This window comes from Xenopus laevis, chromosome 4S (assembly GCF_017654675.1).
Source record: "Xenopus laevis strain J_2021 chromosome 4S, Xenopus_laevis_v10.1, whole genome shotgun sequence".
Taxonomy (NCBI): Eukaryota; Metazoa; Chordata; class Amphibia; order Anura; family Pipidae; genus Xenopus; species Xenopus laevis.
Genome location: NC_054378.1, coordinates 41,838,496 through 41,900,693, shown reverse-complemented (window position 1 = coordinate 41,900,693; position 62,198 = coordinate 41,838,496). Strand labels below are relative to the sequence as shown.

Genomic DNA, 62,198 nt, shown 5'->3' with positions numbered 1-62,198 from the left:
ACTAAGTTCATCACTTCTAAGAACTATAATTGGGACAATACCTTTGCAGATGCCTTTATTCAAACCATCTTTTCTAAATGGCACTGGAACATGGATAAAGAGACTTATGTTTACTAAACGCAATATTTCGAAATACATGGCATGGAATCTTTTGGGTGTTGATTGAATTAGATATGTAATACTTCATGTTAATTCTTTTAAACTGAAGTAGTTTGTATAGTTAGGCAAATAACAAGATTGGGATGGATTAGGAATTCTCCAGCATGTAGTTGTGTTAATTCTGCTGGTCAAGAATGAGTTCTTGGTTTTGAAGACAGGCCTAGCCCCTCTTCAGAGCATAGTAGTCTCAATACGGTTATTTGCATTTAGGTGAGTTTATAGTTTAGGTTAATTTTACTTATTGCTAATTATCAACTCCGTTTCTCTGTGTCATTCACTTATTCATCATCATACTGACACTGTTGCTGCATATCACAAACACACTGATACATTCTATGATACTGTTGTTAAAACTGTTGCTACCAGATTAATTTCTTTAGGTTCTGGGTTACAAGATGATTTACAACACCATTGATATAATGTGTTTACTGGTTGGCCTACTGGTTCTGCTATCGTGCATTCTATTTTTTATCCCCTTGTTATTGTTACAGTCATTCTTGTTCTTCTTGTCATTTTCAATTTATATCTTTCCTGCTCTTTTAGGAAGCGTATCCGCTCTATGATACGTACTTCAGAAAATTCTCAGTTAAAGAAAATACATTCTCATATGTCTTTTTCACATTAGATGATCATGTTATGATCAAAGAGGGGGTTGAAGGGTTAACATGCCTACGTGCCGACCCTTGTAGGCCTCTGTACTTGTTTTCCCGTACGACCCTGTACTGTCTCTTCTTAGACAACCTTGCATAAGTATCATCATGTACTATAAACAATATTATCAGCTTGCCTTAGACAAAATATCTTAGCTAACGCGCATGCACATATTTGTCTCTTTTCTATCTTGTCCATCCTGAAGGATATACCTATTACAGACATATACTATGCTAATAACTATGCTGATACGTCACTATATTGGGACGTCTTTACTTATAACCTATATAAGCCTATGTTTGACCTTCAATAAACGGAACTTGTTATTCTGATCCACTCGTTGGTGTTTCTTTGTGCAAGTTCCCCGGATCCGGAATACTAGGCATTGTTGGTCAGACGAAATCCAAAGATTCCAGTAGCAGTCGGTTCATTGTCCCCTTCACAAGGGTACCCACATTTTTGCACAGCCAGGTTTTACATTCGATTTAATCTCATACAACTGAATACTGATTCACTAAAAATCTTTGTTCAGAAAACACACCAGTACTCGGATGTTCCTGGGAAATGAAAGACATACCACTATGTTATCTTTTTTGTTGAAAGTGGAGTCAATTATTATGCAGGCTGAGAGGGGTTCAGAAACTTTTTCATATGGCAGTGGAATGTTTGGCTCATATATATAGTAAATATTTGCATTAGTTAAACAATAACAGCCACCAAATATTCCAGGACATTGTTTACTAAAATAATTGTCAGACATTAGAACTAGCTCTTGAAACAGATATCTCAAATAATGTTTTAGTTTTCCAATGGTTTATTTTATTAATATGGCTCAGCATATGCTGAACACTTGTGTTTGTTAGGCAAGATAAGAGTCCACAGCCATCGTAATCAAGTTAACCACTAGCAACCCGTGTTAGGCTATCTGACTATTTACAATATTGTAGGAAATAATTTGGGATTTGGGAGTGCTCAACCTGTACACCCCAACAGTGCCTTGAAAAATATTTAGGGGTCATTTACCAACAAGAAGGCAGGGTGCAAATTACAAAACACAGGAAGTGCACCATTTGTTATGCACTTTGAAACCTCCATTCATGAATTGCTGAAGGTCTCTGCTGTTTTTCAGTACCTAGACCTGCAAAATAAAAGCAGTGCTGTCTGCGTTCGGTAGGACACAAGCTCTGCTTATTTTGTTCATGTTGGTATAATTTTTTTATAAAGAGTTTAAAATGCCTAAATGAGATGGGAGTTGGGAGTGCTCAACCTGTACACCCCAACAGTGCCTTGAAAAATATTAACACAGTCAAATAGCTATAGCCCAAGCCTTGGTGGTTGGTTTATGCTTCACACTAAGGGTCAGATTTACTAAGCTCGAGTGAATAGTTCGAATCCAAAAATATTCTAATTTGGAAGTCATTTTTTGGGTACTACGACCATCGCATTGGTCAAATTCGATCCAAATTGATCGAATCGAACATTGATTCGAAGTAAAAATCGTTCGACCATTCGATAATCTAAGTACTGTCTCTTTAAAAAATCCTTCGACTCAATACTTTGCCAAATAAAAGCTACCGAATTGAATGTTAGCCTATGGGCACATTGTAGATTGTAGGTTTTGGGCACTTTTTATGATCAAATTAAAATCATTTGATCGATCGCTTAAAATCGTTCGAATGTAACGTTTTTATCGTACGATCAAACGATTTTTTGTTTGAAACGTTCGATCGAACATTTTGCGCTAAAATCCTTCGAATTCGATATTCGAACTCTAAGGATTTTACTTCGAGGATCGAATTAGAGGGTTTTTTAACCCTCGAAATCCAACCCTTGATAAAGCTGCCCCTAACAGTAGCAATCTGTTCTATGCACAGCCATTTGCAGGAAGTGATTGAACAGCTTCAGGCAGCAGCTAGATGAGTGGAGGATAGAAAATGAATACTATAAGGCTATAAGTAGTTAAAAAACTATATATGTTTAGGCACTGTCTTTGTATTTGAAATGTGGTTGTAATAGCTGACTCTGCTGTATTCTAGCTGACTTGGGGGTAAGAATCCAGTGTAACTTGTCAGTCAGTACCTATGAATGTTATAGTATTTATTACTAATATTTTTTCTGCGCTTGTATGTGGAAGATTTTGTGTTCAGATTTTTTCAGGCATGTGTTCAAAGGAGCTCTCCATGCAGCCATCCTTAAGCTGCAAAAACAGAAAAAACCCATCCGAGAAATTGCTACAATATTAGGAGTGGCAAAATCTACAGTTTGGTACATCCTGAAAAAGAAAGCACTGGTGAACTGGGCAACGCAAAAAGACCTGGACGTCCACAGAAGACAACAGTGGTGGATGATGGCAGAATCATTTCCATGTTGGAGAGAAACCGCTTCACAACAGCCAAACAAGTGAACAACACTCTCCAGGAGGTTGGTGTATCTATATCCAAGTCTACCATAAAGAGAAGACTGCATGAAAGTAAATACAGAGGGTGGGTGCACTGCAAGGTGAAAGCCACTCATAAGCAACAAGAATAGAAAGGCTAGATAGGATTTTGCTAAAAAAAAAAAACATGTAAAAAAGCCAGCACAGTTCCGGAAAAACGTTTTTTGGACAGATGAAACCAAGATCGACCTCTACCAGAATAATGGCAAGAAAAAAGTATGTAGAAGGCGTGGAACAGCTCATGATCCAAAGCATACCACATCTCTATAAAACATGGGGGAGGCAGTGTGATGGCTTGGGGGTGCATGGCTGCCAGGGGCACTGGGACACTAGTGTTTATCCATGATGTGACACAGGACAGAAGCACAAGAATGAGTTCTGAGGTGTTCAGAGACATACTGTCTGCTCAAATCCAGCTAAATGCAGTCAAATTGATTGGGAGGTGTTTCATAATGACCCAAAACATACAGCCAAAGCAACCCAGGAGTTTATTAAAGCAAAGAAGTGGAATATTCTTGAATGGCCAAGTCAGTCATCTGATCTGAACCCAATTGAGCTGCATTTCACTTGTTGAAGGCTAAACTTCGGACAGAAAGGCCCACAAACAAACAGCAACTGAAAGTTGTTGCAGTAAAGGCCTGGCAGAGCATTAAAAAGGAGGAAACCCAGAATCTGGTGATGTCCATGAGTTCAAGACTTCAGGCTGTCATTGCCAGCAAAGGGGTTTCAACCAAGTATTAGAAATGAACATTTTATGTTCAGTTTTTTAATTTGTTTAATTACTTTTGAGCCCCTGAAATGAAGTGATTGTGTTAAAAAAAAGGCTTTAGTTCCTCACATTTTTATGCAATCTTTTTGTTTAATCAAAGCTGAATGTCTGCTGTTCAACTGCATCTGAGTTGTTTTATTTCAAATTCATTGTGGTAATGTACAGAACCAAAATTAGAAAAAAGTTGTTTCTGTCCAAAGATTGATGGGCCTAACTGTACTACTAAAAAAGTATTATTAATATTATGAAAATGGTTTATTTGCACTAAGCAGGGTTTTATTTATGAACTGTTTCATGCAATATGTTTTTAGAGAGACCTGCATTGTTCGTGGGTATAGTTTTCCTTTAAAGGAATTACAGATATGGGATCCATTATCCGGAAACCCATTATTCAGAAAGCTCCAAATTATGGGAAGGTCTCCATTTTATCCAAAAAATGCAAATTTTTTAAAAAAAGATTTCCTTTTCTTTGTAATTATATAACTGTACCTTGTAGTTGATCCAAACTGAGGCATGTTTACTAACATTGGAGATCAATATCTGGAGAGATTTCTGGAGATGTTGTCCATTGCAAACAATCAGCAATTAGATTTAAACCAGCCACAGCCAAATTAGAAAACAAAAGCAAAGATCTCATTGGTTGCTATGGGCAACATCTGCAGAAATCTCTCCAGATACTGTATTTATCTCCAATGTTAAAAAAAAAACATGCCCCTTAATTAATCCTTATTGGAAGCAAAACCAGTCTATTGGGTTAATTTAATGTTTATATGATTTTCTAGTAAACAAAGGAGAACTAAAAAAGTAGATAGAAATGTTGTACATGATGTTTTGTGTTGCCCAAGGCAACCACCGCCCTTTAGCAGTAAAGATCTGTGTCTCCAACGATGCCCCAGTAGCTCCCCATCTTATTTTCTGCTGATTCACTGCACATGCTCTATGCTGCTGTCACTTACTGAGCTTAGGGACCCACTAACAATATACAGCACACATAGAATGTCACAATATAAGGCTGATTAGTAAATAATACAGATAATTACTACACGGCAGCCCAGAAACCAATGCAACTATCATCAGAATTTAATAATCAGCCCTGTAGCATCAGCTTTTAATACAGGTCAACCTCATTTACTGCTTGATAATTTGTGACAACCCCTAAGCTTAGCTTCTCAACAGTTGTTTAAACTTTACTGAGCATGGGAGTGTAGCAGACACTTTCCTAGATGGTGACCCCCTGTGACTAGTTTGAAGTCCTGGATTATTGTTACTATTGACATGCTGGTGCAATAAGTTGCCTGTTAAATATGGCATATTAATCATATTTATTTTTAGAGTTTGGTTCTTCTTTAAGGTATGAAGATCCAAATTAGGAAAAGATCCATTATCCGGACAACCGCAGGTCCCAAAGATTCTGGATAACAGGTACCATACCTGTACTAGTGAGAGAAATGCAGTGCAGAGGAGCTGTAATAGTGAAGCCAGAACAAACCATCACTAAGCTGTCGGACTACATAGTGAGAATGACAAAACTCCCCTCTGCACGCAGTCAAGCCAGAGCCAGAATCCCTGAGCTGCACTTCATCCCGTCAGCATTGTAGGAAAATCAATAATCAGCATTTAACAGTTGCCTTTTAGTCAATATACAGCACTTAAATTGGCTTCAAGCAGAGGGAGCTGCCGATAATCCAACTGATCCACTTGTTGTGGGACTGCCTCTGACATTACGACACTAGTTAGGAGTTAATTATCATGTTAACACCAGTCTGTTCTTATCAACTGTCTATAAGATCAAGGTTTGTACTAAACATTATGTGCCAAAAGGAGGGCAGAGAAGCACGGTTGGCTAATTCTACTTTCTCTACCTACTTGGAGCCTGTGTATCTGTAAAATTTTAAAAGATAAAAATGCAAAAAGCCAAAAAGACATTATTGTTTAAAAATAACATTATTCCACTTTACAATAAAGAAAATACTTAAACCCCTCTCCCATCCACAATGTCCAATACACTCTATTTCAACCCGGAGAACAAATGATATCTCTTCCCATGCAGTTCCATCAGATCCATGGCAGGTGGATAAATGACATGATAAAGCTTCAAAGCCCAAACCGTGCAGGTGTTCGGCGGGGTGTCCCAGGTTCTACTTGATCCTTCCTTCCTGGTGTGTATATTTTCAAAGACCTGGTGAAATATGGCAACATAAAATCAAAATCGAATCTCTGTTGCCTTACCCATAGCAACCACATAAGCTGCCTACACTGGATATTCTCATTTTAGTGCAATAGTGTTCAGAATAATAGCACCGTATTTAAAAAATAAAAAAAAAAACTGCACATTTTATTCCAAATAAACATGAAGAAAAATTTGTGTTAGGAATGTTAGACTGGTCTAAAAAAATAGTGTCTGCATTCTTCTTTAAAAACTCAAACATTCACTGTATAAACTGAAAAATGTTTCAAGATTTTGCTTTCCCTTGAAGCACTGAACTAATATTTAGTTTTAAAACCAGTATTTCTGAGAACTGCTGCACATCTGGGTTGCATGGAGTCGACCAACTTCTGGCACCTGTTACATTCTTTTGCATTTCTTGGTTTTGCCTCAGATCCAGCATTTTTAACGTCACCCACAGGTTTTCTATTGGGCTGGCCCAATATCTTGTTGGTCTGGAACCAAGATGTTACTCGTTTACTTGGATTTTTGGGGTCTTTGTCTTGATAAAACATCCACTTCAAGGGCACTTTCTCTATGGCATACCGCAACATGACCTCTTCAAGTATTTTGATGTATTGAAACTGATCCATGATCCCTGGTATGTGATAAATAGGCCTAACTGTATGAAAAACATTCCAATATTGTGATGCTTGTGCCACCATGCTTCACTGTCTTCACATTGTACTGTGACTTGAATTCAGTGTTTGGGGGGAGTCTGACAAACTGTCTGTGGCCCCTAGACCCAAAAAGAAAAATTTTGCTTCCATCAGTCAACAAAATGTTGCATCATTTCTCTTTAGGCCAGTCAATGTGTTCTTTGATCATAACCTCTGCAGCATGTCTTTTATTTAACAAAGGAGCTTTGCAGGGGCTTCTTGCCAATAACTTGGCTTCACATAGGTGTCTTCTAATTGTAACAGAAATCACAGGTAACTTTAGACCTTCTTTAATCTTCCTGGAGCTGATCATTGGCTGATTTTAGCTATTCTTCTATCCATTCCAATGGGAGTTTTTTCTGTTTTCTTCCACGTCTTTCAGGTTTTGGTTGCCAATTTAAAGCATTTGAGATCATTTTAGCTGAGCAGTCTATCATTTTCTGTACTTCTTTATACGTTTTCTCCTCTCCAATTAACTTTTTAATCAAAGTACGTTGTTCTTCTGAACAATGTCTGAACGACCCATTTTACTCAGATTTTCAGAGAGAAATGCACTATATAACCAGCATGCACAACATTTGCTGCCTTAGATATTGAGCCATTTTACCCACACATAAACTACCAAAGACTGAATATTATTCAGAAGGGAGTAAGAATAATTTTATTTTAAACTACAAATAGTGTTAATCTCATGTCAGAGTTCGATGCTATAAAGTGCCCTTTTGGGGCTGCCGAATCCATAACAAAAAGCATCTGGAACTGACCATACTGTATAAAATGAATGGTGAGTGTGTATCACACTTTAGTATCCATCGTATTTTTTGTCAGGAGAAAAGAAGTAGTGGAAATCCACCCTCACAGCTCACCTTGCACTACCAAGAACATTCTTTTTTTGCTGCTCCTCTCTCCTGGAACGAAGCTGCTCCTCTGCCAACATCATTTCCTCCTCCATAGCAGATACTTCCTCCTTTGCACGCCGCTTGTTTTCCTAAAAGTTCATCATGGACTGTCAATCAAATTTCAGTTCATACTACATTTAAAAAAACAAAAATACTAAACACAAAAAAAAAAACCTTACCTGTCTCGATTTCCCTGCATGTTTAATACTATAAAACATTGGACCCAACTCTGCCAGCCATTCTCCATCCACAGCTGTGACACACTGCATGTATTCCTAGAAGGAACCCAGAAAAGAAAACATTAGAAAATGTATGCAGTGCCAATCATGCTCAAAGTTAATGTAAAGCTATCCAAACTGAAGTAGGGAAAAAGTCTCCTGACCTGCAACACCCAGGACCTGGACAGGGCACAGCTTCTTGCATTTACATCCAAATATTACATGTTCAGGTGTAGAAACAAAATGTGGGCTTTTGGCTAAAATCATCATTTATCTTTTCTGAATAGCCTTGGATAAGGATTACATTAAAAACTTTCCAACATTACATTAATTTGGAAGATTTAAATAGTCCGCTCACTAACATTTCAGCACAACAGTGGACAAATTAGAATGGGGCCCCTAAAAGCTCTTTCATGGAAACATTGTCACTGAGTCCCCGATATGCCCGTTATGTAATCTTTTATGTATGCCAGCGATTAACAAAAACGCATTGTTACTTTTATTTATTTTTAAATAAAACTGAGCAGTCATATTGACCTTTGATTCTGGATGCTGCTCTCTATCGGCTATTAAAGAGCAGAACACATGTTCTTCTGAAACAGAAGCAAAATGGATTTCGTGTAATTTCCTACCTTTGTGGTCATCACCAGCTCATGGTAAACAATGTAATCTGGGGTATATCCCATGCCAAACAGTGAACTAGTTGGGTGAAGATGACATGGCATCCCAGTTCGTACATTCACATACTCTCCAATCCCCTGTGGATAAATACACAGATTAGAGGATATTTTGTCATAAGAGACTGGACACATTCTCTTTTTCTGTCACACATCTGCAAATAATAATGTGTTTAGATTCAAATACTAACCTTAAGCCTTGCAGCCTGGTGAAAATAAGCTGCACAAATGCACTTTCTGACAATGTCCCAGTCTGAACCACAGGAGGAGAGAGACATTCTTTGAGAAACCATGATGTCTTTCAATTGTGCCCGGACTTCACGAACCTAAGAACATAAGAAAAATGCCTGTCTCACACACACACAGTGGCCTTTTAATCTAGCATGGCTCACAAAGTTTACCAAAAACAAACCCATACCTTCCGCATGGCCTTGGCATGGATGAAGTGCTGGTTGCACCAGCCACTGGAGTAATTATTGTTCTTCCACTGCAGGAAGACATTCAGATACGTCAAATGGTCACTCTCTGGAACAGCAAACTTCTCTCTGATCTGGTCACTCTCCTCCTCACGACCCTAACAGAAAACATAGACAAAGAAATACCTAATAGATGCATCCATTTGAAAAAGATTTTTCAAAATAAACGGTTTCCCAAATTGTAGGCTTCCAACAGCAGTGGGGGGAATGCATTACTAAGAAGTGAGTGTGAAGACAAATGTGGTTATTCTCTTTTCCCAGGGGCTGAAGTGCTAGAGCACTAAGGGTTACAAGAGCATGCTCATTTAAAGGAATTGTTCAGTATAAAAATAGCTGGCTAAATAGACAGGCTGTGCAAAAAAAAAAAAAAAGTTTTCAATGTAGTTAGTTAGCCAAAAATGTAATGTATAAAGGCTGGAGTGACTGGATGTCAACAGAACACTACTTCATGCTTTGCAGCTCTCTTGGTTTCCACTGATTGGTTAGCAGGCAGTAACCAATCGGTCACTTGAAGGGGGGCCACATGCGTCATAACTGTTGCTTTCGAATCTGAGCTGCATGCAAAGGATCAAATGCAAAATCACTGAACAGTTATGTCCCATTTGGCCCCCCTTCAAGTCACTGACTAACTCAGAGTTAGAGAGCTGAAAAACAGGAAGTAGTGTTCTGTTATGTTATGTTACATATCCAGTCACTCCAGCCTTTATACATTACATTTTTGGCTAACTAACTATATTAGAAACATTTCTTATTTTGCACATACAATCTATTTACCCAGTTTTTATTTTTACACTGAACTGTTCCTTGAATAAGCACTTGTACCCCAGGGAATTCTACTCTCTTTTGCCAGACCAAAAATCTGGTGCAGAGAGCTGCACACTCTAACCTAACGTATACAACTGAATGATTTCTAAATTAGAGAACAGAAATGGTGGGTGTCTTTGTGCCTCTTGAAAACTGCTTTAATGCTTTTTTGAACTTTACCACTGCATTCTGCATCGTAAATGACCCCTCGATTGTTTGCTATACACTTGCACTTTATTTCAATATACAGTGCAACCACATCATTTACTTTTGCTAGGAAGCAGCAGTACACATATTACTGGTGTTACTACTGTCAGCATGCTTTAAGGGGAACCAATATGAAAATTTAATAGCCTCTAAACATGAAAATTAGAAACTTTCTAAATATCAATTAATAATCCTGTACCATTTCTGCAGTAAACAAGCTACTATTCACGAACCCCAATCTCATCAGTCTAGGCAAGGGAGCACGCGCGCACACACACGCACGTTATATGACTGACCTAATAGTCTATCAAAATCTAAACAATTCCTGCATACAGAGGCAGATACTGTATTTTAGAGATTAAGATTAGCTTGATTATTTTAATCGACTAGCCTGATCAATTAGTTTTGTTTAGAAATGTTCTTGTTTCAATGAAATGATGATAAAAAGAACCGTATGTAGTTTGTGTTATTAGGATTGTTCCTTAAACGTGGACACCTCATAAATTACCTTTGGTCTATAAAATATTGCTGGCACAGACAGCATAGACACCACAATAAGGATTTCAGAACTGCAGCCCATATCACAGGACACAATAAGCATTTTGGAGAGAGCTGGGTCCAAAGGAAATTCTACCATGAGCCGACCAGTAGATGTGAGGGCACCTTTTAAAAGAAGAGATATGCTTATTTAGAGAAGATTGAGACAGCATCCAGGGTTGAAGGATACAAGAGTAGAGTCAGAGTTGAAAAAAATCCCTTAACTGTTCTCAATCACATACTAACCGGTATTATCAAGAGCACCAAGGATCCAGAGCTGGTACATGGAATTCAACATGTTGTCCTCAGGGGGAGGATCCATGAAATGAAAGAGAAGCAAATCCTGAACCCCCAGTGACTTGAGCAACAGAACCACATTAGAGAGATTTGTGCGCTGGATTTCAGGAACTGCAGTGTGGAGCAGCTCATTCTTAAAGGCACTCTGTGTGTACAGCCTGTCAGGCCAAAAAGACGAGTTTGTTACAAAAGCATTTAATGTACTGCTGAAATGTTAGTACAACAAGGCCATGTCAGGGAAAGAGGTAGTAGCGCTGAACAGTATGAACTTACCTATAGCATTGTCCAGGGCCTGTTCTGCCTGCTCTTCCTGAGCGCTGGTTGGCATTTGCCTGGCTAATAGGGTATATCTGCAGAGCATCCATTCCAATTCGGGGATTAAACACCTATTACATAGGTAGCAGATGGGTTATAATATTAAAATTCAGTCTGCAATACATGTAAGATGATAATTTTGCTCTACTAAGCATGCAACAGAATACACTCACCTTTAACTTGCAGTAGCCTGAATCTATCACAAACATTATGCCATCTACAGTCAGAGATGTTTCCGCAATATTTGTGGCCACAATGCATTTTCTCACACCATCTGGAGCCTGTAAGTAAAAGCAGAGAGATTAGCAGCCTATAGAAATGCTATTTAATCCCAGTTATATTTAGCTCCGCTATTTTTTTTAAACCCCAATCAGTATTTCTAAGCTCACCTTCTGGAAGATCTTGGCTTGCAAGTCAGATGGTAACTGAGAGTAGATCGGTAACACAGCCAGGGGTGGTGCACTGTCCAGTTCCTCCAAACGTTCAACAATCTGATCTGATGTCACCTGTTGGTTGGAAAAGGGATATGCACCTTTACATTACAGGAAACAGACAGCACATGAGCAAACACTGCAAGGAAAAGCCAATGTGGACCAGAGCTCACCTCAATGTCCTCCTGACCAGGCATGAAGATCAGTATGTCACCTGCAGCTCCCGATAAGTGGATTTGTAGAGCTTGTTTTACAGCAGCTTCCACATAATCCTCCTGGGGAGTCTGGATATGAGAGAAAAAATTAAGTAACTTGAGTAGATAAATGGGTGGAAACAGAGAAATGAAAACAGATGGGAAACCTAATTTAAGTTGAAAAATAAAGACATGGGAATAACGGCAGTGATAAAGGAATTAAGATTGCAGATGTAATTACATGTGCAGCGGAGAAGAACAAGAGGGGGTAGGTAGTAGGCATAGTGTAGTGAGTAATGACTGTACCCTGACAAGAATGCCAAGTTGTACAGGCACAGGCCAAAGCCTGTATTGTAGTATAGCATACTAGTACATTGAAGTCATATACATTTTTACTTATAAAAATCTGTATACAATGCCTCTACTTGAACCACAATGGAAAACAAGCAGAATAACATGGTAAACTGTTCTTATTGAGCCTAACATAATCCAAAAAGGGAAACAATTAAATGGACAGAACGGTTACAATTAACCGTACTGGAGGAATGTAACAGCGTTCTTCCATCAGTGCACTGTCTAGGTCAGCTCTACTTTAGCATTGAAGTGATATCACCCCCTTCATTTCTCCCCCAGCAGCCTAACAACAGAACAATGGGAAGGTAACCAGATAAAAGCTCCCTAACACAAGATAACAGCTGCCTGGTAGATCTGAGAACAGCACTCAATAGTAAAATCCAGGTCCCACTGTGACACATTCAGTTACATTGAGTAGGAGGAACATCATAAAAATCATGACAGAATCCCTTTAATAATAAATTTTGTTTGGCCGAATTTTGAATTTATGGTAGTTATGGGGAGTAAAAAAGCTCACTTGAATTTGAAATTCGACCCTTGATAAATGTGCCTCTAAACGCATTTACCTTGCTAAACAGGATGTCCACAGGGAATGTACGTCCTGGTATATGAAAAATTGGAACATTGCCAAAGAAAGCTGCAAATTTCTCGGCATCCATAGTGGCTGAAGTCACGATCAACTTTAAATCAGAGCGTCGGGTAACAACCTGTAAAGCACACAGTGTTAGATTGCAACAGGCCATTTATGCGATAGGGGTAGATAAAAAAAAATAACTTACCTCCCGCAGGAGCCCAAACAGCACATCTGTGTTTAATGACCGTTCATGGGCTTCATCCATAATAACAGCACTGTAGTTGTCAAGGTCAGATTCACGCAAACATTCACGTAACAGTATGCCGTCTGTCATGTACTTAATAAGAGTTTTCTCTGAAGTGCAGTCCTCAAATCGGATAGCATAGCCCACTTCTTCTCCAAGGCTCACTTGCATTTCTTCACTAACTCGCTTTGCCACAGACATGGCTGCCACTCGGCGGGGCTGGGTGCAGGCAATCATGCCATAATCCGTATACCCGTCCTCATGCAGGTACTGAGTGAGTTGGGTAGTCTTCCCACTACCGGTTTCCCCCACCACAATGACGATGCTATTATCTCTGTAAATACAACAATGTGGATTGCAGATCATGCATTGCTTTGTGCACTACTGATAATGCTGTGCAAAAGGCAACATAAATTAAATCCCTCCAATATTTCCTATTCATGGTTTAAAAATGCTTGGCATTGCCCATAAACAAAGTCTATGGAAAAAACATAGCTGGGGGCCTACAGAATGTGCTATTAAATGGTGAATATTGCAAGTTTGGAATGTTCTTGAGCATGAAACAATATTTGGACAATAGCATTATGCTTGTTAGATTTACCAATGTTTCATTTTCCTGCAGCAATATTTTAAAACAGCACATTACCTTATGATGGTAAGTAGTTCCTGCTGTACCGCAAATATGGGCAAGTACTGCCTCTGCTCCATCAGACTCTTCTTGCGGGAGAAGTCACTGCTTGCCTCACTGCGCTCCCGCATGTGGTCGGCGAACTTCTGCTCTGTCCTGAAAATGCAGAAAATAAAGTTGGGACTCGATTACACAGTAAAATGTGGTTTTGTGTAATCTACGCAATAATAATTTTTAGTGTGTATCACAGAATAGTAACACATTGGTTACACAATTTATTTAAAAAACAAACAAACTGTATATCAAGCCTAAAAGATGTATTTTTAGACTGTAAGCTCTTTTGGGCAGGGTCCCCCATGGCTGTGTATATTTACACAGAGAGGTACATCTAGCAAGTGTGTATTCATTATTTGGGATACATATTTACTTAATGTGTCAAACATGGCACAAACCACACAAGGCACTGTGGTCCCTGTATGTAAGTGCAAGCCATTTCCCACACATGTGCCAATCCATACTTAAGAGGTGCAAGTTGGATGCATTTGTGAATTTACTTACTGGTATAAGTGTGTACATCCCATATCTGCAGCAAATAGAGACAGGATTTTAAATGTTGCATTATGGGATAAAGTATGGCAAAATTTATTTGCCAATTATTTGCATTTTGCACTGGCTTTTACACTTAGAATAGCTTTACCTGAAAGGTAGGGGCAATGTTTACGGTTCCCATGCCGGACATATATAAATAATAGGACAAAACAATAGGCATTCTTTCACAGAATAAGTTTTTTTTCCAGTCAGCACATTTAGGCGTTACCAAGAAATAGACCAATTGCATACTGGCTACACACTAGCTACAGTAAAGCACCCTGCTGTGTGGGACTACAGATATTAAGAAACAGTCTCAGTTTAGGTTTAAGCTATGGTATACAGGTGAAGTGAAATGAGAAAAATATATATAAAGAAATTAAGAATTTAAAAAAAAATAAATAAAAAAAACTGAAAATTGTCATGTACATATGTAATCACCCCCTTTGCCATGAACCCCCCTAAAAAATCCTGGTGCAACCCATTACCTTAAAGGAATTGTTCAGTATAAAAATAAAAACTGGGTAAATAGATAAGCTGTGCAAAATACATTACATTTGGCAAAATACAATTACATTTTTGGCTAACTAACTATATTAGAAACATTTTTTATTTTGCACAGCCCATCTATTTACACAGTTTTTATTTTCACACTGAACTAATCCTTTAAAAAGTCACATAATTAGTGAAATGAAGTCCACCTGTGTGCAATCTAAGTGTCACATGATCTGTCAGTAGAAACACACCTTTTCCGACATGGTACCATAACAAACCTGCCAAGAGAGGGCCGCCCACCAAAACTCTGACCGGGCAAGAAGGGCATTAATCAGAGAGGCAGCACAGAGACCAATGGTAACCCTGAAGGAGTTGCAGAGTTCCACAGCAGAGACTGGAGTATCTGTCCATAGGACCACAATAAGCTCTACACTCCATAGAGCTGGGCTTTATGGAAGTGGCCAGAAAAAAACCCATTACTTGGGGTTGTTCAACTTCAAACAACTAGTTGTTTTTAGGTAGATCACCAGAAATAACGACTTTTTCCTATTACTTTCTATTTTCTACGTGTCACCATTTTTCTAAAATTGAAGTATAAAGTGTCATTTTTCACCTTCTGAAGCAGCTCTGGGAGGGGGGTCATCGACCCTGTAGACTGTTCTAAATGGATACATTTAGTTGATACATTTCTTATCTTTGTCCCTGCTGAGCAGAATTTCATTAAAGGCAGCTGTTAGAATTGATACAATAGTTGCTAATACTCCAGAGATGCTGCTGAGAAATGTATCAACTAAATGTTGCAAAATTGTAATGAATTACTGAACTAAACTGAATTACTGAGCTGCCAGACTGAAACATCAGAGACAGGAACATTGTAATTGCTGCAAAAGATGGCTCTACAAAGTACTGACTTTAGGGGGGTGAATAGTTATGCACGCTGAAGATTTCTGTTATTTGTTGTTTGCTTCAGAATAATAAAAAAAAAACTTCAAAGTTGTAGGCATCTTCTGTAAATAAAATGGTGCAAACTCTCAAACAATCCATTTTAATTCCAGGTTGTGAAGAACATGAAAAATGCCAAGGGGGTGAAGACTTTTGCAAGGCACTGTATATATTAAATTATAGCCTAGGGAAGGATTCATAAAAGTTTTAAAAACATAAACTTTGAAGTGTGGTAGCACATAATAAATGACTTGTTTCCTGTAAAACATGAATGTCGGAGAGTTCTAGTAAGTCTTTGACCTTTCTAAGTATAGATGTACAACAAACAGAATATCAGCAAAGGTAAGGATCCTGCTTTTATCACATATGTATACATATTTTGGGCATAAGGATTGTAAAACAACACCTGGCAAGTTCTCCAAACCAGATTGAGTACAGGATAACAAGAATTACTGTCCTGTTCGGTTTCATTTTGTGACTAGTAATGAAGCAGGTATGAAAACGTTACAATTGTCTTGACACATATACAGGAGCAAGAGTATTGTTAAACATATCGTACTTGTAATCAACTCCTCCATCCTCTGCAACAGGCTTGTCAGATTCATCAGCTTGCTTCTTAACACCCATGATGTCTCCAAGCTTTGTTCCAGCCAATTCCCAGTGCTTGTGCTGAGCCTGAATCAGACAAACTCATTTAAAGATTGCTTCACATATCTTAATTCTACTCCTTACAAATTTAGACCAATGGTTGTTGGAATAGTTTGGTTCAAACTCCCCTTTATAGGCAGAAACATTGGTGCAAGCACCATTCAGGCATAGTTCCAACATTACACAGTATAGAACAACAAACAGGTGTCTAGCCCCAAATTTGACCTTCATGCGGAGCATCTACAAGGGAAAACATGCATTCCCTAATTCACACACTAATGGACTTCAGACTGAGACACCCCAACCACTGGCTAGCCCCACAGTTTGGGAACAATTGCTTTACATTATATTTCTGATCATGCAAATAAGTGGCCTAGTTGTCTTCCAGTGCCTCACCTTTTTACGCTCCTTTTGCTCACGGTGCTTGCGAACCAGCTGACTGCCTTTGCGGGCAATAATCGCCAAATCAGAAGTTGCATCACGCACTGGAATCACTGGTTCTGGCTAAAGAGGGAAGAGTGAATAATTCTAATTATTAACTAGCGCCCTTTTACACAGAGGACAATTACTTTTTGAAGAAATTACCACTTTTTGATATTAATTGTTTTCAAATAGTCCAGCACAAAGATATACAATGTTCACTGTAGAATTAAACTTAACATTCGAAGACCTTAATATTCAATCTACAACTGACCTACCTGTTTGGTAAATACAATGCGACCATCCAGGAAGGGAGGCACCAGATTATGCACAAGGAGATGCACTTTTGCTGCATTGTCTTCCTCAAAATCTTCATCAACCTCTAGCCTCTGTACTACTCCACTGGTTAGCATGCGGTTCGTTTCCCAACGCTCGTTATCCTGGAAATAACGTGAACTTAATGCATCTTTTACAACATACCGTTTATCAACTACAAAAAGGACCATTCAAATTTTAAAATGAGGGTAGAAAATGACAATATATAAGAAAGATTTAAATGAAGTGATCTTTTAGATATGGTACAAGGATCTGAAGGCCCATGAACATTAAGAAAAGCATATATAATGTTGCATTCATTTTATGTATGCCGTACAGGCAACATATATTCAAGAGATAAAGAAGGCTATATAGTAACTAAGACAAGATGTGCACAAAACATATTTTTTCAAGGTGGCAATAAGACAAGTGTACCTCATTGATTTGCCTCCTCTGAGCAGACACCCTTTTAGTGCTTTGTTTCTGGAGCTGCTGTTCCCGTTTCTTTACATAGTCTTCAGAGGAAGAAGTCAGCGCATTGTGAGACTCATCAAATCCTTCATCCATCATATACCAGTCTCTATCTGCTTGCTTTGAAGAAAAGACAAAGCAAGTGTAAGCATTGCTCAAAAAATAAAATAAATAAATAACTGAATTCATAAGTTAAAGTTTTCAACTAATCACCCGCTGATCATCCTCCCATTGCTGTTGCTCCTCCTCGGATATAAAGTTAATCTTGTCATCCTCGTTGTCTTGCTTCCCTGAAGATGGCACAGGTATCAATTCAAATGTATGTACAGAAATTTGAAAAAAGTTGAAATGCATAACGTAGTAACACAGTAGATGCACAAATATGTCACTTGAATAGTTTTGTTTTTACTTATAAAGTTCAATCTGGAACCATTTTATACAAATAAGCCACAATTTCCTAAACAGTTGCCTACGCTATTTGACTTCTCCTTTAATGACTTAACTGTATGCATAGAACCTTTTCAACATAATCATTATAGCAATTTGTACATTGAGTTACAGTAATTTCTACAATGCTGCAGTATCTTTAAATGTGCCTACAATTGCTGCATATTATCCTTTACACCATCACTGTTCTCTGTAGAATGACTGACCTTGAATCGTATAAGACTACAAGACTCAAGAAGTACAATTTATAATACAAGCTATGGTACCCTGTACCTGAAATATTATACATTACTTATTCATACTGTATGTAAATAGTAGCCCTAGATAGTATGTATATAGATATTATACAACATTTTAGAGCTACGTTTCTGTATAGTTTTTTTTTCTACTTAAAGCTAGCACTGAATCCACTATTTTGGATTCGGCCGAAACCCCCAAATCCTTCTCGAAAGATTTGTCCGAATACCGAACCTAATTCGAATCCTAATTTGTATATGCATATTAGTGGTGGGAAGGGGAAAATGTTTTTTCTTCCTTGTTTTGTGACAAGAAGTCACAGATTTCCCTCCCCGTCCCTAATTTGCATATGCAAATTAGGATTCGGATTTGGTTCAGCCGGGCAGAAGGATTCAGCCGAATCCTGCTGAAGAAGGCTGAATCCTGGATTTGGTGCATCCCTTCTTAAAGCATTCAGTCCGATTATAAGGTGTTACAAGTATTTATATTAAAGGGGTTGTTCACCTTCAAACAACTAGTTGTTATCAGATAGATCACCAGAAATAACGACTTTTTCCAATGACTTTCTATTTTCTATGTGTCACGGTTTTTCTAATATTGAAGTATAAAGTGTCATTTCTCTCCTTCTGAAGCAGCTCTGGGAGGGGGGGTCGCCGATCCTGTAAACTGATCTAAATTGATACATTTAGTTGCTACATTTCTTATCTTTGTCCCTGCTGAGCAGAATCTCTGGTGTTTCATTACAGGCAGCTGTTAGAATTGATACAATTGTTACTAATACTCCAGAGATGCTGCTGAGAAATGTATCAACTAAATGTTGCAAAATTGTAACAGTTCAGAATCTGCACCTGGATTACTGAGCTGTCAGACTCAAACACCAGAGACAGGAACATTCAACTTTAAACTTAGATTTTGGAAAAAACGTAAAAAATAAATAATGGAAAGTAATTGGAAAAAGTCATTATTTCTAGGGAACAATCTAAAAACAACTAAATTGAAAAAAAAGTGTTTGGAAGGTGAACAACCCCTTTAAGAAGAACTGGATCAAAAAAAAGAGAAAAAATGGTGTTCCACACTGTTCTAGGAGTTAAAGAACTAAATGTGCTTGGTAGCCATCATAACCACTCAAATATACCGGTCTTAAAAACACTGGCAGCAGCACCTTACATCTGAATAAAAATGAAATGATACAGAGTTGCAGATTTCTATACTATAATACTAAATATTGCTGCCAAATAACTACAAATGTGCACACATGTAGATGCTACTCTATGAAGCAACCTTCCAACATACTTAGCCACAGCATTTCTTCCTTAGCTCTTACCTCTGCCTTGAGACAGACGAGGGGTGGATCCAAGATGTCGTCGATCAGAGGCCCATTCATTGTATTTGTAAGATGGAGTTGGAAGGGGAGATTCTTCACTATACCGACCCCTCTCTGACCTAAAGCCAGCACAGTAAGGGAAAAGAGACATGGAAGTAGGTAGATGCGTCTTCTCTGTTTAGAACTGGCCCAAACTGAAAGTATGCTTTGAAAATTGTAAGTTTATTTTACATTTAGGGCAAGCAAACATATTTACTTATACAAGTATCCAGTGAGTTAAGTTGCAGAATACTTTTTTTAGACTGTTTTAGGGGGTGATAAAAGAACTTAAGTAATAATGCACTTCTCAACATACTACTTCCCATGGCGTTGAAGGGTGTTTTGACCACTCACAGCCTGCTTGAATAAAGGAAGTCTTAAATATTCATGGCCAAAATTATCTCACCTTTCCCTTCTTGAACTTTCACGTTCACTCCGATGACTTCTTTCAGAATCTTTGTTTGATGGTGCAGGAGAAGGGGACTCCCACTGTGACCGCTGAGACCCTCCATATCCACTATCATCTTCCTCCCAATTTGAGCGAGAGGGTGTTGATGCATCTAGAGATCAATAATATAGCAGGGTTTATTCTAATAGCTCAAATAGAGATGCAAAGTGTTGCATGAACATAAAAGGTAACAATAATTCCATTTATTTTTCAGAGGATATCTGGTTTTAGTGAGGTGTGTTAAACCTTCTGCACAGTAACCAGCTGAGTTATACATTGTGTTATACTGCCTGTATGAATTATATTCAAGGCGAGTCACACATTATTGCATTACACCATCCTTTATTTCCAGTTTATCTTTAGGAAGACTAAAGTCAGTTATTAAAAATTAAAGTAAACTTGAGTGTCTTCTGAAATGTTTTTTACTATTTAACAATTTCTGTTTTTGAGTTGTTTTTTCTTATTATCTTTCAGGGCTGCTAAGCTGGCAACCACAGGCTTAACTGAACGTGCAGGCATATGTGTATCCCCTTTTGATTTCAAAACAATGCTGCCATTTTAAGAGAAGGAGCTGCTTTACTTGTTACATAACATAGCTATATCTAGCTATATCAGCACCTTTTAGAACTATGCCAAACAATACTACATTAAAACAGAATCCTTTTTAGTCTTGTTCATTTAATTACACACTGCATGAACCTCATGGTTGATTACAAAAAGCAACTATATAGAAAAAAAAGTTTCTATAATCTGGCTCTTTAAACATTTCTTTTTAGATAATCCACCACTGTTGTATTTTTTTAAAAAGTTATATTTACAGATTTTATTGTGCTGTAAAGATAATGTACTTCTATTTCAGCTGTCTAAGGTCCTTCTACCATCTTGCCATTTTGTCTGTTTGCAGATTATAGTCCTCAGAGCAGAGACTAGATGAGCGGTTTCCAAAGCCTAATAAAAATTCCAGTTCTGTAAAGCACTGCCTACATGTGCCTAATATAATGATACAACATGCTGATTATGAAAGAGAAGCTTTACTATGGAGCCCCTGTCACTTTATGATTCCTCACACTTACCTCTAGCTCTGTGCCTTGGGCTCTCAGGCTCACTGCGCCTTGCACTTCTCTCTGATCCACTGTCTCTCTCTGACCTGTTACGGTGGCTGCGATCCTCTAAAATACAGTGGGGGGCACAATTATTCACATGGCATAAGTGCATAGACTAACTGATCAGATTGCTGAATCAACTAGAGTACCTCTTTCTCTACCACGATCCTTTCTTCTCTGCCGATCATCCTTGGATGACGCATATACCCCATGCTCTCGTCTTTCACGTTCTCTCTGACGGTTACGAGCCAAGAATTCCTCATTTACACCACCAGTGTATGATGGAGTCTCCACACGTGCTGTCCTGTAATGTCTTTTAAAATGGAGACAAAAAAAAAAAAACAGCCTTGAAGACTAGACAAGACAAACAAAACATCTGACTCCATATGTAGGCCTTCCTTTATGTTAAAGCTTCAGAGATTAAAGGGTTTGTTCACTTTTTAGTATGATGTAGAGTATTATATTTTGGTACAATTTGCAATTGGTTTTAATTTTTTATGATTTGTGGTTTTTAAGTTATTTAACTTTTTTCCCCCAGCAGCTCGCCAGTTTGCAATTACAGCAATCTGGTTGCTCGGGCCCATATTACTCTAGCAACCATGCATTGATTTGAATAATTGACTGGAATATGAATAGTAGAGGACCTAAATAGAAACATGAGTAATAAAAAGTAGCAATAACAATAAATGTGTAGCCTTGCAGAGCATTTGATTTTAGATGGGGACAATTACCCTCCCCTTTTTTTAGTTTTTATTTAATGCTAACTGTTACAACATCAGGTAAGCAAGGAAAGAAAAGTAGAAATAGAAGGGGTATATGCCTAACTAAGCCATTGTGAGTCATATATATTTATATGGATTGAACATTCAACCAAGTGTCCCATATTGCGTTGAACTTAGCTGGGCATCCTCTTGACAAGTAAACCGACTTTTGTTTGGGTTATCATTATTAGTCATTTTTTCCAGAGGGTGAATGCTGGAGCCGTTGTAGATATCCAGGTCAAGAAAATTGCTTTTGTCACTTAAAACAGCTGGAGATAGCATAACCGTTGGTATGATGGTAGTACCAAATCTTCCAACACCCCAAGTAAGTATACCTTTGGGAATACTGAATATTAGGGAGAGCCAGGCTTATGACCCCCTCAGAAGAAACACGCAAATAATTAAAAAACTATAAAAAAAAATAAACAATGAAGACCAATTGAAAAGCTGCTTAGAATTGGAGATTTTATAATATTCTTAAAGTTAACTTAAAGGTGAACCATCGCTTTAACCCAACCAAAATGTTGGTCATGGTACATAAAGATAGAACTCTTATAACAAAAGCATAAATCATTACCTGTCTCCATGACTCCCCCGACTCAGTTTATCATTAGGTCTGTCTGAAGACCGGTCTTTCTCCTCCGAATCCCTTGAAGAGACTTTGGGTTTCTTTTCTCCTTCTTGCTGTTCTTTCTCTTCCCTTTCTTTTCTCTTCTGAGCAGCAAGCAGGTCCAGGCCAAGCAGTGAGGAGCGTGGGGCTGGTGCTTTAAACACATGCTGCTCATTGATGGAACTCTTCTTCTTTATTACTAACCCCCCAGTCTCCAGAGACGGGTCACTGCCTTCCAGCCTGTGCAGAGAGAGATCATCCTCCATGTCTCAAATCTCTCCTGAAGTCTCCTGAAGGACAGGAGCACGGATATCACACACACAAGTCCAACTCAATCCTACCTGTAAAAGAAGAAGAAAGAGTCTTTGCTAATAGTGTAAAATTGGGTGTACATAACTCACATTACATAAGGGCTTAGATGTACACCTCCAATGAGCTATAAATGAAAAGCAAACTAGAAGTCACCTGTCATATACCAGGAGTCCTCGGGTTTCCTTGGATTCATCCAGCCATACAAAACGCGAAAGACAATATGAATGGCAAAGAAATGTATGAACTATCTATGCGTTATTTTCTATAAAGGATCGCTTTACCCTTCCAGAAACACACATGCCTACCTCTGAAATATGCCTATTTGTTGTCAGTTCGCAGTGCAATGACGTACAACAAGCTGGTCCCGAGTGTTTTACGGTTCGCAGGAGTCTTCACCATCCTGGACCCTTCTAAGTTCCTCCTGCCGGGTCTGCGCGTGTCATCTGTTTACTTCCGGTGTTCTGGGCCGCGAATGACGTCATTAGACAGCGCCCTGTCGACACAAGATCACCTATGAAAAAAGAAAAAGGCGACTCGATAAGAATATCCGGTCACGTGGTCAGACCAAACCCACTGTACTCTCTGTATCTTAAAATAATAGGTGCGCTGTTGAAAGTTTGCTGGTATACAGGCTTATATATAATTGCAAATAAGATAAACATTGGGCACAACTCAATTCCCTACAGACTGTATTTAGCATACCGCCCAACATTCTGGAAACAAAAAGATTTGTGAATGTTTGACCACGCCCATTTTTGTGGCCAGGCCCCCTCATTACAGTGTCCATTTGACAACATTTGGCAGGTTATGTAGGTCTGAGCACATTTCTATGGTTTTTACATGTTATTACAGTTTTGCTAATGAAGGGAAATTGCCCTTTAATATGCAAGTTTTAATTCTTATCTAAAAATGGTTACAAAAGTATTTAAGTATATTCTGGGCCAAGAGCCAATTAAGTTAGAAACTTTGTATCTGTTTCTGGCTGTTCAGTGCAACAGATCAAAGAGAAACTCAGGACATAGTACAAATCCGGGTTGGCGGGATGAGCTGTCAAAAGCCGGACTATCCCGCTCAAAACGGGACAGTTGAGAGGTAATTTAGCAATGCATCTATCTGTTCTGTCACTCACTAATAGGGTTGCCACGTGGCCGGTATTTTACTGGCCTCGCCAGTAAAAATGATGGTTGATTCCAATGTTATTAACAGTAAAAAAAGATAAATATATAGGAAGGCCGGTATTCTTTTCTAGAAAAGGTGGCAACCCTACTTACTAATGCTTTTTTTTTTCCAGTCATGTGTCTCGCACATTAGGCGTATTTCAGTCTGGGCAGTGGGCTCCCGGTATAAGAAGGGCCTTACTGGTAAAAACGTAGATGGCATTACAAAGGGTGCGTTATTCTGCTTGTTTATATATACCACTGCCAGTCTCATCTTTTATCTTCGCTGGGCTATCGTCCCTTCTTGTCATTCACCATGCTAGCAACTGCTCTTATTAATTGTTAGTCTGTAATTTGGACCCTAGCAACCATATTTTTTAAACTGCAAGCTGAAGAGCTGCTACATAAAAGGCTACATAACTTAAAACCCACAAATAATACATGAAAACCAAAATCTCTCTCTTTATCATACTAAAAGTTAAAGGGGAACTCCACAAAAACATAACTTAAGCTTTTTGAAAAGTAATCATAATTTCAAGCAACTTTGCAATATACAGTACATCAATTGAAAAATATACAGATTTTTCATGGTTTCTGGCAGTTCCCTAAACCTATCCCCCTGCTCTTCTGCTGATCTGTCTGACTACTTTGCTGAACTGGCTGACTACTTTTACTTTGTATCAACAACCAGCTGTCCTCAGCCTGCATCCTCCAAACCCCACAATTCCCTGCACATGTGATTTCAGTAAGACATGGAACATCACAGTTTAATGCATTGTGGGTTATGTAGTTCATGCATGCTGCCTTTAACATCAGTGTTTAGTCTCTCCTTTCATGACAGGATTTTAAATGATGCAGAAAGAGAAGAACTGTTAAACAGCTGGAATTCAGCTTAGAAAATAGCATTTATTCATACTTTTTGAAGAAACAGGTAACTGTGATGGGTATATTAGGGCTTTCTGTGTTATGTGGGCCTTTTAATCAAATTTTGGTTTGGAAGCCAAAGGTGAACAACTCCTTTAACTTCTGCTATCGACTAATGTGTTTAGGGTTCATTTCTAGGGTTGTTGATGTGATGAACATATGTTCGGTGCTTTTATCAATTCATTTGAAGTGATATCCTAAGGTGTGCCTAATTATGATATTAGTTTTCTATTAAATTTTAGTTTGGCAGGGTGAGGAAATTTGTCTTTGTGGCCCTAGTTTTAATCATATGTTTATGCTCCGTTCCTGAGTTTGCCCTTTAGTCTTAACGATGAATGGAATAACTTGAATTGGAATAACTTGATTTGGAATAACTTTTAATTGAGGGTATTTTGTTATTTTAAATGTCTGGGAAATTAAAAGTTTTAAATCAAAGACCTTTATCCTGGTTGCTGTGAGTACACCAATGAATTTGGCTATTTCTGATTACAGCTCTTTTATTTTCACTTTCTTCACAATTTAGTATTTAAACTCATATTCACACCGCCATTTGTTTCCTTTAATGCTCAACTGGGTGTGGGTAGGTGCAGTCAAACCATTCCGTTAAAAATACCTTAAGAAACCTACACCCAACAACAATTGGGGGACTATCTTGACGAGGTCACATTTCCCAGGCAGCTGCATTGGATGCTCCAATTACCCTGCAGGAGGTTCGAGAGGCGATAGCTGCTCTTCCACAGGGCAAAACTCCAGGCCCAGACGGATTTCCCGCAGCATGGTATAAACTCCAAATCGAAAATATACCTGGACATCTCCATCAAACTTTCCTCAATGCAACAGTTCAAGGGTCCCTACCACCCTCATTCTATGAAGCAGTGATAGTGCTGATACACAAAGAAGGAAAAGATCCTGAAGCCTGCGAGTCTTACCGGCCCATATCACTGATCAACACTGACACCAAGGTATTCGCCAAGATTCTGGCCACAAGATTGGCTAAAATAATAGATCTGATGATCCACCCAGATCAATCTGGTTTTATCCCTAGTAAATCAACAACTACCAACTTGAGGAGAGTCTACACCCACCTCCAAATCGAACACGACAACCCAGGATCCAGAGTACTGGTTTCCCTTGATGCCACAAAAGCTTTACACTGTGGCTGTATCTGTGGGAAATCATGCGAAGATTCGGGATTGCCCCTGGATTTATTGACTGGGTTAAACTTCTCTACCTGAAGCCGACAGCCAGAATTAAGACCAATGGCTCAGTCTCAGATCCATTCCCATTAGCCAGAGGAACGAGGCAGGGTTGTCCTCTATCTCCCCTCCTTTTCGCGCTGGCCATTGAGCCTGTAGCAATTCTTATACGACAGTCTAACCAGGTGCTGGATCTAAGATGGGGACCGTTGGAAGATAAGCTGGCCCTCTACGCCGACGACCTCCTGTTATTTCTGGCGGACCCGTATGATTCCTTAAAGCAGCACTCGCAACTCTGGATCAATTCGGCGTTTACTCAGGCCTCAAAATTAATAAATCCAAGTCAATCCTCTTGCAGATTGACCCAATCCCGCCCCCCATCCGGAAGCAAACGAGATACCATGGGTAACAAGCTTTAAATACCTAGGCATAGTGATTTCCCTTCAGACCTCACGCTATTTGGCTGATAATTTGGATCCCCTTCAACAACAGCTCAAATTGTGTCTTGCCAGATGGACCCCTTTACCGATCACTCTGTAGAGGAGAGTGAATCTCTACAAAATGATCTTCCTACCGAAGCTGCTGTACCGACTGCCTAACTCACCGGTATGGGTTACCCAAAAAATTTTTGCCCAGATCACGTCCATGCTTACATCTTTCCTTTGGGCCAATAAAGCTCCCCGCTTGTCCTGGAAAAACTTGACAGCCCCTTTAGAACACGGTGGTCTGGCACTCCCGCATCTGCACTTTTACTTTGTGGCCGGCCAACTCTACCATATCCATACCTGGTTGCACCTGCAGGATGAGGATCCGGGAGTGGTCCTCTTGGCAACCCTGGTGGGCTCCTGGCCAGGGATTTGAAATCTTCCCTATAGATGCCTTGCTGACTATACTAGGCTGCCATCCACCATCACAACCCCCTTCAGGGCTTGGAGAGCTGCATGCAAGGTACTACAGTGCAACCCTCCAGTCCTCTCCCCCTTCTTGCCACTTAGGTTAAACAGCAACCTTACTCATCTCAGAGACTTGCAAGACTTTAACTACTGGCCTCACCGGGGCATTAAGTTACTGGGGGAGTTGCTAGTGGACATGCAGTTTCCCACTCTTTCTCAACTTTGAGACAGAACCGGACATCAAGATATCCAGTTGCATAGATACATGCAATTCCGGCATGCATTCCGCTCCCTATTCTCAGAGTTAACGCTGCAGTATGTCACCCCCACTTTCGAACTAGTCCTTTGAAATCCACAGCGCACAAGACTGACTTCCAGCATATATAAAGCCCTGCTCAAAACGGGCACTACTCGCTTCGACATGGCCTTGCCCAAGTGGCAATCTATTCTCCCAACACTAACAGATGAGACATGGAAGGAGGCTAAGGGATCGGTTTACTCTGGCCTGATTGCCTTGAAAGACAAACTTATCCAACTTTAATTCCTGCATCAAATATATATCAAGCCTAACAAACTGGAGAAAATGGGCAGAAATCCAGGGGCCATCTGCCCTAAATGTGGGGAGGGAGAGGCGGGCTTCCTCCATAAGACCTGGTCGTGTTCTCGGATCCGGTCTTTTTGGGCCTCCATTGTGATATATATGACTGAGGAACTGGCCTTCCCTGGCCCATGTATGCCAGAAATCTGCTAGGACTGGTAGACGAAATAATACCTCTCAACAAGTCCAGGCTCTTATTCCGTGCCCTCTTATTTTATGCTGAGAAACTGCTGATGACTAAATGGATGGCCCCTCAATCACCCACGAAACAGGCATGGATCCAACCAGAGCAGCCATCAGGGGAGGACAGGGGGGAGAGTTGTAGGGGGCCCCGAGGGTAAGGGGGCCTGGCCACACCACACTTACTTGAGTGTCAGAGCTGCTGACTTCGGGAAGGCATCGATGTTTAAGGGGCCCTGGTCACCAATTTTCTTATAATGTGGGGGGGGGGGGCTGGCCACCAATTTTTCTTTCTCATGTGGGGTTCTAGCCACCAATATTTTTTAAAGGGGGGGCCTGGCCACAAATGTTTTTTTATGGGGGGCCCTGATCACCAATATCTTTTTATTAACATGTGGGAACCTAGCCACCAATATTATTTTGTTTTTTTACTGTGTGGTGGGGGGCGTACCTGTGGGGTGGGGAGGGTGGACCTGTAGGTGGGGCTTGCAGTGGGCCCAGGAAATTTTGTCGTATGTGGGGCCCTGTGATTTCTGATGGTGGTCCTGGATCCAACTGATTAAAAAAACGCCCCCCTTGATTAAACTGACTTATGAAGGCCGAGGATGCCCGGAGAAGTTTGTACAGAATCTGCCAAGTACATAAACCTTATGTTCTCAGCTGCTGGCTCTTTAAGAGCAATAGCACTTGGAGGCAATAGAAGGACACTCCATACCATCTACTTGCCCTATATCCCCCTGTACTTTTGCTGTCCTTATTTTGTTTTTTAATTCTATTTAGGAGGTAAAGTTTCTAGGCCACACATTCCGAAAACCCAGTAGGTTTAGCTGCTGGCTTTGATTAGTATGCAGAAGCTGTAGATGAACTCTATAAAATAGGATTATTAGGATTAGGAAGTATTACCCCAAAACCCAGGATGGAGACCCTAAACCAAGAGTATTCCGATTACTACAGGATAGAGCAATCAACAGGTAATGGAATCTTTTTTTTTTTTTTAATTAAATCGATCAAGGCTGGCATAAAGACTACATCTTCCTATCCTGCTTCTTCAGGTATGGATTTAACAGCCATGGCTTGGAAGTTGAATGGCAGCAACTGCTTGAGCGGAGAGAAAAGCAGAAGATGCTTACAGCAGGTCTAACCATGTCCCTTACCGAAAAAAGTCCCAAATAGACTCATACATTCACGTTTCTTAGCATATTAAAGGGGAAGTAAAGGTTTTCCCACAAACTTTATAGACTCTGTTTGAACCTAGAAATTACTTTCTACTACATGTACTATTTCACTCCTACAACTAAGTAGCTCTACTACACATCTGATAGCCCTATGACAAACTCTTAAAAACTGTGTGGTATGGACCACATACTCTACTCTCTGCAAGCATGGTATAATCAGAAACAAGCACACACAGCACCAAAGAGTAATGTCACTGCTAGGTTCGTTGTCTTGTTTTCATTTGGCTCCCACTTCAGAGAGTAACGAGTTTGTCTGCTGAGCATGCTAAATTTCAAGATAATCTACCTTTTTAAAAAACTAACCTCCCCCTTACAATAGTCCCCCTAAATTTTCAGGCATTGCCCCTCTCCCCTCTCCGTGATGTGCTTTAGTGTAAAAAAAACCTTCTGACCCTTAAATGCAAAGAAGCGCAGCAGAGCTCCCGGGCACCATCTTCCAGCTCTTTGTATAATCTTCTGGTCTCAATGCTGATTTGCGCATGGGCAGTTGAATCCAGATTCCTGACTTGGCCCAACTGTGCATGCGCTGGCAGACTTTGTGTTGGTGAAGAGACACGAAGACTATATGAAGAGCCAGAAGATGGCGACTGGGAGCTCCGATGCGCTTCTCTGCATTTAAGGGTCAGAATTTTTCAAAAGTTTGTTTTTTCTACACTAAAGCACATCACAGGGAGGGAGGAAGGACAATATTTGCAAGTTTAGGGGGATGTTTTGTCCTCCTTTAAGGTATTCTGATAGTATCCCTAAAAGGTGGAAAGCCTTTACTTCCATTTAAATAATTGTAATGATCAGTCATCCTTATTATCTGCTGTACTGATACCTGTTACTCCATTTTGCTCTATTTCAGCTGGAATGCCACTTGGTGTAAACTTGGGAAAAAACAAGACTTCTGAGGATGCAGCTGCTGATTACATACAAGGTTTGCAACAGTTGGGATCTTTGGCTGATTATTTGGTTATAAATGTGTCCAGCCCCAATACTCCTGGACTAAAGAATCTACAGGGCCGATAGGAACTGCGCAAACTGCTGACTGAGGTTTGACCCTGCATATAAGTCTGCATAACCCAGTACCTTTATTTTTATTTCAGGAATTTGTAACAAGTCGTCCTATTAGGTTGTGAAATGTCGAAATGCTCTCCAGTGTGACCCTAAGCCAGCTTTGCTTATGAAAATTGCACCTGACCTGTCTTCACATGATAAGGAGGATATTGCTAGTGCAGTGACAGAGGTATGAGACTGGTTTTCTATCCTGCACTCTACATGCTTTAGTATGCTTCTCCACTTTTATTGATTACCGACAATAATCAATCTCACAGTAGTAGTAGACATAGAAACATTCTATGACTATACCATAACTTGTCCTTCTAGGTTGGCATTGATGGCCTTATTATTTCTAATACAACAATTCAGCCGAGCCACTTCACTTCAGGATGCTCAGAGCAGTGAAGTAGGTGGACTAAGTGGAGCACCCCTTTGTGACCTGGCTACTGACACTGTGCGTGAGATGTATGCACTAACTGCAGGTAAAATCCTTATAAATGCTAGACTAAACCCATCACTTTGTATATTACACTGACCTGTATTTTTCTGCTTATGTTAAAGGAAAGATACCAATCATTGGAGTTGGTGGTGTGTTCAGTGGCCTTGATGCTCTGCAAAAGATCCGTGCTGGAGCTTCTTTAATTCAGCTGTACACTGCACTTACTTACCAGGGCCCCCCTGTTGTTGGTAAAATCACACGGGAACTTGACCAACTGCTCTTGTAAGCAATATTTGTTATGAATGTAAAATCTGTCTGTCCTTGCTTTATGTGTTATTAATGTCTTTCTATCTATTTTAGTGAACAGGGATTTTCTTGCGTGTCTGATGCAGTGGGAGCTGATCACAGAACTAACACTCAACCATCACCAGTGAAATAGGAAGTCACCTGACAGTGATTTAACAAAGAAGTTTTCTTTCCCTTTTTCTGGAGACATCATGCCCGTGGCACAAATTGTGCTGTGGAGAACGGCACCCTAATAGCTCTTTACCCATGAGATTGCTTTCCCTGGCTGTACAGACAATACAGTATTTCAGATGAACGCCAAAAGCTTTATTGTGAAGCTAATGGAACCCATGTACCTGTTATATAGGACACCTCTTGGGAAGGGCACCATGCAGACTGGGTGTAATTAAAATTTGTAATAAAACTATAGAATTTTACTTTTGTTTCCATTTTTTAAATATTTTTTTGCCTCTCTATATGTTGAGATTAGGTGGAAATATTACATTGGAATATGAATCCTAAAATCAGTGCTTTTGTATTAATTAACGTCTGTGTATAAATTTGCTGACATTGGGTGTGACCTTTTAAAACTGCTGCGGCATGCTTACATTTCTTGGACATTACTTTGCTTTATTGCTTATAATTTGCCCTATGTCCTTTCAAAGTTACTTTTAACAGAGACATATAGGGGGTTATTTACTAAAATCCAGAAATTTCTCATTATTTATTAAAACTACTTTGACAAACTCCATCCATATTTTTACCTTATTCAACAATAAATTAACTCAATAAAATCTGATGCAAAAAAGACTTGATAAAATCATGGAAAAATCCAAATCTTATGTTTTTCCAGATTTGCACACGAAAAATTCTTTGATTAGTGTACAAAACCCAGCACAGATCATGATAGCTTCCAATTGTAAGCGGGACATCTGCCCTTGACTCCTACATGACCTTGGCAGGTTTGAGATGGAGTAGTTTTTTTTATGCAGACTTTTAGCAGCCTTGGGGTTTAATAAACCATGAATAATTCAAGTTTTTTTTTTTTTTTTTTTACACAAAAAATTGTGTTTTGTCCTTTAAAACTCCGACCAAAAAAAATTCGGATTATAAAAATTGTCAAGCTGCCATGCAACACCAAAGTAGTGGTGGTGCTAACTATTTGCCTGTGCATTGCAGACATGTCAACTCCCCTGTATTTCTCTTAAGTCCTGATTTGAAACATACTTCATCAGTCACCTACATTAACAGGTCCGTCTCTCACGGTCAGTAATTTGCACCCAAAACCTAGCTTATCTGCACTATTAAAGGGAGTACAATTACACACACATTGATAAACTCGCTTAGCATGTGCAGTGAATCAGCAGAAAAGTAGATCGAATAGAATCAAAGTCGTAGCAGCCTATTCGATGGTCTAAGTATCCAAAAAATTACTTCGAAATTCGAACTTTAACTTCGAACATTCACTCGAACCTTAGTAAATCTGCCCCTTAGAAGCTTATATTTTTATACAGAAGTGGTAGCATATTTTGAAAGCTTAGGTTTCCCTGAAAAAAATGATATATTGCTTTCCTAAAAGACACCCCTACGAAAGGTCCCTAAAGTGAAAGACCGCTAAATGTTCAAAAAAAAGGTCTGGCAATAAAAATACCAAATCAACCAAATCGGCTGGCAGTAAAAGTGTTAATAACCATTATCAGCAGCAATACCTTTTCGTTTTATATTCACCCAATATCATCAAACTGACAAAAGTATAAAGCCCTTTCTCTATGGTCAGCCACCGATTAATAATCATAATCCAAATCTGGGAAAAACAATAAATGCATTAATATTGTAACAGCAAAATTGTATGAAATACGATTTGATTATAAGAATGAGTAAAGCAAAAGGTAGGTATGAAATCATGCACTATGTTATCTGTTAGTTACATAATACTGACACATTGACCTATTTATACAGAGCTTTACTAAGATTATCCATCATTCACATAAGTCACTGTCCCAATGGAGGTTAGAATTTAAAGGAAAACTATACCCCCCAAACAATGTAGGTCTCTATTAAAAGATACTGAGTAAAACAGCTCATGTGTAAAACCCTGCTTCATGTAAATGAACCATTATCATAATAATATACTTTTTTAGTAGTATGTGCCATTGGGTAATCATAAATGGAAAATTGCCATTTTAAAAAATAAGGGCCGCCCCCTGAGATCGTAAGATTCACTGTGCACACATACAAACCACATGTAAGGTCACATGAGCCAATTAACAGACAGAGTTCTGCCTTTTGCTTCCTCACTTCTTCCTGTTACAGTTAGTGTTGTAGTATTTCTGGTCAGGTTATCTCTGAGACGGCACAGATAGAGTCACGAAATGGTGGTTCAAGGCAAGAGATGTAAAAGGGCAATATTTATGTAAATATATACTCCAGTTTGGTAAGATTCTTTAATATGTCATTCAATTTGATATAAACTATCTGTTGCTTAAGTATTCATTTTGGGGGTATAGTTTTCCTTTAAGGTTCCTATCGCATTCACGTAACTGCCCATGGGCAAATTTGCCCAGTGTTAATAAATGAGCCCCACTGTCTTCTGTTTGTCTGTCTATATATGTTTACAGCTGGCGTGCACTGTAACATAGGAACCAATCAGCAGTTAGGCTGACCTGATAGGGAGCTGAAGCCTATCTTTGCTTGTGCGACTGCAGGGCTGTGATTGGCTATCCCTCTCCTATTGTGCTTGTAGCAGGAACTGTTAGAACACGCCAATCCCCATTTGAAACAGGGACAGTAGCAGATATATAGGAGGCGCCAATAAAGAGGCAATTATTAAAGATCATTTTTAGACCAGCACCAAATACATATATATATACATATATATATATATACAATAATTAATGTCTGCCTACAATATATTATTTTTTGGGTACTTCGACCATCGAATGGGTCAATTCGAACAATGGGTCGAATCGAACAATTCTAAGTAAAAATCGTTTCGACTATTCGACCATTCGATAGTCGAAGTACTGTCTCAATACTTCGACTTCATACTTCGCCACCTTAAACCTACCGAGGTGTAATGTTAGCCTATGGGGACCTTCCCTAGCACTTTTCTAACATTTTTTTTTTTTTTGATCTAATAAAAATCCTTCGATCGATTAAAATCTTTCAAATTTTTAGATTTTTACGTTGATCGTTCGATCGAAGCATTTGCACTAAATCCTTCTAATTCGATATTCGAATTCAAAGGATTTAACTTCAAGGTTTGAATTCGAGGGTTTATTAACCCTCGAAATTCGACACTTGCTAAATGTGCCCCATAGTATTCTAAAATACCATACTCATAATCTGTAACGACAGGCCTGTTTTACAGTTTGTTTTCAGCTATTATTTTTGGCCTCTATATGATTAGGAGCAAATTGTGTTAGGCTCCATGCTTTTAAAAAAAAACAGAATGCATTGTATTAATGCTCTTGTGTATACGTCTCAATGGTTTGTTCTTTTCTCTTCTAGTCATATAAGGACAAAGAAGTTGTGGACTTGCTGCTTTTAATAGTCTGGCCACACGGGCAGATTCGGGAAAATTAGTCGCCAGGCGAAAATGAAATCGCCTGGGGGCAGGCACGCGGAGCGTTTCGTTTTCTGAAGTCGTCGGCCTCACGAGGAAACTTCTGCCGACGAATCGCTACGTGTGCCTGCCCCCAGGCGGTTTTCATTTTAGCCAGCGGAAGGCAGATCATGGAGATTAGTCGCCACTAAGAAGAGGAGATTTGTCGCCTGGCGATTAATCTACCCGAATCTGCCCGTGTGGCCAGACCCTAAAGCTCTCTGGGTTGTTTGTGGTTCGCAAAAAGACTAAACAATCTAAAGATGCAACAGATGTGAAAAAAAGATGTAAACTGCAAATAAAGCCTATTCTAAGCTTGGATACACAGAGACGGTTCATGAGAGCTCCCTATTGAGCATATCATTCCAATTGCTAATTTTAGCGAAAACAGAATTGTTAATATGCACGTATTGCAAATCCATACATTAAATCTGGAAGGGTGTTAGATTTGTCATACCTCTGTTGTTAAAAGGCCAGCGGCACCAACATACAAATTCAAAAATGCCTCCAAAATGATACTTTTTAAAAAATATACAGATACATTGTAGAAATGATGCAGAGATTATAACTTTGTATACAAAATACATATAAACCTATATGCCACCAATTGTGCACTCCATAGTGTAAAAGTTGCACCCATAATATATTGCTTAATGAATAAAAAAAAAGGCATACTGAATAAAAATTGTAATCTATAAGTGTATAATCTATAATTAGTGATGGGCCAAATTTATTCGCCAGCAACTTCGCCGCCCACAAAGATTTTTGCGAAACTGCTGCAAAAATTCACAGTGGAAAAATTCGATGCAACAAAGTTATTCGGACGCCCATTGACTTTAATACAGTTGGACGAGTCGCGTATACGTCATTTGCGTCAAAATTGTCACACATCAAAATTATTTTGACGCCCATTGATTTCAATGCATTTGCTAATCGAAATGGGACAGATTCACTATCTATAAGGGTTTACGTTTATAATTTCTGTTTGGAAGCCTACAGATACACTTATTAAACTGATTAAATCCTAAGTATGGAAAAAAATTTTTTTAAAAAAAGTAGGACTGATAGAAGTTGTTTGTTAGGTCCATGTTGTTGGTTAAGAGGTTTTTAAAAACATCACTCTTTACACATTCTATCATATCAGTAGTTACTTGTTAGGATCTTGTTATTGGGCCACTAGAGGATACTTCTCTTTAAGGAGAAGGTAAATCATATTTAAAGGGGGTGCCACATAAAATATCCTCAAAAAAACAATTGTGTTTTAACCACCCTGGAAGGAAGTTTGTAGGATAAGTGGGATTAAATCATGAATCCACCATCCAGGATACATTCCATATCTGTCCAGTTCTTGAGTTGGGTGTATTACTTACCACTAATATTTTTGTTATTGACCTCCTACCCCACAACAACCCCCGGCCTCTGTAACTGCAACATCCACTCTCTGGGAACACAAGTGCATATTCAATTATTACCTTCTTCCGAACACATTTAGCTAGTTCTCAGTATTTTGATCAAGCAAACATAATTTCATAAAAAGGTGAAAATGTCTGTGACAAATGCAAATAGTTAAAAAAAGTTATCTGCTTTTGTGAAACCCTAACTTTATTATTATTATTATAAAGAAAAACAAAAAAAGTGTTTAAAAAAGTTCAAAAATATGACTGAATCCTGATTGACAAAGGAGGAAAGAGTTGCAGAATAAGCAATTGCTGCTAAAGAAAAGGCCACAACTTTATTTAAAGGAGTGCAAGATAATCAAGCCTAACTTAATAAATGTTATTTACAAAGTAAGAAAATCAAGCAGCCTGAGAAGTTCATTAAGAGTGAAAGATAAATGCCAAACGTGGGAGCAAGTTGGGTTAAAAGATAGGCCTGGATATCCTGGGAAAAGGTAGAACTCTTAGCATAGACCTCAAATGAGATACAAGATCATTAACAGTCAAATGCATCGCTGACCATCTTGTTAATATTGCACAGGACAAAGCCTTCTGAAATAACTGTAAAAGCGTTCTGACACTGTATTCCTTCCTTAAAGACACACCTTTCAAGCCCAACAACCAGTAGTTTCTTGTGAGTCTTTAAATATGTAGTATTTAATTTTGAGGACAAGTGATATCAAGCTTCCAGTGGGAAAGAAGAGTTTGACTTCCCCTTAAGACTTCTTTTTAAGCTCTTCAAATCTGCGTGACAGATCGTCAAAGTCAATGTCTTCTGAGGTGGATGTGCTTGTTCCTACAGATGTGGCTGGCAATGTGTCGGGAACAGAGGGCAGCTCAGGAAGAACAAAGTTATCGGGAGTTTTTGTTCTTGGTTTGGCAACAGGAGGCACATTATTACCGGGACCTAGTTTAATGTAGAAAGAAAATTAAGTTATAGCTGGATGTGTGTGGGATCATATTTTACTATTAGCCTGACTCTGCAGCCTCACACATGGCATCTTACTACACCCAGTAATGCGGAGTATTAAGCCAAACAATCCATCTGCATCCATCTGCATCCATTTATTCCACAAAATAAGTGATAGTAAAACAAACTGGAGAACGTTTGGACACCACACATGGTGTGCATGTTGCTCTGTAAATTTAGGAACGTATTCAGTAAAGTACTGACACTTAAAAAAAAAAAATAAATAAGAGTACATATAGGGGTTTAATTGATAAAATACAAAAATGTCTCACTATTTTCTTAAAACCACTTTGACAAAACTCTGTTGCACTTTCTACAGTATTAAATCAATGAAATTACTTGAAAATAAATCTGGTGCGGGAACAGACTCGATAAAATCCGAATCAAACTATTTTTTCCGGATTGGAAGCCCCAAAACCACACATTTTTTGGATTATTGTACGAAACCCAGCACAGATCATATCTTTCAATTGTAAACGGGACATCTGCCATTGAGTTCTACATGACCTCGGCAGGTTTGAGATGGAGTACTTTTTTATTCGGACTTTTTTAAATTCTGATTTATTAGAAATTTCAAGAGGGTTACAGAAAGAAGAAAAGGGGGTAATACACTCCGGGGAGTCAAAGAAACAATAAGGTATCCATTTGGTCATACATCATATAGTATCACAGTGATATCGAGGGAGCAACATTACATCCTCGAGTGTAATAAGAACCGCCAATATCAACATAAGGCAATCGTTGTAGAAGGGAGAGGAGAAAGGAAAGAAAAGGAAGAAATATGAGAAAAGGAAAAGGGAAGAGATAGAAATCTTCTAGCAGACGTGAATATCTCTCGCACAGGATGCATCATAGATAGGGGTCTTAGAGTTTATTCGGACTTTAAACAGCATCAGGGTTTAATAAATCGCAAAAAATTCAAGGTTTTTTCTCTATGAAAAAATGGTATGTTTTCCCCTTTAAAACGCCGACCAGGAAAAAAAAACAACCAACTAAAATGTACCTAAAACTCATGTTGATAGTCTTTTGTCGATAGATCTCCTATTGTAAGTAATGGTCACTTGAAGTTCCTAAACCCGACTCTTTTGCGAAACTGACTGTTAATTCTCAAATACAAATTTTTAAAATACATGCACTTGCATATTTATTGAATTACTTAGTCCAGGGAATGTGCATTGATTAATTGGCCAGGTCAGTAGCACTTCTATTGTACTTAAATATATTATAATTTAGCCTTAAGAGTGCAACCACAACCCCCCCTTTTTGTATTTGTTAATTCTCGATCTGTCTGTGTTTCTAATGCTAACAGACTACTGCCGCACAAATATGGCTGCTAAGGATGGGCGAATTTTTTCGCCTCGTTTTGCCGAAAAAATGACGCCCATAGACTTGTATGGAGACGTGTGTCAAAAAAAAAAGACGCGCGACAAAATAATTTCGTCCGCGCAACAAATTTTTTTTGACGCCCATAGACTTTAATGGGCGTCTGAGACATTTCGCCGGCGGCGAATTTTTGGCGAAACGAAACGGGTCAAATTCGCCCATCACTGATGGCTGCCCCTCATAGAGGAACATGGAGAAAAATGCATTGGGCAAAATTATGAATAGCATGCAAATACAAAAAGATTTAAATTCAGGTGCCTGTATAAGGACAAGCTGTCTTTAGTCCAGCCCTGATTTGCTATATTTTAACAACACACTACTCCTAGAACTATTACAAAGTACTTACCAGCTGTAGGTAGATTATTTGCTTGTGGTCCAAAATTCTCAATCTGTTAGAAAGAACGTGGTTACATTAAGCAAAGTGTTACTAGATAGTCAATTCACTCACTTCACTGTAAATCCCAAAAAGATTGTCCAAATTAGATTAAAAGTAGCAAATGTCAATTCTGTTTTACACCATTTAAAAGAATGTTACTTTGTAATTTTTTATCTGACACAGAGAAAAAGTACATTATCCAACCAATTGGATGGCCAGACATTACCTTATCTGCTCAACTAGATCTACACAAAAGTAAGAGGGTCCCAAAGCCCTCTCACTTTTACATATGCAGATACCTATTCACATGCTTGATCAGTAGATGACATTTTTTGCCTGGAATAAGTGACTGTGATCTTGTGGCATAAATGAACAGTCTGTCCAAATGGCCACCTTCACAAAAGCTCCAGTCTTATTCCAGGTACATACATCCTAGACACACATGTGCCTCTTCCGTGTAACCTCAGTACTAGATGTTATAAAGCATTTCAAACACAAATTGCCTTTCTTTTGAAGGAAGAAAGAAAACAGTACATCCAGGACATAATCCAGCCCTAATGTTAAATTAGCATAGACATTTTACAACCGCATAGTTCATAGCTAGCGAAAACCAGAACATCGTGCTACATGGTTGGTTTGAAGGTGCCTAGGTTTACTGATAATGTGTGGAAAAATTAAAGGAATTGTTCAGTATAAAAATAAAAACTAGGTAAATAGATAGGCTGTGCAAAATAAAAAATATTTTCAATATAGTTTGTAAGACAAAAAAAGAGGTCTCTGAGGAAGTGCGTAGACACGAAACGCGTCAGACCTCGGACGCTTTTACATATATCGAATGTTCAAATAAAGCTTATACCTTTTAACTATAACTCCTGACTTCGGCAGTCTTTGCGGGATCCGGAGTGCGCTGTTGCAAAAAGATTGACTGTTGTGACTGCCGTGAATTTCTTGGCGACGGACTCGGGGCGGCTGCACCCGGGTCAAAACATCGATTTGGTAAGAGTTTTATCTTTTGTGAGTCGTTGGACTACACTATTGAAGTGGAGACTGATTTGTCTCTTAAGCGTAGGGTTCGGGGCTTGGTGCACCCAAACCAATAGAAGTAACTGGTGAGCAGTTAACTAGCCTATCATTACCAAAGGGTGTTAATAGACTTTTTTTATATAGAAAAACATTCCCCGCTTAAAAACATTGATAGCGCTGATGGTATTGTTTATTGAAATTCTATAAAGGCTGGAGTGACTGGATGTCTAACATAATAGCCAGAACACTATGTCCTCTTGGTTTCCACTGATTGGTTAACAGGGAGTAACCAATCAGTGACTTGAGGGGGGCACGTGGGTCATAACAGTTTGCTTTTGAATCTGACCTGTATGCTTAGGATCAATTGCAAACTAACTGAACAGTTATGTCCCATGTGGCTCCCCTTAAAGTAGCTGACTAACTCAGAGTTAGAGAGCTAAAAAGCAGGAAGTTCTGTTCTGTTCGATATTTGTTCGCACAAGTGAAGCGAAGGAGACGCAGTGGGACATGGATTTTTATTATTAAGTGCTGTTCTTCTATCTACCAGGGAACCGATATCTGGTTACCTTGCTGGTGGGCTGCGTGATATCACTCCAACTTGCAGTGCAGCAGTAAAGAATGACTAAAGTTTATCAGAGCAAAAGTCACATGACAGGGGGCACCTGGGAAACGGTCTATGTCTAGTTCCAAGTCAGATTTGAAAATTAAATATAAAAAAAATGTTTTCTCTTTTGAGTTCAAGTAGCTGAATGGTCACATATTCTTGTCATCCCTTAACTAATAGTAGTGCCTGGAAGTGTACATTTGTGTCCACACCTTACAGTATGGTATATATATTAATCATCTCCGTTATAGTGCAGCAACTCCTTCTCCTGGCAAAGTCGTTCTGATACTAAGCTGGTTTTATTACTAAGCAATATATGTAAATAATAATGTACTCTCAATAATTCATTTCAGATAAATAATAATTGATGCATTCCTTTAAACGGTGGATTTCCGTGGGTTTTTTTTTCCTTTCTGACACTACCAATACCCAACCAACTTTAGACCAGTAACTTACAGTATCATATGTGGGCGGCATAGAAGGGACAGGTGGTGGCACACCACCCACTGCAGGATTGAAATTCCCAAAAGGCTGGTAGATTCCTACTGGTGCTCCACTGACTGGGTCCTGTAAAAATATAAGGAGTTGGTCAGGCATAATTTAAGAGCTGAACAACAGAGTCTCTAAAAACAGAGTGCATACCTGCCCTCCAGGTGCAGGGTATGCAAATGGGATGGTAGGTGTTGGCATTTGCATAGCAGCAACTGTTGGTAATGGCATACCAAATCCTCCACCTCCTCCACCACTGCCACCTTTCTTCCCATCATCTGTAAAGCCAACATCTATGAGATCAGCTTCAACTCCAGCAGGGACTTCAGCCTAAATAAAATAAATTGAATAAATGCATATGTTACATAAGAATCAACCATATATACCTTTCATATCTATAAACATGTTGATGTACCAATCAATATATTTACTCAATGAAGTATTGCTGTGCTGAATATATTATAAATTATTTTGTAGAAACACATAATATCAAATTAGATTCTCTCTTCTGATTAAGGCAAGTTCCACACAGATGACAGTTGATACTTTGCCCATCACTGTCCAACCATATGTAGCAACATGATTGCACATAATTTTCAACCAATCTTAACCAATGTTTACATTCTGTGAGAAAAAGTTTAAATTCTCTTTATAAAAGCTCCTCCTTATCTACAAGCATTAAATGTAGGTCACAAAGTGGAAGAAGGGGGTTTTCTTTTAAATATTCCAGAGGCCCTGGTTGAAATCCCAAGAGAAAGCTTGTGACCTTCAAAAAGCGATTTTGTCTTTTGGTGTGAACTCAAAAGAAAGAGTTCTCTGCTGTAGTTAAGTGTTCCGAGTTCTGGCACTTAATATGCGCTCCATGAAACAATCCAAACGCATATTTATCATTTTGATGGAAATGAAAGGTATACATTTGAAGGTTCATAGACCAAACTTTCAAATAACAGAATATAGGGTTGTATATGAACTAACCATTAATAATACAAGTGCTAAACTCCTAATGTAGACAAAGCGGTCACGATACATTAAAAAAAAAAAAAAGTTTTTTTTTACTATTTACTTACCATAACAACACTATCCGGTTCATATGGGACATTGTAATTCTTGGCAATCTCAATTAAATATCTTTCCACTAGGATTTTAGGAGGAGCCTCTACACTCAGTTTGTGCATTAGCTGGAACAAGAAGTCAGATTACAGGATTACCATTAGTAATTGGTTTTCATTTTCCCCAAAAAGAGATGCAAAATCTTGCATTTAAAACCCACCCAAAACCTACCCGATCATTGACTGTGCCAATTTGGTTTGTCCTACAAAGCTTGCCATACTCCTTGCTGTACTTTGCACAAAGCTGATCTGCAACCTGTATAAAGAATGAGGAAATGACTAAGTAGAATCTGAAAGGATGGTGGGATTTTCAAGTTCACTTGATTAACAGAGGAATATATATTATAAATCAACCAGTTCTGCACTTACTATTTTAAGCTCAGTAACTTCAGTTTGCAAGCGTGGGGCAGCCCAGATTAGTGTAGAAACTGCTTCTCCCAGGCCAGGATCCAGTTCTCTACACAAATAGAAACAAATAAATGATAAAATGCAAAATAAATAATTTGTGCAGATCACAAGCCAACACGGATGTGTGAACCCATCTAGTTCCTTGCACTCACTTCATAGACTGAATTAATCCATAGCGTGCCAGAAGCAAGTCACAGTATAGCTCAAGAATCTCCATTGCCTCCACCAGATAGTCTTCACGTATGATGTGCTCTACACGGATCCGTGCTCTTTCATCTTTTCCAGTTGACAGGTAGTCTGCAATCTCCTTTCTAGCCTTTTGTGCTAACTCAGCTGGAAAACACAAGCATAACCTGTTTTTCACTGCTGGTTAATAGATGAAGAAAGCACAGACCCAGGTGATAGAAATAATACCAAAGGCTTGTAGAGTACTTATTGGTGACTTCTGTGATTTACTTACTTTTTTTCTTCTCTAGGAGTTTCAGTCGGTTTATAACAAGTCTTAAATTGACTCGAAGACGTTCAGCCTTAAATCCAGAGCCCAGCATGGTGAGTCTTCCCTGTCAAAACAGAGAGAAGTTATAAAACCAGAAATATTGTTTTAATAACAGAGCAGACATACACTGCATATGTTAGCTTTGTTTGAACTGAATATGGGCATGTCCCACTACATGCAGAAACAATCCTCATTAGTTCATCTTTGACTTATTTAGTATGTTCAAATGGGGATTACTGACCCCAAAATAATACTGCTACGTGAAACTAAAATGTCATTGCTACTTTTTATTACATATCTTCATAATATTTATTTTATACATATTACAGTCTCTTATTTAAGCCACTGCCTGGCTTCTAGGGTAAATCAAAACTTAGCAAATAGATAGCATTTCAATCTGGAGAGCTGCTAAACAAAAATAATTTTAAAAACCAAAAAAAAAAAAAAAAAATCAAAAATGGTTATACAGGTGAACTACCCATTTAAGGGTGAAAATAAAGTTTGCCACAGTCCATCAGAAGGGGAGTTCATAGCTCATGGGATTTTTTTGTGTCATATGCAAAAAAAAAGTGTTCTCACTTTGACAACTACGTCAACCTAAAAAATATATCTTATCTTGCAGAACTATTACTCTTTCTAAATAGAACACATTTAAAATTCTGTTTCTGAAATAATCACATTACTTTTTCCTATCCTCCTATATAATAATAAAAATATTAGGGAAATGCAATTAGATTAAATTCTGAAAAAAACCTACAAGGTATAACAAGTAAATTCATAAGAGAATTTAAAAAAAAAAGCTTCTTGGCACTCGGTACATTAGTCTTGCATAAATAATAACAATTCAAATTACCCAAAATTAAACATTGATTAAGGGGCTGGGACACAATGCTAGAAGGAAAAGCCCTGCCATCCACTGCATTGAGTAATTTGCCAGTCCAAATCAGCCTGGCCTGGAAGTAAACTTGTAGGCTTTGGGCTGGCCTGTGCACCTCTAAAAGTCATAGCCTACTTTCTTGTATGAATGACTAGAGTCATAACTAGGGATGCATCGAATCCACTATTTCAGGTTCAGCCGAACCCCGAATCCTTCGTAAAAGATTTGGGCGAAAACCAAACCAAATCCTGATTAGGGGTGGGAAGGGGGAAAACATTTTTTACTTCCTTGTTTTGCGACAAAAAGTCATGCAATTTCCCTCCCTGGCCCTAATTTGCATATGCATTTGCATATGCAAATTAGGATCCTGTTCGGCCTGGCAGAAGGATTCGGCCGAATCCCGAACCGAATCCTGGTTCCGCTGCATCCCTAGTCAACAAATCAGAAGTCCACTGAGAAGCCTTCTGTAAAAACAAACCCCTCCATTCCACCAGCTACAGACAGATAAGGCTACCGATATCTATTTACAATGGATATCCATCAGTGTGCGGATTGGGCATGTTGCCATTTCTTTTCTGCTGTTGCACCATGTATATGGCTGTATGGTTCATCAGCAGACATAGAAATAAAGTGAAGGAGTCAGTGGTCTCTCCTAAGAATGTGGGAGAGTGACTATAACTATCTACACACCCCCTGTATGGTATCCATCTGTTCTGCCTGCAGGCCAAATGCTCCCATTTTATGAAGATGTTTATGGCAGACTTTAGGATCTTAGACAAGGGCCATTTCATTAAACAGACACACAGTTAATTATGCACGTGGCTTCCTAATAGGCTTAATAAGTATTCTGTGTTGATTGTGCTCATAAGCAAAGCCGCCATTAAAAATCACAGGGCCCCGTACAACTAAATTTTCGGGGCCAGCCCATCCCGGCCCCCAAGCCCCAGCCCAGATCCCGCCCACTCCACATCACAGTTAAAAGACCACACAGACCTAAGCTTTAAAAAAAAGGCAACCTCACCCCATACACACACACAAGTTATAAAACGTTATTGGCGCCAGTGCCCCCCCCATAAGTTTTTTTTAAAAAAGCATTGGTGCCAGGGCCCCCCTGACAAGTAAAAAAAAAAAATGGGGCCCCAAAGAATATTTGTAAAAAAAAACATTGGTGGCAGGGGCCTATAGCGTATAAAAATAATACATTGGTGGCCAGGGGATTAAAAAAAAAAAAAAAACACACACATGGGTGTTCAGAGGAATTAAAGGAGAAGGAAAGGCTAAAATTAAGTAAATTTTATCAGAAAGGTCTATATAAATACACCAGTAAACCCTCGAAGTAATGTTGCTCTGAGTCCTCTGTCAAAATAAACACCACATTTCTTTCCTTCTATTGTGTACACATGGACTTCTGTATCAGACTTCCTGTTTTCACCTTAAACCTCCAGGGCAGGGCTTGAGCATGCTCAGTTTGCTACTCCCCCCCCTGCTTTAATCTGAACCCAGAGCTATGAGTGAGCAGGAAAACTCAGGCAGGAAGTGATGTCACACCAAGAAAATATGGCAGCTGCTATCCTAAACAAACAGAGAGAGCTTCTAGAGCTGTTTACTCGGGTATGGTAAAGCATTCTACAGAATAAATAGTGTTATAGCTTGCACTATTGTGGCTCATTTATTGGCAATAAACTGCTTTGCTAGCTTTCCTTCTCCTTTAAACTAGTGGCTTCGGGACTTCAACTTTGCCTCCTTTCGTGACTTCGGGTCTTTTCACAGCTTTGGGGACTTTGGAACTTTCGGCACTTCCGCATTTGGGCTGTCGGGACTTTGGAAGGAGGTAGCACAAAAGTTCAGCACTGCCGGCCCCCTTAAGGCCGGTACACTTGTACCCCCTGTGCCCCCCCTGATGGCGGCCCTGCTCATAAGAACTAAAAAAATGTGGCTTTACTTTCTTTCCCTTTAAAAACAAGCATCTTTCTTAATTGATTCAGAAACATGCCCTATTTGCCGAATTCATGTTGAAATGGGGGGGGGTATACTACCCCTTCAAAGACTATGAAGATTTTCATTCATCCAGGTCATGGTATATCTAATAGAAGTAATTCAAAAACCCTCTTCAGCCTCAGGGCTAGAGTTCTAGAAAGAGTAGAGGAAAGCAGGGTAGAAGCAGGTGAGGGATGGACCGAGGTAATGGGCGAGTTGTTCTGGTACAGGTTATGCAAAACTATTTTTTCCTAAGCACTAACCAATGATGATTGAGCAAGAACAAAAGTAATGTTATTGAATCCACAAGCATTTCACTTTACCTGTCACAGCCGCAATTCCCTGAAGACGCAGCCAAAGCTGTCAGGCTTAATGGAACTTCCGGGTCCTGGACTATCCGGCCGTCACACAGATCTCACAGTCACTGAAGCCGCCCAGGTCCCTATACAAGGCTCCCAGCCAGCAACGGGTTAACTACGGGATCAGTCCAGCTAGTATTCTTCACAAGCGCATTATGCTTCACCCTTAAGGTTTCTATTGTTATGGACTTACATCACGCCGTCAGGAGAAAGTGAGTCACCGCGACTCCCAAATACGTCATTTCCTGCTGCCGTATCTCATGTGAAACCGGAGTCCCGGCTCTTAGGACCTCCTCCAGCATAGTCCAGTTGCCATAGCGACCCAGGTTGCTTTGAGTGTTGCGTTAGCGCAGCTGTTACACGCGAGCGCGCTTCCAATGCCCTTAGGTGTACACGCTGCGCGCTCCCGTGCCACTGCCGCCATCTTGGCGTCTGTCTGTCCGGGGCCGGGACACACCCGGATGCCGGGGTCGGACCTGGACCACACCGGGAGAATGTATGTATAACATAAAGGTTTCGTTGTATAGGGGCCATTGCTTACCTTAATGTTAAGTGATTTGGTGTGTAATTATTTAATGAGCTGTGTTTGCACCGTGTTCATCTTGCTTTCATTTAATTGCTCATTCATTGACCATTGTGTATATCCCATGTATTTATAACCCCAGGTGATGCTGGTTGGTGATATGTTGTGCTACTGACATGCCAGTCATTATTCAGGCTAGTGGGGATTATATTATATCACTGGAGATCACTTTGCCTTCCATCAGTCGCCTACAAACGCTGCATCTATATAACTGTCCCCTTAGAATGGAGAATGGAATCTAGAGAATCTAGTGCAGGCTTCCCCAATCTCTTTTACCCTTGAGCAACATTCACATGTAAAAAGATTTAGGGAGCAACAGGCTCCTGAAAAATGTTCCTGTGGGTGCCAAATAAATGCTGTGATTGGCTATTTGGTGGCCCCTATGTGTCAACTTACAGGAGGCTCTGCTCTGCACTAAACTTGGGTTTTAGGCAACTAAAACTTGCCTCCAAGCCTGGAATTGAAAAATAAGCAGCTGCTTTGAGGCCACTGGGAGCAACATCCAAGGGGTTGCTGAGCAACATGTTGTTCATGAGCCACTGGATGGGGATCACGGTTAGGTTTGAAAAATACTGGCCCTCCTATATATTTCTCTTTTTTTCCCTATTGATAACATTGGGCTCAACCATCATCTTTCTGGCCAGGCCGGTAAAATACCGGCCAGGTGGCAACCCTAAGCGCGGTCCTAGCGCCTGCCGCCCACACCGCTCTAGCGAGCACAACAGCACTGAAGAGCAGTGCATCCTCCATGCTCCTCAGGAAGCGGCTGGGCGACATGCCGTCCCTAACAACTTGCCGCCCTAGGTCAGTGCCTTTGAGGCCTCACCACAGATCCGGGCTTGTGCGTCTGTAACCCAACACAAGCCGTTTTGAAATACCTGTTTTATCCAAACAAATGGCTTTGTCTGCACCTGTCACCATCTTTTCCAGTGGGCCGAGTTTGAAAGATAAACCAGGCATAACAAGCAATATCATCTCTCTGTTTCTTTTACATTTTACTTTAGTGTTAGAGCTTTTGGCACATCCTCAGGAGCACTGAACTAATATTACAGTGTCTGCACTATCCAGTATTGAGGGCCACTTGGCAGCAGTTGTCAACCTTGAAGTAACTGGCAGTGTTTGATATGTGTGGAAAACAAAGAATCCGCACATAAGGACTTATAAAATAAAATAATCATTTATTAACAGAACTTCAATCTGATGTTTTGGCTCTATCCAAGAAAGCCCTTCGTCCTGAGAGTGCGGATTCTTTGTGAAGTATGGCGTAAATATTGATGTTTTTGCACCCAGGCATACAAATTAATTTTGTTGAGAGTGCTGGTAGCCCTTTGGATTGTGTGTGTGTGTGTATATATGTATATATATATATATATATATATATATATATATATATATATATATATATATATATATATATATATATATATATATATATATATATTTGTTGTTTTGCGGTCCCACCTATATATTGTGATTTTACATTTTGCACCATTTTTTTTCTGGTCCCCTGAAAAACGTAAAAAATTGAGAGTTCTAGGCCGGAAAGCCTACAGCTGTACAAGTGACAGCAGATTGGCATATTTACCCTGTAGAATAAAATACTACATGTGACATTTACCTAAAGATCCACTTATTTGGAGACATGGCCACCCGCACACTTAAACAAATTTGGCTGAACTTGCCTAACAGATTCTGTATCTGGTCAGGAGCTTCTTTCAGTCTGGAAGGGCCATGTCGGCAACTTTTATCAGCCCATGTATGGTCAGCTTAACAGTACATCATATTTGGATACAGAGAATACCCTTTCAGTTTTTTTGTGTGTCATTCGTCCATTAAAGGAACAGTAACACCAAAAAATTTATGTTTTAAAGGAATGACAACATAATATACTGTTGTGCTGCATTGGTAAAACTTCTGTATTTGCTTCAGAAACTCTACTATAGTTACTATATAAACAAGCTGCTGTGTAGCCATGGGGGCAGCCATTCAAAGCTGAAAACTGAGAAAAGGCACGGGATACACAGCAGATAACAGATAAGCTCTGTATTATACAATGGGATTCTTCAGAACTTATCTATTATCTACTGTGTATCCTGTGCTTGAAAGGCTGCTTCCATGACTAAACAGCAGCTTGTTTATATAAACTATAGTAGTGTTTCTGAAGCAAACACTCCAGTTTTACCAGTGCAGTGTGACACATTATATTGTCAAAAATAGTACATTATATTTTCATTCCTTTAGAACACTTTAATTTTTTGGTGTTACTGTTCCATTAACCAAACAGATTAGATCAGTAATTTAGATTTCTTTCCAAGCTTTTAACCATTTTAGAAAGCAGTGTGCCCATTTCCATTTCAGTGCCACAGTCATCTGTACCTTGGTCGTGTGCCTTTACTGTTCAGATCATGTGCCTTTACTGGCAACAGTTTCAATCCTCTTCCTTTTCTGATAAGCAGAAAGTGAATGTCTTGCTGTAAGGGGCATCAGCGTGGGTGTCAGCCAGGTCCCAGGAGGACAGAAGATGTCCCGAAGGAAACAAACAACTCCAAATAAAGTACATTGTAAGTGAGATGGTTTGCACTGTGCCTTTTATCAGGGGAAATGATCAATGACATGTACAGAAGTATTTAATTATTAGAGGAATAGTAACACCAAAAATGTATTTTAAAGCAACAAAACTATAATGTACTGTTGTGCTGCATTTGTAAAACTGGAGTGTTTGATTGAGAAACATTTATGTACACAAGCTGCTGTGTAGCCATGGGGGCAGCCATTTAAAGCTAAAAAAGAAGACATGGCACAGGATACACAGCAGATAACAGATAAGCTCTGTAGTATACAATGGGATTCCTCAGAACTTATCTATTATCTACGGTGTATCCTGTGCTTGAATGGCTGCTTCCATGACTAAACAGCAGCTTGTTTATATAAACTATAGTAGTGTTTCTGAAGCAAATACACCAGTGCAGGGCAACAATACATTATATTGTCATTTCTTTAAAACACGTTCATTTATTGGTGTTACTATTCCTTTAAATACATTTATGTATATTGGAGCTAAAGCTTTGACTCCTCACAAGCCATGCTTTCTAGGCAGGCCTGTGTTGAAGGGCCAGGACTTGGGCCCAAATGGTAAGCAGTAGGTAGTCCAGGATGACATCGTGGCACATAATTGTGTATGTGTGTGTGTGTATATAATATATATATATGTAAGAGAATTTTGGCAAAAAACTTCATTTTTTTAATAGGAAGTGAAAGGGGAACCTCACTTTCAGCTTTACTTTTTAGTTTACTTTTACTATAAGCCAATACGCGAGGTTCTCTTTTAACTTCCTATTAAAGAAAATTAAAAAATACATTCTAAGTAAAAGTGAGAAGCCAAAACAGTGTATTTCTTCTATATCTTTTTAGATATTGTTTGGTTTATAAGTTCTCTCTGCATAGACACCTGTTGTGATCTGGTTGCTAGTCCTGGGGCCAGACTATCCAATCAGCACAAATAACCCATCACAGTGGCCAGATCACATGAACATCTGCCTGTTTTGTGACCTTTCTGTCACAAAACATTCCAAATGGTGTTTGTTTTAGATTATTGTTCACTTTTCTCTCACGTCCTCTTCAGCTGACTTATTAACTGCTATTTGAGTATTTGGGAAGCTATGGAGGAAAAATGAAAGGTCAGAATATGAAAATACTCCATAAAAAAATATTGTAAACACAGCAGGAAATTATGAGAGATCATAATCTTATTGGTGTGTAAAAAAACTTTCACTTCCCAACCAGTTGCAAACAGCATATATCTTTTTCACTATTTCCACATCTTTCCTTTTTTTGTGGTCCAAGTGCCATGGCCTCTAGTGTTACAAGAATATTTGTTTTTTGCATTCTATCTTTTTAAAGGAGAAATAAACCCCAAAATGAAAACTTAAGCAACCGTCTATATCATATTAAGTGGCATATTAAAAAATCTTACCAAACTGATATATATATTTAAGTAAATATTGCAATTTTACATCTCTTGCCTTGAACCTCCATTTCGTGATGGTCTGTGTGCTGCCTCAGAGATCACCTGACCAGTAATAGTGCAGCTCGGACTGTAACAAGAAGAAGTGTGGAAGCAAAAGACAGAACTTTGTCTGTTATTTGGCTCATGTGACCTAACATGTATAGTTTGTGTGCACCGTGAATCCTAGGATTACTGGGGACGACCCATATTTTTTAAAATGGCAATTTTCTATTTATGATTACCCAATAGCACATACTACTAAAAAAGTATATTACAATTAAAATAATATAAAAATGGTTTATTTACATGGAGCAGGGTTTTACATATGAGCTGGTTTATGCAATATAATTTTTATAGAGACCTTCATTGTTCGGGGGTATAGATTTCCTTTAAAAATAATAAGAATCTAAACAGAACCGGAAGTTTTCTTTGACATTAAAATACATAAGGTCCCGATAGACGCAAAAATCCTTCAAATTATCGTGAGTTTAGTGGGAATCAAACGATCGGGCATCTATCGATTTTTCGTCTGACATCTGTCAGAAAATGGATTGGCCAGGTTAAAAAAAATTTCATCGGTCACAGTGAAATCTATCTATGTTTACAGGGCCAAGCTGGCAACTACCCTTAGTTTTCCTGGCTTCAACTAGATATCATCGCATGAAATGGTGATGGACAAATTGTACATTTAAACAATCGTTTCAAGATAAGCTTGGTCTAACGATAATGAAAAGATCTTTTAAAAATCTTTACATCTATGGCCAGCTTATGTATGTTTGTTTGGCTTGGGGATAGAAGTCTGAAAACGTTTCTGTGAGCTCTTCAGATATTCAATAAGGATCAGGCCACACGGGCAGATTCGGGGAGATTAGTCGCTAGGCGACAAATCTCCACTTCTTCGCGGGGACTAATCTCCCTGATATGCTTTCCCCTTCCGCCGGCTAAAATGTAAATCGCCTGGGGGCAGCCACACGGAGTTGACCGTAATTGCCTCACGCGAAAACTTGGAGCGCTTCGTTTTCCGAAGTCGCTCGGTGTGCCTGCCCCCAGGTGATTTACATTTTAGCCAGCGGAAGGCAGATCAGGGAGATTAGTCGCCGCAAAGAAGAGGAGATTTGTCGCCAGGCGACTAATCTTCCCGTGTGGCCAGACCCTAAGAGGCTACAGGATTCACCTTTTACAGTCAGTGATATCTGAAAAAGAAGAATTTCCTTGTTTTTTTCTAAAATCTTACCTTCACTTAGTCAGATTGTATAGAGGTATAATTACAAAATGTAATTTTATCAAAACTAAAGTAGTAGTAAAACCCCACACTCTCCGATTATTTACTTAGAGTTGATTTAAATTTAAATAAGTTGATTAACCATATAGTTCATCAATTATTAAAAGTGCTTAGTGCCTCACACGATGTGGAGTAGTGTGTACACATCAGTGCTAACACATTAATTCATTCATGAATTTGATCAAAAACAGATCAGTGTAATCAGAGCAGCCAATTAATTATAAATCCATTTTAAATTAATCAATTCTTAGTAGAAAATCAATTCATTAAAGTGCTTGTGCTTAATAAATATTAAAGAATTATGCCTTCTTCCTCTCGTGGTTTCCCAGGGACAAGAAAGAAAAAACATCAGTTAGGAGACTTTGGGACAGTTCCACCTCTATTCTGTTTTGCTTTTCTGTTCTTTCTCATGAATTGCTGGCTCTTTGGAAGATTTTGCTGCTGAACTCACCTTTTGTAATTCTCAATATTTATTAAGCACAAGCACATTAGTTGATTTTCTTCTAAGTATTGATTAATTTAAAATGGATTTATAATTAATTGGCTGCTCTGATTACACTGATCTGTTTTTAAATCAAATTCATGAATCAATTGATGTTAGCACTGAATTGATTAGCACACTATTGCAGCACTGAATTGATTTACACACTATTGCACTTTGTGTGAGGCATTAAGCACTTTTAATAATTGATGCACTATATGGTTAATCAAGTTATTTCAATTTAAATCAACTCTTAAAGGGGCCGTTCACCTTCCAAACACTTTTTTTCAATTCAGTTGTTTTTAGATTGTTCCCCAGAAATAAAGACTTTTTTCAATTACTTTCCATTATTTATTAATTGCTGCTCTGGTGTTTGTTTGTCTGGCAGCTCAGTAATTCAGACTCTAAACTGTTACAATTTTGCAATATATTTCTCAGCAACATCTCTAGAGTATTAGCAACTTTTGTATCCGTTCTAACAGCTGCCTGTAATGAAACCCAGAGATTCTGCTCAGCAGGGACAAATATAAGAAATGTATCAACTAAATGTATCAATCTAGAACCGTTTACAGGCTCGACGACCCCCATCCCAGAGCTGCTTTAGAAGTTGAAAAATTACAGTTTACACTTCAATATTAGAAAAAACGGCCACACACAGAAAATAGTAAGTCATTGAGAAAAGTCGTTATTTCTGGTCACCTGTCTGAAAACAAATAGTTTTTTGAAGGTGAACGACCCCTTGAAGTAAATAATCGGCTAGTGTGAGGTTTTACTACTACATTATTTTTGATAAAAGTGTGTGATATCTGTAATAAAGATGTTTGGGCAACAATTTATGGTGAGTTACCCAGGTGTTCCGTTCAGATCTACGTTAATCTTAAACTTTAACTTTTAATTTACAGGGAAACAAGTGTTTGCTGGTTTGGAGCAGCAGGCCCGTGAAGCTATGATGAAAACAGACATTGTGAAACGGGAATTCTCTGACTTTGGTCAGCATGAGAGGAGTAGCAGTAAGTAATGCAATTGGGTTTGTATGATGGTACAAGTTCAAGATCAAGTTTCTTCACTATCCCTCTCTCAGCATCTGTTTCTCTTCATTCCCTCTTCATGCAGGAGTTGGGTAAACAGATGTTTATTGACAGTTAGATCCAATATATCTTATAGGGGGGTCTTCTTTTGCCTAGAAGATGGATTAGAGATCACTCTTTTAAAATCAACAGACATCGTGTCTCTCTACATGCAAAATTTGTGCAAAAGCAGTTATTTTGTTAGATTTTGTTTGTACCGGAATCCGTTATTTGAGTGAGCTCTAATTCATCTGCTAGCAAAGGGAGCCTCCTTCTATAAGATACATTGGCTCTGTCAAAGCTTATCTGACACTCAACTGCTGCATGAAAAGAGAATGAAGAGAAACAGATGCTGAGACAGGGATAGTGAAGATAAACGTGATTTCAGAAACCATGCAGAATATTTAATTGATTGTATTTAGAAAGTTTCTTATTTCAGTGTTATGAAGCTTATATTAAATTTCCATTTTCACAATAGTTCCCCTTTGAAGAATGCCAAACAAGTGAATCTTTGCCTGATTTGGCTACCTCTGTGCTAGGTTGAACAAGGAAATTGTTGGGGGGGGGGATGGGATATACCGTCCCTTTAAGGCACTTTAGTTTAGTTTTTAATAGAAGCTTTATTGTAGTTTTCCCAATTATTTTTTTTTAATCATTTAAGGTGATAGCGAAGCAGAAGATACCACTGTTGATGAATTGTCCTCCCCTACCTCAGAGGAAGACCACATGGAGAGAGAAGTAAAAGAGGAACCCGGAGTCAGCAGAACTAGTACAAAAAATGACCTCTGTGGAGAAATGGTGAGAGAAGTGTGTATATACCTGTTGCTGTTAAAGTGGACCCGTCACCAAAAAAATTATTCAAAATCTTATTTTATCACATTAGTCAAGCAAAATGAACTTTAATTACACTATATAAATTATTTGAATCTTGTTTCCATCAGTCTGGGAAGTCATAATTATAACAAGCAGGCAGGAGCCATTTTGTGGACACTGTTATTGAGACAAGCCTTGTATCATCTCAGAATCTTGTTTGTGCACCAGAATGGGGGACCCAATGTCCATCCCCATGTCCTGGCTACACAATTAAATGGTGAAGAGAACGAGGGAATGTGGGGAGAGAAGTGGCATGTAGGAAGTGCTGAATGGAAAGTGAAAGTAATTGTCTGCCCCGCCTCTATGCCTAGGCATAGAGGCGGTGCAGACAATATTTGATTGACAGCTTATATTTTTAAATGAGTTTACAACAGCTATGAATACTTTAATAAAAAATAGAAATTGGATTTCATGTTTAATTTTTAAAGGACTTTTATTATACAGATTTTTGTGTCTGGGTGACAGGTCCACTTTAAGAGTGAATGCACAAGATGATCAAGTTGCCATAACACATCTATTCTTTGGACAGTACCTACTGAAAGTTAATATTCTTTTCTGCCTTAGTCTTCTGAAGGCACCCAGGACTCTGATCTATTTATTTGCCCATTATGTCAGCTGGATTGTGAATCCCAAGAGCAGCTGATCACTCATGTATATCAGGTGAGACAGATTCAGTATAGCATTTTATTCTGGTTTTATAGAATAACATTTTCCTCTCTTACACCTATTTTTACAAATATTTCATGTCAATCTGTTTCCTACCCATGATCCATTGTCTGATGCATGCCTTTTTTAGCATACAGCTGCAGTTGTCAGTGCTAAAAGCTATCTGTGTCCTGTTTGTGGGCGAGCACTCAGCTCTCCGGGGTCATTGGGACGGCACCTGTTGATTCATTCAGAAGATCAGCTTTCCAACTGTGCTTTATGTGGAACACAGTTCTCCAGCCATGCTACCTTCAACAGGTAAGTATTTTGTGTGCTATGCACAATACTTTTTACCCTGCCTTTATAGATTAGTATCATATCAAATATATCTGTTATAAGTAATTGTAGAGCAACTGGGCTTGCTGGGTATTGAAGACGTTTCACTACTCATCCGAGCAGCTTCTTCAGTTCAACTGACTGGTATGGGAAGTCCTCCGTATATAAACTCTTCCAAATTTCTCCCATAGACGTTGATTTATTCAAATACAGTAATTCACGTTTCTATTTTCTCAGTAGTAGTAAAACAGTACCCTGTACAGGTATGGTATCCGTTATCTAGAAACTCGTTATCCAGAAAGCAATGAATTATGGAAAGGCCATCTTCCATAGACTCCATTTTATCCAAATGATCCAAAGTTTTATTACAGAGAAAAAGGAAATTGTTTTTAAAACTACTTTAAACTTGATCCAGATTAAGATCTCATTAATGCTTATTTTATATTTAATGTTTACATGATTTAATAGTAAACTTGAGGTATGAAGATCCAAACTACAGAAAAAATCCATTATTTGGAAAACCCCAGGTCCCAAGCACTTTACAGGTCCTATACCTGTACTCAATCCCAACAAAGATATGATTAATCCTTATTAGTGGCAAAGCAATCCTAGTGGGTTTATATAATTTTTAATGATTTTCTAGTAGATTTTAGAGTGACTTCAATTATCCCAGCTGCAGCAACAACAATTATGGAGCCTGATTTAAACAGATAAACTGGAATTCTATTTGGAGGATTATTTTGCTGCAGCCACTGGTTCTGCAGAGTTGGAGAAAGTTTCTATTAAACTTTGTATTTAATCGGCTTCTGGCAAATATTGTTTAACTTGTGCTGTTGATAATTTATGATGATCCCTAAGAAGCCCAGACCACACTGAGCATGTGCAACAGTCTTGGTCTTGCAAAGATGTTTAGCGAAGTTACAAGTTGGTAACCTCCTGTGGCCAGCTTTGAAAGCATAAATCCTTTGTTTGATTAGGCTTGTGGTGCAGTAAATTCATATTTATGTTTAGTACACAAAATGCAATATTTCTAGCCTTATTCTATTTTAGACTTTACTTCCCCTTTAAATTATGAGGGTAGACTGTCTAGGTTGTTTTCTCTGGAAACAAGACGTTTGCGAGGGGACATGCTTACACTTTACAAATACATTAGAGGACATTATAGACAAATAGCAGGGGTCCTTTTTACCCATAAAGAGGATGACCACATCCAAAGGCCACCCCTTCAGACTAGACAAAAAGAACTTTGAAGCAGTGTAGGTGGTTCTTCACAGTGAGGTTGTGAAATTCACTGCCGGATGATGATGTGATGGCCGATTCTGTTAATGCTTTTAAGAGTGTCTTGGATGATTTTTGTGGATAAGCATAATAGATATTGGTATATATAGTTTATGTGAGTGTATGGAGGGTTGGTGTCAGTGTGTGTGTATGGAAGCTGGGTTTCATTCGGAGGGGTTGAAATTAATGGACTTTGGTCTTTTTTTTAACCTGATTTAACTATGTAACGTATGAAGATTTAAATTATGTAAAGACCCCTTTTCTGGAAAACCCCAGGTCCTGAGCTTTCTGTATAACAGGTCCCACACCTGTACTAGCAAATGTTCAGAATTAAACCTTACTTATACTGAAACAAAGACAAAAAATAGAGGCTCCATTAAGCTGAGGGTATCCAGGGCACATTATATTTTAGAGCTAATTTACAATTATCTGTAAATCCGTTGAGACATATAGGATAAATGGAAAAAAAAAAATTGTAGCCAATTAGGAGTAAGTATATGTGTTGCTTTTACATGGTGCTAAAAATGATTATCTTTAAAAATAGCCCCTTTATTAGAGCTCCCTATATATGTTTCAAATGAGGGGTGGGCGTGTTCGATTGCTCAAACAAATTTCTTCGTCTTGACCAATTTAAGTAATTCGTAGGATTGATATATACTATTATAATGTTTTTCCTGAGTCTTGTACTAATTTTACTTTTATTTTTATTAGTGAGAAGTTGCCAGAACTTTTGTCACCGGATTCTTGGAACCAGAATAATCACAATGGCTCCAGCAGTTGTGAGGGAAAGAACCTAGAGACCAGTGCAGTTTATCCTGCTGGTATCTTACTTGTTTGTAACAATTGCACGGCTTATAGGAAGCTGATGGCTGACCAGACACCTGAAGTTCGTAAATGGGCCACACGCAGACAGAATGAGCCTACTAAGGCAAGAATGGTGCGACTGGAGCGAGAGCGAACAGCTAAGAAAAGCAGGCGTGATAGTGAGACTCCAGATGAGCGTGAGTTGCGTAGAATGAGGGACAGAGAAGCCAAAAGGCAGCAACGGATGCAGGAAACTGATGAGCAGCGGGCAAAGCGCTTGCAACGGGATCGTGAGGCCATGCGTCTGAAACGGGCCAGTGAGACCCCAGAGAAACGCCAGGCAAGATTAATTCGAGAACGAGAAGCCAAGAGGTTGAAAAGAAGATTGGAAAAAATGGACATGATGCTGCGAGCACAGTTTGGGCAGGACCCCGCAGCAATAGCAGCTTTAGCAGAAATGAACTTTTTTCAACTTCCTGTAGCAAACTCTGACCTAGAACAGCAATTTCTAGGGAAGATGGAGCTTGAAGGTCAGAATAACTGTACTCTGCCTTGACCCCTACTGAGGCTGCTTGGTTTTGTTTTTTTTTCATGGCAAGCTGTGTTTGCCTTAATCTTAAAAACATGGGTTAATGGCACAAATTACAATGCCTGTCAGAATGTGAAACTCTTAAGAAACCTTCTAGCCCCATCTCTGCTGAGATACCTGGATATGAGCATTTTGTTGTCCTTCTGTATTTACTATATTTAAACAGAAAGTCATTGTGATGGATGTTATCCATCTACCAATGCTGTCTGTGTTGCTCAGGATTTGGAATCTCTTGGGAGGGGAAAGCTGTTGGTTATTTGTGCTTTCCGTTTGTCATGCCTTTGCTACAGGGTATGAATCACCGGGTATGTACTATCTTCCTGTATCTTTTCAATTCCCAAGAACAATTCCCTTTCTAAACCAATGCTGTGTGTGTTAAACAGGGTATAAAATACAGACTTCTCATTAATATTTTAGCTCCTTTGTCCTGTGTACAAGACACATTTTTACTGTAGGTGTGAGAGTATTTGTTCTTTTTGTTTGCACATCACCATGGCAATGCACAATGTAAAATAGATGATGGTCCTTCCCATGTGGATAATTACCCAGTATTCCATCCCAGTAAGCAGGCATGGATTGCATCTCCTGTAAATTAAAGTGTATTTGTGTGTGTGTGTGTATGTATGTATGTATGTGTATATATGTATATATATATATATATATATATATATATATATATATATATATATATACACACACACATACACACGCAGAAATGCATAAAAGAAATCAAATGCAAGTTGTATGGAAAAGTTTTAAGGAAAAATATACCTTGCATGCAGGTTGGGCTTTTTTTTCTATTTTCTTGTATTGGACAGTCAAGTGTAAAGGTATTGTGGTTATTCCTTCTCTGCATGTTAATACTTTATATGAATAGGAAGGGGCAAATAACTAGTAGACCAGTAAAAGGGCTGGCAATTACCACTTGCGATGCTGCTTTACCACTATGAAAAATGCTCAGCCAAGATGAAGAGCATCACAGCTTGTACTACATGACTGCAAATATGCAAAGAAGGTAAATTTACATGAAATAAACTATGCCTATCATTATTATTAAGGAAAAAAATCAATGGATGCTATGTATTTAACTGATATTAAGTTTTTTTTTTTTCCTTGAGAACATTATAAAGTGACCTCCTCCTATTTTATCCATTATCCAATTGTTAAAGGGATATTGTGTCATTCTGAAGCACAATTTAGAGTTCCCTGAATACATGCTGTTGCGTGAACCTTTTTTTTATTTCAATTGTAAGCCACCGTACAGACCCATTCTGACAAGTGCATTTGCTTCTGGTTGAGTACCCCTTTTATTTTAGCCTAAATGAAAAGGGAAGGACATCACTTTATTCTTTATGAAAGAAAGAAAATCTCACCTAGCTCTAAATGATTTTTATAGTCCCTATGTGTACAATTACTGTATGATTTGGTTGCTTGGCCTGCACAAGATATAACTCTTTTCATGGATAACTAGACTAGCCAATAAAAATACACACATGCATTTTAAAGTAAGTTGAGGTTGTTGACCATTGACAGCTTGGATGTCTGTTACTCCAAATTATTGTATTACAATTAGGGATGCACCAAATCCAGGATTCGGTTCGGGATTTGGCCTTTTTCAGCAGGATTCGGCCTTCTGCCTGGCCGAACTGAATCCGAATCTTAATTTGCATATGCAAATTAGGGGCAGGGAGGGAAATTGCGTGACTTTTTGTCACAAAGAAAGGAAGTAAAAAGTGTTTTCCCCACCCCTAGTTCGCATATGCAAATTAGGGTTCGGTATTTGGCGGAATCTTTCACATAGAATTCGGGGGTTCGGTCGAATCCAAAACAGTCGGTGCATCCCTAATTACAGTATTGTATGTATATTGTATTAAACCTCACAGACTAAACTGGGCAGCTAGTTCAGTGAAAATGGCAACATTGACTGACAGTTTTTCTGTGTACGACCTGTGTCTGTCATTGTGCCACAAACTCAAGTTCAAATTCAAGTTTGTAAACGTAAGAATTCAAGTTCTTTTTAAACCTATAAACTTTAAAAATTTGATATTTTGAGGGGTTTTTTTTCACAATTGTATTCATTCGAGTTTTTTACATTCGGATTTCTTCATAAATAAGCAAACATTTGAGTTTTTTTTAAATTGTGACTTTATTCAAAGTAGGAAAAACCTCATTAAATGTTTGATAAATCCGCCGATTAGTCTTCATTTCAAGGTGGCTATGCTTACTGAACATGAAATAGCTACAATTTGACTTTGAAGACTTTTGGATTGATCATATCCACATCTGTTCATATATAAATGCCCTTGGTCATTTTCAAGATTTATTATGGACAATTTAATTTATAAATAATTTAATGGTAGACATGATTATCTGTCACTTTAGCCTTTCACATATTTTAAAAGGCCTGGAAACATCAGAATTACAAGTAGTATTAACTTTACCTGTACTGTGATAGGAAGTCTACCTTTTGCAACGTCCTGATGATTTGCTAGGGCATTGCAAAAGAAACATTTCTCTCAGTATAGTGGTTTGGCATATTAGTCTCATTTTATGATAATAATTAAAGGAGAACTGTATCGCAAAAATGAAAATGTAATATAAGCTCCATCTGATGGAAATAAGAATTTTTCTAAAATTAACCAATTACATTTTATGTACCATTTCTGAAATAATCAAGATACTTTTTACTATCACCCTGTCAGCCAGCTGTCTCTAGTCATGCAGGAATCGGATTTTGATTGACAGTTAGGTCAAATGCATTGGTATGTGTTCCGTTTGCCTAGACAATGTATTAGAGCTAAGAGACTTTTGAAATGACCAACTCTGATAAAGCTGCATGTTAAGAGATGGCTTGCTGAGATCAAAAACAAAATTCTTGATTGAGTATACAGATTCTTATTTCCATGAGAAGAATTATAATAGCTCCATGTTAAACTAGTTGCTTACCTGATCCATGTGTTTGGGCTACCCACTTGCTAGCCCCCTTTTTCCACACTCGGCTTTGTAGCAAGGATTAAGAATCAGAGCAGCATGGCTTCCAGTTTTCTGTGCATGTCGGATCTCTTCTTGCTCATTTGCATATTTAAAATAAGATGCAAATAAATAAGGACATTCGATGCATGTGCATAAGCTCTTAAAGCTGAACTGTCCTCAAACGTTCTCTCACCCTGCTGCCATTACTGGCTGGATCCAAGGTAAAGTGGATCTAGTAAATAAATACATTAACATCTGTTTTGTATAAAGAAGGCTTTTTTGTTAAAGCATTATATTGAGAAATTTCTTTTGAAAAATCTTACAACTTTGGAAAGTGGGACATTTAAAAATAACTATCTTTTTTTGTCATTTGGTATAGTGTTTTCATTAGAATGCCTACTAACGCAGCTCTGGGCGTTGGGGTTGCGGGCTCTTTAAAGGGCACCTGTTCGGCTACAATGTTATCCCCAACCAAAGGTGCACGCTAATAGAGCCTGCACTCCGGTTAGGGGTAGCAGTAGTTTGTTTTTGTTTTTTCAAAAAATCGTCCCTTGCCAGCACTAGGACACTCGCACCAGGAGGGAGCTTCCGGTGCAAGCAGCCATGTCGGTCAAAGATCATGCGTAAATGTGCTTTTGACGTCACGCATGTGCATAATGAACAGATTGCAGCTCTATTAGCCTGCACCTTCTGTTGGGGATAACATTTTAGCCCAGGGGTCAGCAACCTTTATTATCAAAAGAACCATTTTTCCCCCTCTTCCACTAAAGAAAAATAGTCTGGAGCCGCAAAACATAACCCAGCTTATAAACTTTTAAAAGTTTTAACCTTTTTTTAATTCTAACCATCTAACAGAATACAACAAGCAGTGTTCATGTAGGGCTACTTTGAAATAAATTAAAGACTGAATAGCCGTATTAAATGCTAGTGTTCTCATATGTTTAATGTGACTTCTGTTTCTGAAGCTCCATTCTGATCTTCCCTCTCTTGTCTTGAGTGTGTGATTGCGGTAAGGACCACAATGAATCCTCTTGCTGCGGGTTGGTCTTGCCTGTCACTCCTGGGACATCTATACAGCCCTTGCTCATGCTGGCGGCTTCCTGAGTGTGCAACCGCTGTAAGCTAACCGCTAGCTTACCACAGTCACGCACTCAAGAAGCCGCCAGCAGGTGTGGGCTGTATAGACGACGTGACAGGCAAAGCCGCAAGACTGAGCCACATCAAGCAGGATGAAGAGCCACAAGAGGCTCCGGAGCCACGGGTTGCCTACCCCTGTTTTAGCACGGGGGAACAGGTGTGTTCTAAATTGATACATTTAATTGATAC

At 38.9% G+C, this 62,198-nt stretch overlaps 3 protein-coding genes and 1 pseudogene across 6 annotated transcripts; 2 read left to right on the top strand and 2 right to left on the bottom strand.

Annotated features, from left to right (window-relative positions):
- Positions 1-5,944: 5,944 nt before the first annotated feature.
- On the bottom strand, positions 5,945-23,395 carry dhx38.S (DEAH-box helicase 38 S homeolog). The gene is made up of 26 exons (XM_018260540.2): positions 23,202-23,395; positions 22,552-22,925; positions 21,363-21,526; positions 21,184-21,279; positions 20,069-20,222; positions 19,624-19,742; positions 17,829-17,905; positions 17,580-17,735; positions 17,108-17,269; positions 16,806-16,913; positions 16,321-16,436; positions 13,755-13,892; positions 13,070-13,442; positions 12,857-12,997; positions 11,916-12,026; positions 11,701-11,817; positions 11,485-11,592; positions 11,270-11,382; positions 10,946-11,154; positions 10,671-10,825; positions 9,094-9,249; positions 8,867-9,001; positions 8,631-8,756; positions 7,960-8,055; positions 7,748-7,869; positions 5,945-6,195 (listed from the first exon to the last, which is right to left on the bottom strand). The coding sequence occupies exons 2-26, from the start codon at positions 22,848-22,850 to the stop codon at positions 6,111-6,113; spliced, it is 3,636 nt and encodes a 1,211-aa protein (XP_018116029.1). The 5' UTR covers positions 22,851-22,925; positions 23,202-23,395; the 3' UTR covers positions 5,945-6,110.
- A 5,365-nt stretch (positions 23,396-28,760) lies between these two features.
- Positions 28,761-32,470, top strand: LOC108714974 (annotated as a pseudogene).
- A 3,691-nt stretch (positions 32,471-36,161) lies between these two features.
- Positions 36,162-46,155, bottom strand: ist1.S (increased sodium tolerance 1 homolog S homeolog). 2 transcript variants are annotated; one of them, NM_001093185.1, is given in 10 exon segments: positions 36,162-36,791; positions 38,584-38,626; positions 40,697-40,807; positions 40,883-41,059; positions 41,797-41,907; positions 42,011-42,094; positions 42,208-42,295; positions 42,399-42,579; positions 42,707-42,806; positions 45,920-46,155. In NM_001093185.1, coding segments are annotated over 9 exon segments (1,074 nt in total). In that variant the 5' UTR covers positions 42,795-42,806; positions 45,920-46,155; the 3' UTR covers positions 36,162-36,600.
- Positions 46,156-46,308: 153 nt separating this feature from the next.
- znf821.S (zinc finger protein 821 S homeolog) lies at positions 46,309-58,308 on the top strand. 3 transcript variants are annotated; one of them, XM_018260537.2, is made up of 7 exons: positions 46,309-46,451; positions 48,995-49,099; positions 53,210-53,317; positions 54,036-54,172; positions 54,812-54,907; positions 55,044-55,210; positions 57,218-58,308. In XM_018260537.2, exons 2-7 carry the CDS (start codon positions 49,060-49,062, stop codon positions 57,864-57,866), a joined length of 1,197 nt encoding a protein of 398 aa, XP_018116026.1. In that variant the 5' UTR covers positions 46,309-46,451; positions 48,995-49,059; the 3' UTR covers positions 57,867-58,308. The 3 variants fall into 3 exon arrangements, with proteins under 3 accessions (XP_018116026.1, XP_041417096.1, XP_018116027.1); XM_041561162.1 differs by having other exon boundaries at positions 48,897-49,099; XM_018260538.2 differs by lacking the exon at positions 48,995-49,099.
- The last annotated feature ends 3,890 nt before the right edge of the window (positions 58,309-62,198 follow it).

Excerpts from the sequence above, each read along its gene's own strand:
- znf821.S (XM_018260537.2), top strand. The coding sequence starts at position 49,060 with ATGTCCCGAAGGAAACAAACAACTCCAAATAAAGTACATT. Across the intron at positions 49,100-53,209 it reads AACTCCAAATAAAGTACATT|GGAAACAAGTGTTTGCTGGT; the intron begins GTAAGTGAGATG and ends TTTAATTTACAG. Across the intron at positions 53,318-54,035 it reads TCAGCATGAGAGGAGTAGCA|GTGATAGCGAAGCAGAAGAT; the intron begins GTAAGTAATGCA and ends TAATCATTTAAG.
- dhx38.S (XM_018260540.2), bottom strand. The coding sequence starts at position 22,850 with ATGGAGGATGATCTCTCTCTGCACAGGCTGGAAGGCAGTGACCCGTCT. Across the intron at positions 12,998-13,069 it reads TGTTTGGGCTCCTGCGGGAG|GTTGTTACCCGACGCTCTGA; the intron begins GTAAGTTATTTT and ends TGTGCTTTACAG. Across the intron at positions 11,818-11,915 it reads CTGGTCAGGAGGACATTGAG|GTGACATCAGATCAGATTGT; the intron begins GTGAGCTCTGGT and ends TCCAACCAACAG.
- ist1.S (XM_041591334.1), bottom strand. The coding sequence starts at position 42,463 with ATGGAGATTCTTGAGCTATACTGTGACTTGCTTCTGGCACGCTATGGA. Across the intron at positions 42,296-42,398 it reads GGATTAATTCAGTCTATGAA|AGAACTGGATCCTGGCCTGG; the intron begins GTGAGTGCAAGG and ends CTATTTGTGTAG. Across the intron at positions 42,095-42,207 it reads AAGTTACTGAGCTTAAAATA|GTTGCAGATCAGCTTTGTGC; the intron begins GTAAGTGCAGAA and ends TTCTTTATACAG.